The sequence below is a fragment of the Pezoporus occidentalis genome, unplaced genomic scaffold (genome assembly GCF_034315485.1).
Source record: "Pezoporus occidentalis ecotype Australia unplaced genomic scaffold, CSIRO_AGI_Poc_V1 ctg72, whole genome shotgun sequence".
NCBI lineage: Eukaryota > Metazoa > Chordata > Aves > Psittaciformes > Psittacidae > Pezoporus > Pezoporus occidentalis.
In genome coordinates this window covers 2,898,764-2,967,991 of record NW_026916072.1, presented here as the reverse complement: position 1 = coordinate 2,967,991, position 69,228 = coordinate 2,898,764, and the positions used below count along the sequence as shown (strand labels likewise).

The 69,228-nt window shown below is 56.9% G+C and overlaps 1 protein-coding gene across 11 annotated transcripts; it reads left to right on the top strand.

The window, feature by feature from the left end:
* Positions 1-27,460: 27,460 nt before the first annotated feature.
* Positions 27,461-51,954, top strand: TLE3 (TLE family member 3, transcriptional corepressor). Of its 11 annotated transcripts, none has more exons than XM_062642686.1 (21): positions 27,461-27,620; positions 28,009-28,157; positions 28,268-28,368; positions 28,452-28,515; positions 29,405-29,449; positions 36,987-37,049; positions 37,424-37,498; positions 42,693-42,894; positions 43,859-43,875; positions 45,897-46,016; positions 46,208-46,258; positions 46,430-46,585; positions 46,675-46,807; positions 47,169-47,350; positions 47,956-48,032; positions 48,192-48,441; positions 48,582-48,829; positions 49,149-49,296; positions 49,776-49,926; positions 50,541-50,617; positions 50,823-51,954. In XM_062642686.1, exons 2-21 carry the CDS (start codon positions 28,134-28,136, stop codon positions 50,928-50,930), a joined length of 2,292 nt encoding a protein of 763 aa, XP_062498670.1. In that variant the 5' UTR covers positions 27,461-27,620; positions 28,009-28,133; the 3' UTR covers positions 50,931-51,954. The 11 variants fall into 11 exon arrangements, with proteins under 11 accessions (XP_062498670.1, XP_062498667.1, XP_062498668.1 ...); XM_062642683.1 differs by having other exon boundaries at positions 47,169-47,365; XM_062642684.1 differs by having other exon boundaries at positions 42,690-42,894.
* Positions 51,955-69,228: the final 17,274 nt, after the last annotated feature.

Below are 69,228 nucleotides of genomic sequence, written 5' to 3'. Positions count from 1 at the left end.
ACCTTTGGCTTCTGGATGTGGCTTGGAAGGTAGGTTTGGAGGAGGTGGGTGGTTCGGAGGACATGGGCGCTGCTTTGTCCCTGGTGTGACTGTGGCTGGCTCTCTTCAGGGCTTGGTTTTTGTAGCTGTTTATCAGATTTGGTGAAAAGCCCAGGGTTTGATGTGGGGCCTTCACCCGCATGCAGACCCTGCTGCAGCCCAGGCTGTGGGGCCATTCCCAGACCTTCTCATCCCATGGCCCTTGTAGTAGTTACAGTTGGGGGTGCCAGAAGGCAATTCCAAGCAAACTGGATACAGGGCTCTGCTCCCAGATGGATCTGGGTGGGAGCTGGAGGAGTGAAGTCAAGGTCCTGACTTTTGCTCTTGTTGCTGTGCTTCATGGCAAAGGTTTTATCCTTGGGCTATAGGATGCAGCCTGGAAAGCTCCCTGGGATTCCGGGATGGAAGCTGCCATCCATGATTCCAATCATGGAATGGTTTGGGGTGGAAGGGACCTTAAAGCTCATCCAGTTCCACCCCCCTGCCACGGACAGGGACCCCTTCCACTAGAGCAGCTTGCTCCAAGCCCTGAAGCTCTTGGCTGTGGTGGTGTGAGTTGGGGCAGCATCCTAATGCTGGAGAGACACCCAGGGATTGCTGGCAGGGAACCAGACCAGCAAGCAGGCGAGGGAGGATGCTCTGTGGTGCAGCTAACCCCATCCCTGCCCACTGAACCCAACTGGCAAGGCTGGGATCAACCTGGGGGAGGGAATGAAGGCTCAGAACCCCGGTCAATGCCCCACAGTCCTGTAGAGCCATCCCTGCCCGGGTGGGCTGGATCCAGCCTCTGCTCCCAGACAGCCCCGGAGGAAGGGAAGAGTTTGATGGGTTTCTCTGGTAGTGATGATAAGCAGGGAGGAGCCAGCAAGCCCATTGCCATGCAGGAATTCTGCATAACTTGTCTGCGCATATGGTGCAGCGGCCCCGAGGCAACCCAAATCCAATTAACATTAATATTACTGTTTTTTGCTCCTGTTTGAAATGAATATGCATGTTTTCCTCACAACCAGGAGTAGCTGTTCCCTCTCCCCTCCCTGCTGCCCTCAGGACTTTTGGGGCTTGTAACTGGCCTGCTGTCCATGATATATTTCCAGGATATGGGAATATGCTAAACCTAAAATACATATTTTAGTGGTTATTTGGCTGCTGAGAAAGAGCTTGTGAGCAGGAGGATGCTGGGTGGGGAAGTCCCCAGGAAGCTCCTGTTGGAGCTTTGGGAAGGTCTGAGTGTGTGGGGATGCTGGTTCCCCCTTCCCAAGGGCTCTTGTGCTGAGCTGGAAACCCCTTTCCCATTGGGAAAGGGCTCTGCTAAAGGCCATATTGATCCCTCTCTCCCACAGGGACACTGTTAGGACCTGAAAATCGCTGGGCTCCAAGAGCAGCTTCCCTAAGAAGGAGGATTTGTAGTGTTCAATAAACATCATTAGAGAAGTGAAAGATAATAATGATGTCGATGGCAGGATGGGTAATTGGGCCTGGAGACAAAAGGTACTTTTCTTGCTGATTGCTGGGGCCATGCTACTGGGATTGCATGTATCGGTTCCAAAAATAAAAGGCCAGCTATCAAGTGGAGAAAGCACTTTGTTGTTCTAACAGCCTTTTAGAGCCCCGGCTCTGGAAGAGCGACCTAGGATGGCCTGCAGGGGGTGAAGGGCAGTAGGAAAAAGAGGCAGAAAAGGGGGTTTTGGGGGGGGAAGCATCATTTTGGGGTGTGAGAAGAGCCTCTGTGATTACCCTTTCACTCCTGCACCCATCACCACACAGAGATCTGTCTCCATCCTCGCAACAATGAATGGTCTTAGGGTGCTGCCCCTGGTTCTCCATTCATGGCTGTGCTGATGGTCTGCCCTTGGTCTTTCATTTGGTGGGTTTGGAGGTTCCTGGGGACGATGCTTTGGGGGTGTGCAGGTGAGGGATGCTGGCAATGGGCTCGCTTCTCCTGGCAGAGCCTGCTGGGGCTGGGTACCCGTGGGTCAAGGGCAGGCACCATCCCCTGGGCCTTTGGGGCTTTTGCTTTCTTTGTTTCTCCCCCCTGTAAATAAAGCTTCCTGTGATCCTGCTTGAAAGATGCCTGGGAGAAACTTCAGCGTGGTGGGAGAGGGGGAAGGGAGCAGTGATTTATTTCCTCCTTGCCTGGTATGAAAGATACTGCCTGGGTCTGCTGAGCATTGAGTGTTTGTATAAATCTGTCTGCTCAAAGCATCTCGGAGTTGACTGACAGCCCATGTAATTTAGCACACAGCTGAAAGTCCAAGTCTTGCATCCTGCTGAGGGCTGGGTCTCACAGGATCGTCTGTGCCACGCTCAGCATCCTGCTGGAGCAGGTGCTGGGATTATGCCTTGGGAGGTGCTCATGGTACAGCTGGGAAATGTGCTCCCCACACTGTTTTCCCTATGGAAGGGGGAGCATTGCCCTGCGCAAGGGGTGTCATGACACAGATGGATGATGCTCAGTGTGGGGGTCTTGGCCATTGGGCAGCCTGAAGGCTTGTGACCCTCCCTGCTGTGCTGCCATCTCCCTTTATACAGGGGGTAATTTGGGTGTGATGTACTCTGGGATCAGGGTGTCTTGGAGCTCCAGGACAGTGTTTCTAGGGCCTGAAGGGGCTCCAGGAGACCTGGAGGGGGGGCTTTGTCCAAGGGCCTGTAGGGACAGGCCAAGGGGAATGGCTTTAACCTGCCCGAGGGGAGACTGAGATGAGCTCTGAGGCAGAAGCTCTTCCCTGTGAGGGTGCTGAGGCGCTGGCACAGGGTGCCCAGAGAAGCTGTGGCTGCCCCATCCCTGGCAGTGCTCAAGGCCAGGTTGGACACAGGGGCTTGGAGCAAGCTGCTCCAGTGGAAGGGGTCCCTACCCGTGGCAGGGGTTGGAGCTGGAGGAGCTTTAAGGTCCCTTCCAACCCAACCCATTCCATGGTTCTATGACAGCCCGGTGAGCTCCCTGTGCTCCCCTCCCCACCGCCCAGGGGCTGGTTTTGATGCCGAACAGGCTGCTTGGAAGCGTGAGGTCAGGTCAAGGCCCCCTCAGGGTGCAGGCAGCCCCGGGAGGTGGTGACACCAAGGGTGCCAACCCCCAAACCCATCCTCCCTACGAGCATCAGGCCATGGGAACCAGGCGAGCGGCACCGGCGCCCCGGGCGTGCCTGACTCCGAGCTCTTTGCATCTTTCATCTCCCACTGGATCCGTCTGCCTCGGTAGCCCATATGTTTGCCTGGAGATGGGAAAGCTTTGGGTTTGTTTCCCCCCCCCCGAACTATAAATAGACGTTTCAGAACAACTTCTTGCTGCCAGTTATCCGTCTACACATCAACATTAACATAATTACCGCCGTGAATCTCTGCTCTTGGCAGCGGCGCGCTCAGGTTGGAGCAGTGGAGCGGGCTGCCTAAATGGGTGTAATTTGGGTCTTTAGCGAAGTGACAAATCTGCAGGTGAGCCTCGGCGGAGAGCTGGGAACTTCTCCTCCTTCCCAGCCCTGATTGCTCGAGAGCATCCCGGTGACAAGCGGGAAGGGAGCAATGAATAACGCGGCTCCCGGAGGTGGGGATGCATCACTGCTAATTCGCGGCTGTCAGGAGAGCCCCGCGCTCATCTCTCATCTCCTTCGGTTTGTTTGCAGATGTCCTCGCAGGATGGGGCTGCGATTGGGCCAGCTCTGGTGTTTTCCAGCTGCCATCACTGACAACATCCCGGGGAGCTCGCTTGGAGCACGGCACAGGCTGAAGGTGATTCCTGTCCCTAGGACACAGGCACCAGGGCTGGCAGCACCAACCCCATGCCCTCGACACAGCATCGCCCCAAAACCAAGTCCATGCTTCCCCCCTTGGCCCCAGGGCAGGGGATGCATTTTGCTGCTCGCAGGGGCTGCCAAGGGAGAGGTGCCCCACTGCATGGGGGCTATGAGGCAGTGGGGATCTCCCCACTGCTGGCTTTGCTGAGCCAGCATTCCCATGAGCTTCCTGCTCCCCAGGCATCACCAGGGATAGCAGCTACCCCAAACCATAAGTGCCTGTGTGTTCCCTTCCCAGCCTCGGAGTTAAACAGGGCCTGGTTAGATGGTTTCAGTGGTTAGATGACTCACGACCTCATCATATTGTGGCAACGCTGCTGTAGCACTCACACTACAAATTATGGGCTGGATCCCGCCGGTGGCTGGGTGCCCGGTGACTACAGATCTAGCTCTGTGTGTGTGTGTTTGGTTTCTGAAAAGCTTTGACTTCAGTGCGAGGGTTTTGGGGTTGGGGTTGTTTTTTTCTTGCCTGAGGAAGAGAGGAAGGATGAGGCCTTCAAATGGCAGGAGTGGTGCTGCTGGGGATGCTCTGGGCTGTCCCTGGGATGTGCCAGCCTCTGCATCCCTCCTAAAGGGAACCTTTGCAGGGGATGTGCATCCCCATTGCACTAAATCAGTTCTGCACAGCCCTCATTAGTGGGATGAGGGCATGGCAGCAAGAGCAGCAGCATTGTCCCCACTTGGCTGCATGTCCTGAGTACCACAGCTCAAATCTCATCTCCCTTTGAGCGGATGTAACTTGAGCGATGGTTGCAGCGTTTTTCCACTGCTGTGGTGGGTTGCCTGGAAGAAACCTGCTCGAGTACCCATCACTTTGATTCCCTACAAAAGGAAGGAGCCGGCTGAGTTTAACGCCTCCCTTCTGATGTGCTGGGTGGTTCTTTTCCTTTCAAGACAAATGAATCCCCCCTCGGCGTGTTTACGGTGCTCATTTGGTGCTGCAAACACGAGCTGGAATCGGAGGGCAAGGCTCTGCAGGAGGAAAAGGGAAAGCAACCTCGGGAGCTGGCTCTGTGGGCTGGAGCTTGCATGCAGATGTGCCAGATGTTCTTCCCCCGAGTCAGACATGGGGCTTGAAGTGACAGCAAAAGCCACCAGAGACATGCAGAACCTGGGACCCAGGTTAGGAAAGTGGTGCTTGATCCTTGCTGCATGGACAGGGAGCACCAGATCCTCCTTCCCCCAAATCCTAGGAGTTTGAGAGCTGAGGTTGTTGAGCCTGGAGGAAAGAAGGCTCCAGGGGGACCCTGTTGTGGCCTTATGATACTCAAAGGGGGTTTATAATGACGGAGACAGGTATTTTAGTAGCGCTGGTTGTGGTAGCACAAAGTCTAATGGTCTTAAGCTAAAGGAAGGGAAATTTATACTAGATATAAGGAAGAAGTTTATGGTGAAGGTGCTGAGGCGCTGGCACAGGGTGCCCAGAGCAGCTGTGGCTGCCCCATCCCTGGCAGTCCTCAAGGCCAGGTTGGACACAGGGGCTTGGAGCAAGCTGCTCCAGTGGAAGGGGTCCCTGCCCGTGGCAGGGGTTGGAGCTGGATGGGCTTTAAGGCCCCTTCCAACACAAACCAGTCTGTAAGAATCCAAAGGGGCTTCACCCATGGGGGCTCAGCAGACCCTCGGTTCCGAGCCCTCATCTGCTTTGCTGGGCAGGCAGCTGCCTGCAGCCTGGGTGGTGCTATTCGAACCGTGCTGGCCAAACTCCCCCCGGTGCCTCCCCATCCCGCAGACCTGCTCCCACGAGGAAGCAGAGCCATGGGGCAGGGGTGCAGCAGCAGTGTAGGGCCGGCCTGGCAGCTGCCAATAGGCAGGGATGATAATCACGTAGCACTCCAGGGGGTGAGGGTTGTTTTTCTTCCCTAGGGCTTGCGTGGATGCGCCAGCATCTCCGCCAGCATAATCTTCTGCCTGGTGTCATCATTATGGAAACAAGCTGTAAATCTTCCCTTGATGTTCTGTAGATCCGGGATGGCTTGCCTCACGGGAACAGCCAGCGTTAAGAAATAGGGTGTTGAACATCAAGATTAACATATTGCAAGCACTAATTTGGGGAAGGAACTGCCTTTGTGAGGAGGGTACCGCTGTTAGTGGCTCTGCGCTGGGGATGTTCTCATCACAGCATCCCCTTCTCTTTCCCACCCCCACCTTCATCTCCTCTGGCAGAGCAGCAGCAGGAAGGATGCTGCAGAGCAAGGGATGCTGCTCAACAGAAAAGCTGCTGCTTGGCTATTTTGGGGTGATTTTGCTGACCTGCACAAGCCTTCGCTGGCCGCTGCTCCCAGAGCTGTCATCTTCCCACCTGCTCCCGTTTAATCCTGCTCATCCCAACCGGCTCTGCGTGTCAGTCCCCGTTCCCACTCACCCCCTCGCTCTTCTCCACCAGCCCTTTAATCTTGGGGAGATACATATATACATATATATATTTTTTTTCTCCCTCTGACATCCTTGACTCTCTTGTGAAATGCAAATTAATTAGATTCTAATTACTCGCTGTGTGCTGTTTCTGTTTCACTCTCTTGTTAGGTTAGTCTAACATCTTTGTTGGCAGCTGTATGTTGTATGCATTCAGCCCATTAAAAGTGAGCCTTGTTCAGCGGGAGACAGGCAGAGCAAAGAGACGGCTCCCCCCCTCCTGCTGGGGCTTTGTCAGGAGCAGCTTTGTCAGCAGTTCCCGGCAGCATCGCTCGGGCAAACCTCGGTGTTTTATTGCTCGCTTTTTTTTTCTCCTGGGTTTTTATAACCTCGTGAGTTAAGGGAGCGTTTGGTGCGCATCAGCCGGTGCCTGCTCCCCGCACCGCCTTTGTGCTGCCTCTGATCGCCTCTGGATGGGGAAAGCTGCACTGGAACCCCTGCCTCGTGCCTGGGACCCCCCTTCCGGCATCCAGCCACAGCCCCGGGCCCACTGATGAGCTCCTGGCCCCTGCTGGGGCTCTGAGGCAGAGCTGGGACCCTCAGTCCAGGGATGCTCATCCCCTGGGGCCTGCCAAAGGTTCCATCACTGCTCTGCCCCCTCCTGTATCCTGGTGGGGGTCAAAGCATCTTCCTGCATCCTCTTGCCTTGCTGATGCCTGGTGCTGTCCCCTCTCGTGTTGCCTTCCCCTTGCTCCTTGGCATTGTCCTGCTCTCTCCTGCCAGACCCACGGGGCTGGTTGAGTCTCTTGCCATGCCCCTGATCTCATGAAACCACTTTTGCGCCATGGGAAGAGGTCCTTATGGACGCTTCGGAGGCTGCAGATGCGACAAGTGTTCACTACAGGGTGGCTCCTTGATCTGCTGCCTCGATGGAAAGCACGGGGTGGGAAAGCTCATGTGGGTCTGGGAGAGGGGCCAGCATCAGACGCTATCCTATAGCACCGTGGGTATCGGTGCTCATCCCATGCTCAGGAGTTTCAGTGGGATTCGTGCCTGGGTAGTCTGGTGATAGAGATCTTAATAACATCAGGAACTTGATGATGTGTGTCACTGTGCAATGAATCAGGTGGCAAAGTTGACACAGAAATAGCCCTCATTAGCCAGGAGAGCTCACACCCACAGCACGGAGCACTGGAAGTCCATGGGGATTCATCCCTCCCTCGGCTCCCTGCTCCTGCTGCGCCTCCTCTCAGCACCCAGCACCAGGGAGGCGGATGCTGAACTGCAGCTCCTTTAGGTGCCTGTTTGATGTCTTAACGATCTAACAAAACATGTGGCAGGCAGGAGCGCTCATCCTGCTCCTGACATCGGGAATGAGACACTTAACTTGCTATAAATCGAGTCGGCAAGTGGGGAAGCTTGTTCAGCCTGGAGAGGAGAAGGCTCCTGAAGGGGAGACCTTAGAGCAGCCCCAGTGCCTAAAGGGGCTGCAGGGAACCTGGAGAGGGGCTTGGGACAAGGGCCTGTAGGGACAGGCCAAGGGGAATGGCTTTAACCTGCCCGAGGGGAGACTGAGCTGAGCTCTTAGGCAGAAGCTCTTCCCTGTGAGGATGCTGAGGCGCTGGCACAGGGTGCCCAGAGAAGCTGTGGCTGCCCCATCCCTGGCAGTGCTCAAGGCCAGGTTGGACACAGGGGCTTGGAGCAAGCTGCTCCAGTGGAAGGGGTCCCTGCCCGTGGCAGGGGTTGGAGCTGGATGGGCTTTGAGTTCCCCTCCAATCCAAACCAGTCTGTGAGTCTATGACTGATGCCACACAGCCCTGCTGCTGCCCGGGTTTGGGTACCAGCATCCCCTGGTACCCACAGAGGCAGAGCTAGGAAGATGCTCCTATGACAAGACAGCACCAAGCAAAACAGACCAAACTTTCTGCAGGCTTTTTTTCCTCCTCCAAGCACCGCACAGCCCATAAATAGTGTTAAAATACAAGCAGAAGCTGCTTCTACCTTTATGCTCTTTCTTCTGCAGGAAGCCCGGCTCGCGGCTCTCCGGAGTTTGTTTGTTGCCCTAGGAGACACGCTGACAAGCATCACAGGCTTTGAAAGTCAATTGCTCACTGGAGTTGAAAATGTGTTTTCAGGTATCTGGCTGATAGGTTCTCCACGAGGAGGATGTGGCTTGAATGCTAAGTGAGGCACCTGGCCCCTCCGGCAGCGAGAAGGGGAGATTGCTCTGCTCGATGTGCAGCGATGAAACACAGCAGCTCAAAATGACCACGAGATCTGAGCACGGAGGATGCTCTCATTGCTAAAGAAGGTACAACTTCTATTTAAAAGCACTATAAAGTTTTTGCTCCCAGAGAAATAATTTTGGCTGAAATTGAATGAGGACTGAAAGTTCGTGTTTCTCTGGGAAACAGCTGAATTCTGGGTTTTCTGGGCTCCCCTCGAGCAGCAATGCTGGTGAGGTGTCTGGTCACTGGCAGATGAACAGGGTGCCCAGGGAAGCTGTGCCTGCCCCATCCCTGGCAGTGCTCAAGGCCAGGTTGGACACAGGGGCTTGGAGCAAGCTGCTCCAGTGGAAGGGGTCCCTGCCCGTGGCAGTTGGTTGGAGCTGGAGGAGCTTTGAGGTGCCTTCCAATACAAACCAGTCTGGGGCTCTATGAACACCAGAGGTGTCTCCTGTCGTGGGGCACGGGTCTGGCCTGCAGAAGCAGCAGTAGGGATGGTATTGATGGACCCCCATGCCCTGCTCTGATACCGCCCTTAGCTCTGCTTTAGTGTTAGCACTGAGAGCCCAGGGAGTGGAGATGCTTGGAGCTGCCTGCTTGAGTTCCATCGCCTCTCTAGGAAGCACACCCTGCTCTCCAAGCGCTTGTACGCAGCTCATTCCAATGGCCAAACCCTCCCTGCGTGTCTTGGCTGGAGCTTGCAGAGCCTGGACCACCACCACCATGGTGTCCCTGCAGCTCCACCATCACCGTGCCCGAAAGCCAAGCCGAGGAGCATGTGTTGGTGGGCTGAGTATTGCAGCAAAGCAGCCGAGCGTGCTTGATGTGGTTTAAGTTAATCTCGATTGCTGTCTAATATGTTAAAAAGACACTTTTTATAACATGCCAGAATAATGCAGGAGAACTAATGTTCCCTCCTGAAACGCCTTTCAGAGCCAGGATAAAAGCGCGCTTTAATCTGCTGTGAGAAGTCTCCGGGAGGGAGGGAGGGACGTCACCCGAACAGGTGGAATCGTGGAATAAATACAATAATTAATGAGAAGGAGGAATTTGCATCTCCTGCCTTTTCCACAACACCTGCTCTCCTCTTTCCACACGGCTGTATTCTGTTTCCTGAGGGGGTCAGGAGAAGCTGGGGATCCAGGCTCCTGCCCGTTATTGAGCGATGCTTTCAAAGCCTATAAAATGTGCATGGGAACTAAGTGCTCCATTAAGTTTTCCCTATGAAATTAAGCAGCTTTATTGCCTTAAATGAGCATTGCTGCCTAATGATGGACCGATGCAAATTCCCATCCTCATAGTAGAGTGAGAGGGCTGGTTCCCATCGCAGTGGGCAGGGAGGTGCTGCTGTGGGCGCAGGGATGGAAGGATTCAGCCTGGTCCTTCCCTGCCCAGTGCCGTGTCCTGGCAGGAGGGATCCTCATCCAGCAGCAACATGAGGGGCCTTGTCTGAGCCCTTGGTGCTGTACATAGGGCAGGAGGGGGTTTGAGTGCTGGCTGACCCTGGTCCCGCACAATCAGGTAGCTCCATGGGCAGCAGCAGGACCCCAGGCTTGGCTGATGCTTCCCAAACACATGGTGGGGTTGGGGCTGCACCTTTCCCAGTGTGCACGGCTCATGGGCTGCTCTCCCCAAATATCACTCCCAGATATCAGCATCATCCCCAGTCTCGAGCATCACCTCACCCTGCATCACTGGAACCGACACTCACAGGTCCCACACAAGCTGTGGCTGCTGTTTATTGACACCTCACGGGCAGGGGCTGCCCAGGACAAATTGAAGTCCCATTTCTGCTCATCGCTGTGAATGTCCCATCGGGAATGAACCTGGAATGCCACCAGCAGCTGCAGAGAAGCAGCACCCGGGAAGAGGTTCGCAGCCTCTTACAGCTCAAGCATTAGCACCAGGTATGTGTACAGCAAAGACACCACCCATTCAACCTCAGAACAGCTCCCTTTAAGAGGTTCTGCTTTTTATCCTGTTTCTGAGGATGCCTCCCTGCTTCCCTCGGGTTCCGAAATCCTGCTGCTTCGGCAGACAAACGTTTGGCAGCCACAATCCAGGCGGAGCCATCACTGAATGGGAAACCTTTAGCAACCGCTTCACGCTGGTCTGGAAGGGTTTCAAACACCGAGGGTGTTCGCTCCTGTTAGCTCTTGCTAACTGCAGCGTGTGAGGGTGGCTTCAAAGATCCCCCTCCATCAAAGAGCAGCAAGTTCAACGCAGGCTGCAAGAGGCTCTTGGCCGTTGTTGAGCACCCACAAGCCTCCCTCTGAGCGGGGCCGAGCATCCTTCCTCTCCCCCTGCTTCTGTATTCTCACTTTTTCAATGAGGAAGATGAAGGAGGACAAGCACAGCAGACAAACTGCTAAGAAATAAGGCATCAACAACAGTGGAAAGGCTGAATTTGGGTGCTTGTGCTGGGTGTCCCTGCAAGGTGAGACCTCTTAAAGCATCTGGGAAGGAGCATCCAAGCACCCCAATCCCACCCAGGAGGGACTGGTCTTGGTATGACCTTGTAAATTATTAACTAAATGGATTTTACCTATTTAAAGGATGCAAAACATCCCCAGACAACCCATTGGCATGAGGCAAAATTCACCCTCCACCCTCCAAGCCCAGACACTTTCCCTTTGACCTTCATCTCCCATCGAGCGGCTCACCCTCTTCCCTGTTACTGGTACCCAAACCTGTTGTCATCGGGAGCTGCATCCCAAGCAGTGAAACCCAACTGAACCCACAGGAAGGGTGTCGGGGTTTGGTTTATTTCTCATTGAAAGTTAAATGGATGGCAGCATCATTATTTGTTTAAACATTGATAGAAACTGGTGCTAATTCAAACATCATAAAACGTTGTGAAAGAAGAAACTCCAAAGGTCTGAGCCCTGCCTGCGCCGTGTAGCCTGGAGGGAGCTGGTCCCAGCCTTTGGAGCACAGAAGAGGGGAGCTCTAAACATGTAAAGTACATACATGTGTGTCGTATGTTATATACCTGCCTTAAGGATGTCCTTGAATGTTTAGTTGGTGTCACTGGGGTTTTCTAATCATATCTATAAGGGTTTAATTAGAGCCATTGCCCTGAGGACAGTAATATACAAGTGACAATATATACCTTGTTGTGAAGTATTTATGGTATGTTTTATATACATAAAGTACTAATTAAGATCAATAGCTGGGGTTTAAGGCATTATCAGGGTAATTTCTGCAGTCATCCTGTGATTCCAGATATTCAGCTGGGAAAAGCCTGGTGCAGGGTGTCAGCAGGATGCCCATGGGTGCAAGTGGTGGAGGAGGAGGAGCCGGAGCAGGGAGACAGAACCACAGGGTCCCAGCCTGGTTTGGGTTGGAAGGGACCTTAAAGCTCCTCCAGCTCCAGCCCCTGCCATGGCAGGGACCCCTTCCACTGGAGCAGCTTGCTCCAAGCCCGGGTGTCCAACCTGGCCTTGAGCACTGCCAGGGATGGGGCAGCCACAGCTTCTCTGGGCACCCTGTGCCAGCGCCTCAGCACCCTCACAGGGAAGAGCTTCTGCCTGAGAGCTCAGCTCAGTCTCCCCTCTGGCAGGTTCAAGCCATTCCCCTTGGCCTGTCCCTACAGGCCCTTGTCCAAAGTCATTTTGTGGAGCACAAGAACAAGGGTTCATTGATCTGCTGCTGGGAAATCTCTCCCTAACGCAGGTGATGTTGTTCCAGTGCTGAAACAAAGGCAGTGACTGTCCTTAGGGCAGCAAAATGCGCAGGGCCACAGAAAGCACCAGAGCAGTGTTTTAGCTTCATTTGGCTCTCTAATGGGGGAGCGGATACATCCACGGCACCCACAGACCATCAGCCAGCGGATGCCCAGCAAGGAACCCCCCAGGACCCACCAAGTTGCATGGGAGCTGTAAAGGATGGACCGGTGGGGACAGGAGCAGAAGAGCATCCCCGGTGCAGGGGCACACGGGGACTGACGGTGATGCTCTAAGCACTGCCATCCTTTGGAGAGAGGCCTGGGAGCGCAGCCGTGGAGGCAAAGCTCTGCCCCCAAAGTCTTCCAGGAAGCGCTTTCATCTGGTAGCTCACATACTATTCATTTGCATGGGGGTTCCAGCGCTGCGCTGGGATGTGGCTGCTTCAAAGCGAGCTAAAGAGCAGACATTGAAGCGGTAACTCCTGCATCCTCTGAGCAGCTCGCAACCAGTCTTCCCTGTTTTGCAAATGCCATTAGGATCTTAGCTGCTTATTTAAAGCTCTAAAAAGTAACCGACTTCCTTGAAGTCATTAAAGCCTAACCTTTAAACTCCAGGAGTCTAATGGTTCAAGCCAAGCATAATGTTGAGGCACATCTGTGATAAATCTGCTTTTAATCTCCACAAAGTGCTTTTCGTAGATTCCAACTTTAACATATTAGGTGTTAGATGAACACACTGAGTGCTAGTAAAATACACTAGATTGTAATCTATTACCTTTTACACAAAGCAGCATTTAGTTTTATTAACTATTGAAATATACTGAAAACTGTTAAAAAAGCACCGTGTAAATCTCAAAGATTCATGCTGTTTGATTTTATAGAGGCCTAATTCCTTGCGAAAGGAGCAGGAGAGGTTGGGCACTGACTTCGTAGTTTGTAGCTGATTAACAGAAACCTCCCATCTGAGTCCAGGGAAGCGCTGGTTAATGAGGGGCTGGATGCGATGCAGGGATGGAGGTGGTCTTGTGGGTGCCGGTACCTGGATCTCATTCCCCTTTACACCCCAAAGCTGCTCTTTGCATCAGGGCTCAGGTGCATGCTTACAAGTGTTTTAACCCAGGGTGTCTCTGGCCTCAGGTGTCTTCAGGTGTGTGCTGTGGAAGGAGAGCAGCCTGCAGCCAGTGGATGAGCCCAGTTCTATCCAGAGGATCCTTCTTGGGATGCACATTCTCCGGTGAGAGCATCCTGTGGGTGATGGTCCCGATGCTCCTGCTGCCCGGGGGGGCTGCTCCTGCTGTGTTTTATGGGGTGAAGTCTTGCAGAGGGGCTATTGCAGCCCCCTGGGAGTCTCTCCCTGCCTGCAGCAGGAGGCTGATGGGCAGCAGGCTGGGTGCTGGGCATGGTTCCATCACCAGGAGGTGGCTCCTCACTGTTGCCTGCAGTGCTTTTTGGGGCTGATGCATCCCCATGAGCCTGGTGCAGCAGAGGCAGCCCAGGCAATGCCGCCAGCCCGAGTCCTGCTGCACTGGGGCAGGGGGATGCTCGTGGGGCCTGCATCCTGCTGTGTGCCCCTGGTACCCGCTGGGACACCTCCATGTGCCATGGCCAGTGGGCTGTTTGCACAGTGCCAGCACCACCGAGCCAGCCCAGCTCAGGGGTATTTTGGGGTTTCCTCAGGTGCAGAGGACAACTGCTCAGTGGGGCTGAGACGTGGGGCTGGGGTGAAGGCTGTTTCCACCCCATGGGAGTTTCCAGCCATGGGGCTGGACGCTGTGCAGGATGTGGGTCAAGTCAGAGTGAGAAACAGTGGGGATGGCTGAGGGGAGGGGGGTTCCCCTTCCGGCTGCTTTGTGGGGTGAAGGGAAGCAAAACCCACCCATGAGCCATGGGATGTGCCTGGGGTGGGTGCTCCTGGCTGAGCTGTGCTCCAGCACACCCCCAGCATTCCCAGCCAAGCTCGGGATGCTCCGAGGCCCCAGTTGCAGCAGCCCTGGGGCTGTATCCTGCTCCGGAGCAGGGCTGGGCAGGAGGATGCTTGTGTGCAGGAGCCTCGTCCAGGGCCAGCACCGAGCAGCTCCTGGCAGCAGGGATGGCTCCCGGTGGGGAGCGCGCCCGGACATGGTTCTCATTTGGTCCCTTGTGTGCGAGTGTTGGAGCTGAGCTCAGAGCTCACACGGGAGGCTCCGGGCACTGTGAGCCCATAGAACCCGCACCCACAGCTGCCCCACAGCACCCTCAGCCCATTCATCACCCCCAGCACAGCCTGGCAGCTCCCAGCCTCTGCCTGCGCTGAGCTGGGCTGCTTGGATCCTGGCTTGGGGGGGGTCCTGCTCCAGGGCATGCCCATGGGGTTGGTGCTGGTGCCAAGCTGGGATGGTGCTGAGCAGGGATGGGGCTGAGCCGGGTCTGGCCCCCAGCAGGGCAGCGAGGAGGGAGGTTTGGATTTCAGGACTCCCGCTCTTGATCTGCACTTTTACAGCCAGGGAGGATTTAATGGTGAGGAAAACAAGCATTTCAGGACAAAAATCCCCGTTAGCCGCAGAAAACTAAACACGGGAATACCGAAAAGATGCACGAGGCCAGAAAGCCAGCACAACCGGAGGTGGTTCCAATACGTGCCCAGGGACCTCGCGCCGGGCGTCCCATTCGGCCATTCCCAGAGGCCTCCGAAACAGGGAAGGAAATGCCCGGTTGGATGCCAGGAGCGGGAGCCTGAAGCCGGGCAGGGTCGTGGCAGCACCGGGATCCTCGGTGGGTTTTGCTGGGGCACGGCTTGAGTTTAATCGAAGGCTGAATTGGAGAGCGCTGCTCCAAAGGCAGCTCCAGAGTTGCTGGAGCCAAGAGGTGTCCTGGTTGCTTCCACTGTTGGAAGAGCTGTTGAGAGTCTGGGGCTGGGTTTTTCCCTCTTGTTCCTCCTCCTTTCCCTCATGATTATTCAATTTGCAGTGAAAGCTGGGACCAAACCAAAGCCCCGGTGCCAAAACCTCCGCACTTGGAGAACGTTTGGACCCGGAGCTGGAGCTTGGATTACATCTTGTACACGGCCCCAGCCGCACTGCCTCGAAATCCAAAGTACACACGGGTTCCTGGTTGTTGAAACCCGGCTCTGAAGGGAGCCGCTTCCCGCCCCTGTCATTCCCAAACCAGGGAAAAGGAAATCCTGGTGTAACGGAACGAATTCCCCATGGAGGGACCTCCGGGTGCTGCGGTGCTGGGGTGTGGGTGCCCCCTGGTGCAGGGTACCAGGGGCATGGCTGCTCGTTGGGGTGCTCTGCGCTGTGTCTGCCCCGCTGCAGAGGAGCCAAAGGTCCCTGTGGCTGTGTGGGAAACACCTTCCATGGGTTATTCCCTGGGGGGGTGGGATGGGGAGAGAGCAGCTCCAGCCAAAACCTGCTCCGGGCAGAGCGATGGGGTGCTACAGGCCTGGCACGCCTTGGCCCTGCTATGGTGGGTCGGTCTCCAAGCCCTGCAGGAGCATCCTCGCCGGATGCATCCATGCTCCATCAGCAGCAGAGAGGGTTCTGCTCCATGGGGACAGTCCTGCAGCATCACTCAGCTGCATGGCGCAGATGAGCTCTGCTCTTGGCAGAGACCCCTCGGCGCTGTCCTGTTGGGATGAGGTGGGACCAGCAGCATCTTTGGGGGTGCCCAAAGCTTTCTCTTGCAGTGGAACCCCAGGACCTGCTGGGAGCAGCTGCAAGCCTCTCTGCCGGGAGTCTCCGAGCAGCTCCTTCCCTGTGCCGATGAGAGCCAGCTTTGGTCCCAGCCTTCACACCAAGATTTCCCAGGGCTTTGAGCTGCTGAGGATCATCCCAGCCTTGATGCCATCAGCAGGACTCTGAAGGCGACCAGTTCATCCAAGCACCCATCCTTCAGGTAAACCCTCCTGGTGATGTCTGCTGGGTCTGTGGCCGGACCGGAGGGGTCTGGGTGCACAGCAAGGACAGGGTACGTGCTCCCACAGTGGCTGGGAGCAGCCCTAGCCTCGGTGCTGCCAGCCAGCAGCTCCCAGTGTGTGGCTGAGCCAGCGGGATCGGCCTTTACGTCTGCAGGGTTATCCCCTCCATGGCCACCATCCATCCGGGGGTCTCCCTTCCCGTAGGGTTCAGGTGGGATGAGAGCCACATCCACCAAAGCTGTTCCCTTTCTTCTCCTTCCCACTTCCCTTCTGCTTCTTCTCCTTTCCCACTTTCCATTTCCCTCCTTCCCCTCCGTTCCCATGTCCCTGCCCTCACATTTTCACCCCACACAGCCCAGAAACAAGACACATCCTCCTGCTGTGGAGCCTGTGACCGGGGAGCTCTCGGCCTCCTCTCAGCAGTACAAGGTGTTCCCGTGCTTATTACCCCTAAATAATGCGGTTTAACAATTAACAGCCTGTTTAAACACTATTTGCATTTCCCTGCTACCGAGCAGGAGACTTTAATCTCCGCACACAAACAGTGTCTGGGTTCCCTGTCCCTCTGCTTTCAACACCAGCAGCAGCAGCAGCAGCAGCAGCAGCATCAGCATCACCAGGGCCTGCCGCAGCAGCCGCAGCGGTGCCGGTGCGAGGGGCCCCGGTGCCGGCTGGGAGCTCACGGTGCAGGCGGTGCCTCCTTGGGCTCTTTGAAGCCTTCATTAACTGTAATTACCCGCGGAGCATCAGCAGCCCGAGCGCTTTGAACCTGCGGGAGCATCCGCGCCGTTTCCAGGAGCCGAGCTCCGGCCACATGAAAAGTTGATGGTTCTGGGGCTATTAAAGAAGTGACTTTTAATGATTTAAGAAAATAGCAACCAGCGCTCTCAGATGTCAACCCCCAGCCCAACAGAGCAGAGCTCTGGGACCGCCTTCCTCTGATGCATCATCAGCCTGGGGTGCCCGTCCATGGTGGTGGTGGTGCTCAGAGCTCTCCCTGCCCATCCCCGGGAGTGTGATGCATCTGCGGGTGCCAACAGGGCCATAATCCCATTTATTTTGAGGATCTCTTTGCAGGCAGCGCAGACAAACGCTGGGCATTGTTCTCTCTTAAACCAAGGAACAGAAACATTAATCATCTAGCCAAACCAGGCATTTATCATGGTTCGGGGGCATTCGGTTGATGGTATGTCATTTCCCCTTTGGTTTGTGTGTTGTGGAGGTTGCATTCAAAATGCCTTCAATTAGATGTAACCAATGATATGGAGCTGCTTTAAGGGCTGATGATCGCTTAGGACAGGAGGATGCTGTGACCGACACAGCCCTCGGAGCAGCCGCCTCTGACACAGGTGAGGAGCAGGGGAATGATCAGGCCCTTGTTACTGCAAGTGGATGAGGTTGTGATGGGGAAAGGGATGGGGAGATGTGTATGAGGAACTGGGGATGTCTTTTCCCGTTGAAGCCTGAGCATGTCTGGGGACTCTGCAGCACCAAGGGTCAGACAAGTCTTTGGAGAGGGGTGAGTCAGGAATTTGGATCAGGACCAGGCAAACTGAGCTTGATCACCATGGAATGGGTTGGGTTGGAAGGGACCTTAAAGCTCCTCCAGCTCCAACCCCTGCCACGGGCAGGGACCCCTTCCACTGGAGCAGCTTGCTCCAAGCCCCTGTGTCCAACCTGCCCTTGAGCACTGCCAGGGATGGGGCAGGCACAAGGCCTGGACCAAAGCTGCCCAAAGCAGAATGAGACCTCCGAGGACGCCCCAGAGGAGCACCCATCAGTGACCACCAAGTGCCTGCAGCCTGGCAGAGGAGCTCAGCCTGGCCCCGGTGCAGGTGAGCACGGGGCCAACCATGGTCGGGTCATTACGTGTGGGTTTGGTTCCTGGCTGGGCTGCAGCCTCATTGCACAACCGGGGTGAAGCGCACAACCTCCCACCTCCTGCTTTGCCTTTAGAGAGCTGCTCTGCTGTGAGCGGGGAAGCAAGCCCGCAATGACTCGGGTTATTAGTGGTTGCTCCGGGAGGAATAGCAGAGCTGGGCAGATCAGAGGAGCTGCCTGCAAACAGCTCCGTCATCCCGCCTCGGAGCTCCTGCACCACCCTTATCTTTCCCAGACTGGGGCAGCTCCGGAGCAGAGGCTGCCCACGGTGCCAAACTGCAGGCAAACACTCATTAGGTGCTAGGTGGAGCCTGCCAAACCCAGACCCCAGGGCTGCCTGGACCACAGCAAAGCCAGCCTGCAGCATCACCGAGCTGCGTTACCAGGGGTCAATAACCCAGACCCCAGGGCTGCCTGGACCACAGCAAAGCCAGCCTGCAGCATCACCGAGCTGCGTTACCAGGGGTCAATAACCCAGACCCCAGGGCTGCCTGGACCACAGCAAAGCCAGCCTGCAGCATCACCGAGCTGCGTTACCAGGGTCAATAACCCAGACCCCAGGGCTGCCTGGACCACAGCAAAGCCAGCCTGCAGCATCACCGAGCTGCGTTACCAGGGTCAATAACCCAGACCCCAGGGCTGCCTGGACCACAGCAAAGCCAGCCTGCAGCATCACCGAGCTGCGTTACCAGGGGTCAATGCTGGAGCTTTGCTGGGCCTTGGGGAAAACTGCTTGTTGGGAGAAAAGCAGGGCCCTGCCACGCTGCAGCGCCTTCCCACCACGGCAAGTCCATGGTGCTGCTGAAACCTGGCTCCGGAGCAGCCCAGGGAAAGGCAATTGCTGCCCTTTGAGAGCGGTGTGAGTTGCTGCACTGATTCACCCCGAGCTGGTCTGGTCTGTTTGGTCAGGACTGTTCTGCAGGCTGGGCTCAGCTCCTGGTGCAGCATCACCTCGGGGGCCTGGGCATGGCTGATCCTGGGTTATTCCCATATAGGTGTGCAGTGCGGGGCCTGAATCCCATTCTGCAGTCCCGTCAGCATCCCTGTGTCTCTGGGCAAGTGAGGAAGAAGGAACGATCCCAAGCTTCCTTGTCCAAAGCCTTCGTCAACACGGAGCCCGGAATAGATGTTGCAGAATAAGCTGCTCTGGTGAGCTGTTGGAGGCAGAGAAGCTCTTTGCCTTCTGCAGGCTAGAGAACCTTTAAAACCCAAACCAAAGCAAACTGCACACGTGTCTTTAACACCAGCTTCTGGGTTTTGCATGGGAAATGTGGCCGGGACGATGGTTTTTGGATGAAAAGGGATGGTGTTCCCTGCTGCACCCATGCTTGCCAGGCTGGAAATCCACCTGATCCCTGATTCCCCAAGGGAATTAAAGCCCCTTGGGGCTGCCTCTGCCCTGGGAGGAGGTGATGAGGCCACAATCACACTGCTGCTGTTCCTCCCAAAGCCCACATTGCTGTGTTCTCACCCCGGCTGCCTCTAAAGAGTGCGAAGCCCTTCTGAAGCCTCCCTGCTCACTGACAAAGCCCTCCCCGATGTAACGGGCCCAAGTATTTGCTTTCTCTTCTGTTGCCACTCATTGCTGCGAGCACAGAAGCCCCACAGCAGCGCGGGCACATCACTGTGCGCCGGAGAGCTGGCGGCTCCGCGGCTGTGCCAAAGCCGGGCTGACAAGTGTCAGAGCCCCTGCCAAGGCTGGCATCCTCCTGAGCGTTGGTCAAACACTGGCATCCATTCATGTGGTGACAAACAAACCCACAGCGCTCCCCTTGTCTCGGGCTGGGACGAAGTCGGTGCCTGTCTGTTCCCAGCGCCCTGCCCAGGGTGGCAGCGGGCATTGCCCCCCTCTGAACCCCGCAGCCGGCGCAGGGCAGGGTGGCACAGCAGGGATGAGGGATGCTCCGCTCCTGGGACAAGGGCCTGTAGGGACAGGCCAAGGGGAATGGCTTTAACCTGCCAGAGGGGAGACTGAGATGAGCTCTTAGGCAGAAGCTCTTCCCTGTGAGGGTGCTGAGGCGCTGGCACAGGGTGCCCAGGGAAGCTGTGGCTGCCCCATCCCTGGCAGTGCTCAAGGCCAGGTTGGACACAGGGGCTTGGAGCAAGCTGCTCCAGTGGAAGGGGTCCCTGCCCGTGGCAGGGGTTGGAACCATGGAATGATTCCACCCCAAACCATTCCATGGCTCTGATTTCAGAGCTGCAGGGAGGTTGGCCAAACGGCTCTGAGATCAAAGCTGTCCTTTACACAGGGTCCTGATCCTCTGCAGCTCGACACGTCCCGTGGCATGTCAGGGTCTCTGGATGCTGCACCTCACTGCGGGCTGCAGGGGAGCCTAAAGGTCCCCGGGGCTTTTCATGGTGGCTCCTGAGCTTCTGAACGGGTCAGAACTTGTCACTTCTGGCTGCTGAAAGCTTACTTCTGCAGTCCCGACGCTGGGTCATAAACTCTGGGTTAGTCGGCCAAGGAGTGGGATGGAGGGACTCCAGCCACCCTCTCTGCCTGCCAGCAGAAGGGAAGAGCCCCATCCCCATGGGAAACAGCAGTGCTGGCTTCAGGTGAGTGATGGGACCCTGCCATGGAATCCTCCATCCATTACTCCTCCAACGACTGACCATAAAAGAGTAGATATTACAACCAAACCCCGTCCTGAGCTCGTAGGCTGAGCCCCAGCCGAGCGTGCGTGGCTCTGGCGTATCAGTGGTGAATGTCTTCCTGTTTAAAAGCTCTCCAAATCACAGGGGTAGCTTGTTTTGACATTTGATTAGCCACAGAGAACAACTTGAGAGTGCTTGAGTGAGTGAGTGAGCAAACTCGGGAGCAATCCTGGTGCTGAATGCTGGGGCCTGTTAGCGATAGCGGCGTATCGGCTGGGGCAGGGCAGGCACGGCTCCAGGGGAAGATAAGTGGGCTGCTGGAGAGGCGAGCGCCGGGAGAGGAAGTGGTGAGTGAAGTCAGCTGGAAACAAGCTCCTTCTGCTCGCTCTGACTCACAAATGGCGTTAGTATCCGCGTTTGCTCTGGCCCTGCACTGATGGGGGGCTATGGGGATGGCTCCCACCATCGGTGTTTCATTGCAGGTAACAGCCCCGCTCCTTGCTGCCCCTGGCCTTGGCAGGTCCATGAACAAGCAGGGATCTTCTTGATGCCACCTGATGCTGCTGGACCCGAGGTGTGAGAGCTGCTCCCAGGACAGAAGGAAGGAGGCAAAGCCAGGTTGGACACAGGGGCTTGGAGCACCCCGCTCCAGTGGAAGGTGTCCCTGCCCGTGGTAGGGGTTGGAACTGGGTGAGGTTGAAGGTCCCTTCCACCCCAAACCATGCCGTGCTTCTATGATGTGGAAGGGCGCTGGAGCATCCATCCCTGCAGAGCCCGGCCGGGCCCTCCCACAGCGCCAGCTCCCCGGGATCTGGTTGTGTTTTTCCTCTCCCCAGACCTACAACGTGTTGTGTCAGGTTGGTCATGACACTGCAGGGCTGTTTTCCTTTCCCGTGCTATCACTGCTATCAAGTAGGAGTTAACAGCTCTTGTTTATACAATGACTATCTGGCCAGAGGCTGATTTAATACCTCCCACTTCTTTTAAGTGCAAATAGACTCTAATGTGTGTATTAGGCTACTTGAATGGCTGTTCTGCTGAAATACTCTTTCCAAATAACTTCTCTGCAGTTAGTGCTGCGGACAGAAAAGCAAACTTCGTCAGAATTTAGCAATAATAAGAAAAGTGTGTTGAACGTTTTCCTCTTTCCTGGGCTAAAAGGAGCCGAGCCTTGCTGGGCTTCCCCAGGCAGAACTGATGGCGGTTTATGGGCTGCAGCCCTGATTCAGCAAGTTGCTTCTGAGCATCCCCAGGCGATGCCACATCTGGGGCCATGGAGCGGGGCGGCCGTCGCCCCGCTTCCGTCCTGGTCCCCAAGCCACGGCGGTTGGAGCGTGGCCACCGGCGCGGTGGGAGCAGTAGCCGTGCTGTGCTGTGCAGGCAGCTGCCTGCAGCCACGCTTGGCAGGAGAGACAAAGAGTAACATCATCCCTGAGCGAAACTGGGGAGTTTCTGCTGAGTCATAGTCATCGGGGAACGGGGAGAGCAATTACAGCCGAAAACTGGGAAGGCATCCCAAACAAATTGGGTATAATTAACAAGTAGAAGAATAACACCAGTAATACCATTAGCAGGCCCAAAAGCCATTTGCAATGTAATATCTATAATTAGACAGTGCACAGCAAAAGCCTGGGCTGAGCTTCTCACCCCGGGAGGGAGGGCAGGGAGCCTGGGAGCAAGTGCCTGTGGCCCTGGCGCCGGAGGAGGTGAGCACCCGCGAGCATTTGTGAGCATCAGTGAGCACCTGTGAGCACCTGCAAACATCCACAAGCTTCCTATCCCATGAGCACTCACTAGCATCAGTGAACACCCATGAGCATTCACAAGCATCCCGGAGAGGCTCCATGGGTACCACTGAACCCACTCTCCATGCTGAGAGCGGCCAGGCTCTCTTCTCCTCTCCTCTCCTCTCCCACCTGAAACCTGGGAGCAGGCTGGCATTAGACAGGGTTAAGTGCAGGTAGGGAGGCAAGGGCAGGGAATGCGGCTTTCCTGCTTTCTCTTGTTTTCCCATCTGGACACTGGGGAGTTTGATGGAGCCGGCGGTGCCAGAGGGCAGGGCTGGGAGCTGAGTGAGCCCTGGTCCCTGTTCCTACACCAGTTCCTGTTGTTGCTTCCAGCTACTCAGCCAACACTTTGGGAACGAATGGATGCGCTGAGGCTTTCCTGGCAGGAGGGGCACCAGCTCCCAGCCTGGGTCCTGCTCTGCTCCAGGAGGCTCCTGGGGTCTCGATCCTCCCTCCGGCACCATCGGCACCCATCTGTGATCCTCCTCCTCACACCTCCCACCGCAGCCGATGGACAACAGGGGAGAAGCATTTTTGCCGTTGAGGTTCAGACCCTTGCTGGGTGCTGGGAGGAGTTTGTGGCGGGTCCCAAGCGCATTCCCTGCCCCTGGCACCCCCGGCACAGCGGCAGCAGCCCGGAGGCGCTGGGCCGGGCGGGAGCAGGGATTGCTCAAGCAAATCCCGCGGGTGAGGTCAATGGGAGCTGTGCTTGTGAAAGGAGGGGGTAACCGGGGCCTGTTGTGGCAGCACCAGCAACCGACGCTGCTCTTCCCCTTCCCTGCCTGCGCCAGGGCCGCGAGGCTTGGGAAGCTCCGGAGGGAAGCGAGGAGGCCATGGAGATGCTGTGAGGGCTGGAGCAGCTCTGCTCTGGATGCAAGACTGAGAGACTGCCCCATCCCTGGCAGTGCTCAAGGCCAGGTTGGACACAGGGGCTTGGAGCAAGCTGCTCCAGTGGAAGGGGTCCCTGCCCGTGGCAGGAACTGGATGAGCTTCATGATTCTATCCTATGATGGCTCCATGAAGAGCTCAAAGCCGGAGCACGGTCTCTGTCCCTCAGGCTGGCGCTGGGGGCTCAGAGCATCACAGTGAGAACACCCAATACAAAAAGAGCCTTTTGCTGTCCCAGACCTGTGGGGGTCCCAGTGCCAGAACTGAACCCTCTCCCACCGGGGGGGGGGGCTGGAAAACCTTCGTGCCAAGAGCAGATAAACCCCAGCTTCCCCTCAAAGCCAAATGAACTCGCTGCTGGCCCCGCTGGCTCTCCGTGCTGCTCGCTGGTGTTCGCTCCAGTGCCTCCGCGGCCCGAAACCCGTGTTTAGATAAACCTGGGAGCCAAAGGCGCTGTGGCAGCAGGGTCCTGCCCTGCCCCAGGGCAGGAGGTGTCACCCGCAGTGTAAACAGGCTGCGGCGGGGGCCGGGCACCGGCTTCCCAGTGCTGCAGCGGCGGCTGGAGCAGCAGGAGTCACCCTGCGGCGCGGCTCCGGGATGAGGTGGGAATGGAAGGGATGCAGTGTCCAGGGGGTATCCGCCATCCCCTTCTGCACCCTGAGAGCCGGCCCCTGTGCTCTGATGTGCCAAAGCCATAGCCGGATTCTTCCAGGATTCCCAGGGGATGCAGTGGATGGAGGACAGACAAAAAGTAGGGAGGTGGGGAACCCGTGTTTCCCATCGTTGATGTTTTGGATCCATTGTTTCCTTGCAGGAGGCTGCAGCAATCCTAATCCTGCGGGTTTCTTTCTCCCCTGTTTTCTAGAGCTGCCCCACGGCCACTGGGGTGGCAGGGACTTGGGAATGTGGCTGCGGAGGGGATGTGCGCAGGCACTGAGGGGCTGGGGACTGGGAATGCTTGGGACAGCAGAATGCAGGCACCTGGGAACACCAGGACTCGGGAATGCCAGGGCCATAGGGCAGCTGATACGGGACCATCAACTGAGGAAGGGTGGGATGCAGCGGCTCTTCCCGCACCCTCAGAAGCCATTTGGGAAGAGGAAGGGGAAGGAGAAGGGCAGCTCGGATGGCTTCCCCGAAGGGCAGCAGCGTGCTGGGGACCGGATGGTGTCACAACCGCCCGTGCCCAGAAGCTGAGCCCCAGGTTTCCCAGCAGACAGGGTGGATGAGGACATCTCCTTCCCCTTGGCTGTGGGACCTCACAGGGTGCCCGGCTCCAACCCCAAGGACCAGAGAATCCCAGAATGCTTTGGGTTGGAAATGACCTTAAAGCTCATCCAATTCCAACCCCAATCCTTGGCCAAACCCATATGTGGGGCTGGTTCCCAGGCCACCAGGCCACCCCAACACCTCCCTATGGGGTGCTCCACTGCTGCCCTTCGCAGGTGCCCAAAGGATGTGCCACCGATTTGAAATCCATGCGGACCAGCCCGTTCCCTTTCACCCCAACAGTCCTTTCGGTTTCCAACCAGGTGAGTTTTAATAAGCTCAAATAAAGCATCTGCTGCTTCAGTGCGGCCCTAACGTGAGGAATATCAATTAAGAGGAGGCATTCTTGGTCATCCGAGTTCAGCGCAGCGGCTCGGGAGCTGGAGCTGGATGGGAATGTGAAGGAAATTACAACCTTTTCGGGGAAACCATTAAATAAAGCTCAGAACTGGTCCAAAAGCACCCCTGGGGGAGGGCAGCAGTGCCTTTAATGTGCTCTATTTTGAGCAAGGACGTGAGTTTTCAGTGGGAATTGCTGCTTTCTGTTCCTTTCCCCACAGCTCCATGTCCATGTGGCCCCAGGGCTCAGCCCCACCACTGGGATCCCCCCATTTACCAGTAACCTTCCCCAGCCATGACCGGTTACCAGATGTTTCCAATCCCAGAGCAAGTGCTGAGGCCAAAGTGCTGCGATTTGGGGTTATCACGGATCCCTCTGCGCTCCATCAGCCTGGGGGATGCTTCCACAGCCCCAGCAGCGTGCGGCTGTGCTGGGGAGCAAGGAAGGGCAGAGTGATGAGGATGGGCAGCGTGTGTCCCATCCCCACAGTCCTGGCAGCGGGCCGGTGGATTTTGGGGTGCCATTGCCTGTCCTTTGGGATCTTCCTTTTGGAATCTCCTGGGGGCCCGCGGAGCAACGTGAGCCTGCACTTTCCGTGCTGGCCTGGGTGGGTGCTCTCATGTGGTACCCATCTCCCTGAGGCTGCAGTCCCGGGGGGGGGCTCCGCACCGCATTATACACCCCATTGTACACCCTATTGTACACCTGATTGTACATACTATTGTACACCCATCGCACACCCCATTGTACACCCCATCGTACACCCCATCGTACACCCCATTGTACACCCCATCGCACACCCCATTGTACACGCGATTGTACATCCGATTGTACACCCGATTGTATACCCCATTGCACATCCCATTGAACGCCCCATCGCACACCCCATTGTACACGTGATTGTACATCCGATTGTACACCCCATCCTACACACCATCGTACACTCCGTCGCACACCCCATTGTACACCTGATTGTACACCCCATCGCACACCCCATTGTACACCCCTTTGCATGCCCCATCGTACGCCCCAACGTACACCCCATCGCACACCCCATTGTACACCCCACCGCACACCCCATTGCACACCCCATTGTACATCTCATCGTACACCCTATCGTACACCCCACCGTGCACCCCATCGCACACCCCACCGCACACCCCATCGCACACCCCATTGTACACCCCTTTGCACACCCCATCGTACCCCCCACCGCACACCCCTTTGCACACCCCACCGCACACCCCATCGCACACCCCATTGTACACCCCTTTGCACACCCCATCGTACCCCCCACCGCACACCCCTTTGCACACCCCACTGCACACCTCATCGCGCACCCCATAGCACACCCCATCGCACACCCCATTGTACATCTCATCGTACACCCCTTTGCACACCCCATTGCACACCCCGACTTGACTCCGGCTCCCCTCTTCGATTCCACACCGGGTTTCACGCCGCTCCCTCCCGCTCTGCCGGACCCCACGTGGGAACGGGGCGGGGCCTGCCGCGCCGGCCAATGGGCAGCTCCCGGCCCTGACACTTCTCGTCACGTCAACAGCCGGAACGCACCCAATTAGCGGCGAGGGGGGGGGGTGGGGGGGGGGGGGGGGGGGGGGGGGGGGGGGGGGGGGGGTGTGGGGGGGGGGGGGGGGGGGGGGGGGGGGGGGGGGGGGGGGGGGGGGTTGGGGGGGGGGGGGGGGGGGGGGGGGGTTTCTCCCCTCCTCCCCCATTCATCATTTCATGCCCCCCCCCCCCCCCCCCCATTGCTCCCGCCCCTCCCCCGCGCGGCGCTGTTGTGACGCGCCGTCGCGCGCTAATTAATCCGCCATTGCCGGGCTCGCCCCGCGTGGCTTTGATTGACAGCCCGCGGCCGAGGGGCCAATAGCGTGGCAGAGCGCCGCCCGCCGCCTGCGTTTGATTGGTCTGCGAGGGTGGGGCTCGGAGGGGGCCCCCACGTGGGGCGGGGAGGCTCCGTGTGACGTGCGGGGCCAGGAGCCATTTTGTGCCGCCGACCGAGCCCCTCCCCCTCCCCCCCATCCCCGTTACCCCCCCTCCCCCCCCCCCCCCGCAGCGGGGCTCCGGTGTCGGGAGCGGAAGGGTCCCCCCGGTTCCCCTCCCCCCGCCCGCTGCTCCCCGGGCCCAGCACATCAAAGGCACCGAGCGCTCTCCCGGGGGGAGGGGTGAAGCTGCTCCCGGTGCGGGGGGAGGGGCCCGGGGTACCCCGGTACCGTGTTTCGGGGCGCACCGAGGCGGGTCACGGGCACCCCCTCCCCCACCCCAACCCCCCGGTACCGCGGCGGGGGGAGGCGCCGGTTCCGCTCCCGGTGACCGGGGGGGGGGGGGCGTGGCTTGGCGGAGGGCGCGGCCTATTCGGTGGGCGTGGCGATGGGGCGTGGCGGCCCTCGCGACAGTGTTTCAGACACAAGCTGGTTATTGTGACGTCGCCGCCAGCGCCTCCCAATCAGCGCTCGCTTTCCTCCGCCCCACGTGGGCCCGGCGCGTCTCCATTGGCTGGAACCGGAGGGGCCGCCCGGGTTTTGTTCGAGGCCCCCCCCATCCTTCCCTTTCCCTCCCCGCTTCGCCCGGGCGCTCTGGCGGCGGCGGCGCGGCCGGACCGCGTGCTCCGGGACCGGGACCGGGACCCGCGGACCCCTCCTCGCCATCGCCCTCCTGCACCCGGAGCCCCCCCGGCACCGCCACCGCCACCGGCCGCGGGATGGGGGCTGCCCGGACCTGAGCGCCCACCCCCGGCGCGGGGAAAGGGGGGGGGGGGAGCCGCGGCGGAGGCACCGCTCGCACTTCGCATGCCCGCGGCGCCCGGGAAGTCGGATGTGTACGGCCTTCTCCCCCCTCTCCTCTCTCCTCCATGGCCGTCGTGCTCCGGCGTTAGTTCCTGGCTTTGCTTCCCCCCCCCCCCCCCCCTTAGCAGGAGCCATCCCCTCCTTCCCCCCCCCCCCAACCCTCTTTTTTATTGATTTTCACTGGTTTTAGGGGTTATTTTCCTTCCCTCCGCTGCGAGGCCGCGGCCCGGGGTGTTGGGGCGGGGGGGGGGGTCCCCGGCCCTTCGCTCCCTGGTCCCCGCGGTGGCCGGGCCGAGCTCCGCGGGCGCGCAGCGCCTCTCCGGCTGCGCGGTGCTTTGCGCCGGGGGGGGGGTTGTAACGACGAGACGGACGGACCCGCTTCCCCCCCCCCCTTCCCTTCCCTTTTCCCTTCCTTTCCTTTCCCTTCTCCTCCGCCCCCCGCACGGACTTTCCTCTCCTCTCTTTGTTCCAGTTCTCGGCCTCTCCGGGAGCGCTCCGTGGCCGGCGGGCACCAGCACCGGGAGCAGCAGCAGCAGCAGCACCGCACGTAGCGAGGCTCGGCGCGGCGGGCTCCAGTGACCGCGCCCCAGCCCGGCCATGTACCCCCAGGGCCGGCACCCGGTGAGTCCCGCTTCCCCCCCTCTCCCTTTACCCCGGAACCCTCCCTTTCCCCCGCTCCCGTTCACCCCCCTTGTGCTGAGCGCTCCCCCCCCCACCACCGCTCCCCGCAGGCTCCGCACCAGCCGGGCCAACCGGGCTTCAAATTTACCGTGGCCGAGTCCTGCGATCGGATCAAGGACGAGTTCCAGTTCCTGCAGGCCCAGTATCACAGGTAAAGCCCCCCCCGAACCCCTTCCATGACCCCCCCCCCTCAAACCGCCGTGTCTCACCCCCTCTTTCTACCCCCCCCCCCAGCCTGAAAGTGGAGTATGATAAGCTGGCGAACGAGAAGACCGAAATGCAGCGCCATTACGTTATGGTAAGAGACTTTAATCAGATTTCGGATCAGCCTGGAAATGTCATTAGCTGCCAGCCCAGACGGGCGCTGGGGAACGGGGAAACGGGGGGGGGGAGCACCCCGTAACAGCCCCCCCCCCATCGGGGACATCCCCACCACCGGGACCGGCACCGGAGACCCGGGAAGCGCCAGCGCAAGTTTCCTGTTAACCCCCGTTGTGCCGGTGTTTGGGGTGGGGGGGTGGGAGCAACGGCCTCGGGCTCGAGCGGTTATTGGGGGGGGTCCGGGCTACTCCCCCCCTTTTGCTGCATCCCCTCCTTTGCAGCCCCTTTCTCTTTGCTGCACCCCTCTTGCAACCCCGGGGCACTTGGTATGAGGGGGGGGGTATCCGAGAGCTCCCCCCCCCTAGGGGAAGTTGTCCCTTTTTTGGAGCCATAAACCCCTCTTTTGCCCTAATTTAGAGCTTGGGGGGCCTTAAAGGTGGGAGCCAGCCCCTCTCTGCCCTTGTGCTGAGGTCTTGGGGTGTTCCCCCGTAGCAGTGCTGAGCCCGGGGTGGGGAGCAGACCCCCCTTTTCTCTGCTGAGAAGCTGGGGTTCAGGCCAGGACGGGCTGTACCTGTTCTACGGGGCGCCTGCACCCAGCCCTGCGCCTCTTTGTGTTCCCGGAGTAGCTTAGGAGGAGAAAAGAGGAGTCGAAAGGAGTGTCCTCCTGTGCGAGGCAGCCAGTCACCCCTAAACACGCCTTACTACAAGGTGTAATTGCCTTGGCTACCCAGGCTTTCAGCGCAGTTGTGACTGGGATGCTTTCTGGTAATGGCCTTATGCAAATCCCTTCTGGTAAATGAATTCCAGTTCTTCCTGGCTCTCATATCTTATTTATTGTGTCTTTTCTTTTATCCCCCCACCCCCAGTACTATGAAATGTCCTATGGGTTGAATATTGAGATGCACAAACAGGTGAGTAATCGAAAGGGGGGAATCGGGATGGATGGAGGCATGGGTTGAGGGGTTGATTGAGCCCTTGTTGCCCTTTTCTTAACCTAAATCGGGCCTTGATGGCTCTAAATGGGGAATTAGTGTGGAATTCGGGGCTGTGGGATCTCACACCCAGCAGGTTCGCTGTGAGCTGCGGGTTCCTGGCAGCCTGGTGGGGGGTTTCTGTGCCAGTACTGGGGAAGAGCAGAGGTTTTGAGCAGCGTGTTTATGGGGAGAGGTGGGAAGAGCCTTGCCTTGTGTTCCCAGGGCTCTGGAATACTGTGATCCGCGTCTTGCTCGGGGTCTGTTGTTGGTCTAACGCGGCTGTTTCTAAGGTCATACCGCTGATACTCGCTGTGCCATAGCGTGAGACTTAGAAGGGAATTATGTGCAGGGATACCGATATGGAACGGTGTGTTGCTCAATGTCACGGATTTGTCTTTGCATCTGGAAAATGAAGCAATGCTCGGGGTGGTTTTTTCAGCCTCCTCTAATATGTAACTTGCCTGAAGGGGAAAAATAGGGAAGGCCAGAGCAGAATGTGGTGTGCTCCCTTGATAAGATTATAGTTAAAGAGCCTAAAGGCTGGGCACATGATGGTAAAACTTAAAGGAATAAAGTTATTATTGAGATTAGGCCTGATTATTTGTGCTGCTGCTGCTTACTGGTTTTAGAAGGAGTTCTAATTAAGACCTTAAGGCAGATAGAAGTTGACATCAACTTTGCCGTTCGCAAATGAGCCCCATCCAGCTCCAGTGTGGTTTTGCTTTGGAGCAGCATCTTCCTTCCAAGTCAGAAGGTGTCGGGAGGCAGCTGATGAAATTCCAAGCAGCATCTCTGGGAATTGGCCTCTTCTCCTCTTTCCCTTCAGCTCCTTGGGATGTAGTCACAGGGTAACGAAAATAATTACTGCTTAGTCTTCAGGTTTTTAGGAGTATCATGTTCCATGCAGATAATCCCGACTGCTTTCTCTTCCTTCCTCCTGCCTGGATGAAGGTGTCCTTGGGGGGCTGCACGGGCACCGGGATCCTATCCCAGCCTGGCAGAACCTCGGCCACCGTTTGCCTTGGTGCTCAGCAATGCTCCTGAGCGCAGGATTTTGGCCTCTGTCCCTGCTTTGCCCAGAGGGACATGGAGCCTGTGGGAATGCTGAGGGACTGGAGTGTACCGGCTGGCTCTCGGGAGAGGGAATGCCTCTTCTGGACCGCCTGGTTGAGATGCTGGAATAATGCAGCAGGATATTGAGCTGCTTTTTGTCCTCTTGGGGTGGAAGCTTTGGAAGCCCTGGATGCTTCCTGAGATGCATGTGGTGGAAACCCCAAACCAGTGAGGGTCGGGGCTGGGCGATGAGAGCCCAGCGGAGATTCTGGCTCCATTGGCGTGTGATGGAGGCCTCCACCATCCACCCCGTCTCGTGGTGTGACCACGTAGCGTGGCGCTTGGCGAGGCCAAGGGTCTGTGCCTGGTTTCGGAGGGTAATGAGGAGCCTCGGGATGCCCGGGGGGGGCAGTTTTCCATGGGGCTGGTGCGGGCAGAGCCGCCTGCCCTGCCCTGGGTTGTGCACGGTGGCGGTTCCCACGCCGCGGCCGATGAAGCCCTGCCGGATGATTGCAGCCTGTGCCGAGCATCCCTGCCTTGTTCCCGGTGACATATGCTGCGTGCCGAGCGCTGGGCTGAGGCGGGGGGGAAGTTTGGGGAGGTGAAGCTGTCTCGTTGGTTAATTGACAGCAGCGTTGCGTGGTGCTGGGGGAAAACAAAGCAGCCCGAGCTGCTCCCAGCGTGCTTCCAGGCGGAAACGGGGCGAGAGGGATGGAGAAGGGGGGATGCTGGGGTGGGTTCATTCCCCCCCCCCCAGCTGCCCCAAAACAGCATCCCCAGAGCGTGGTCCTGCCTGGTTGAGGGTGGCTAGTCCTGAACAAACAAGTTTATCCGCTGACCTGTTTAGTGGTTGACTTGTGTTTATCTGCACACAATCGAGTCGACTCAAGTGCCTGAATTATTCATGCGGTGTCCTGCCCTCCAGACTTGACTGCTTGTGATTACATCTGCTCGAGACAAACAGTGATGGATACTTCATCTTTAAGCAAAAGGGGATTGTCTGTCTGTGGGCTTATATAACAGATTATCTCTTCTACGCTGAATATTAAGTGCGTGCATATGTGGCCGCGTGTGGTTTCTTCTTCTTTCCTTTCTTCTTGTTTTGTTTCTTGTTAAGGGAAAAATGTAGCTTCATAAACAACTCCATATGAAAGGAAATATTTAGGAAGTGACTCCCCGCTTTGTTGCATGGAAGGCGGTGAAGTCGCTCCTCAAAGCAGCCTTGCTGCCAAATGGACCGGCCTGAGCCCTCAGCCTGGTCTGCAGTTTTCCCTCTAAACCTGAGCAAAACCCCCCTTTTTCCCTGAAGTTTAGTTGATTTTTGCAACAGGAACTTTCATCCCTGTATTGGTTTTGCCCAGTTCCCTGTGGGTAACCACGGGACGCAATCGGAGTAACGATTCCAAGGGGGAAAAAGTGATTCAGCGTGGGGAAGTGGGACGCATCCCGCTCCTTGCTGCTGTTGGGTTTTTATGGCTGAGAACCCTCCCCGTGAGCACTTTGTGTTTTCAAGCACTTAATGCTTGGAACAAACCTAAAGCCCTCCTGACACTTCCAGGGAAGCAGAGACCTGCTTTCTTATTTTCCAGAATATTCCAAGAACACAATATCCTTTCTCTCAGTCTCATTAGCGAGGAGTGCCAGGTAATAATTTGCTAACTACTTGAGAAGCCAAGTAATTTGTTCGTGTGATGTTACAGGTCTCCTAAGGTAGCAGGCAAGAGCTGTCAGCCAGCTTAAGCCCTCCCTCCCCTTGGCTTTGTGGGAGCCCTGAGTGGCTTTTAGGGCTCCTGGGTGGGTTTTGGGGGGTCCCAAGTGCGCTCGGCCCCCCCCCCCCCCCCAACCAGGAGCTGGTGCTAATTCTGTAATGAGGGGTTGGGGCCCTCCCCTCCACACCCCCTCCCTGAATTTAATTCTCATCAGCAAAGCTCTCCACTTTGCTAATAACGATAGCAGCCACAAATAGCTTTCAACATGCCATTGACAGCCTGGTTGGAGAGAGCACTTGAAATAGTGGTAGACAGCTGAAAGTACCCATAATTGTGCGCCGGAGTGAGAACCGCACTGCTCAAGGGCCTTATTTTCATGTGCTTAAAGAGACAATATCCTGGTTTCAACAAATGCTTCTGGTGCTTCACCGGTGGTGTGATTTACTCCTTGCCTTCCTCTGCCTGCCCTCTGCCGGGGCTGGGGGAGAACTGGGGGGGCTGAAGGAGGGTTGTGGTGGTGCAGAACCATCACTGGGGGGTGTGTGTGAGGGACCTGTGGTTCTGGAGCCAAGGGGAAAGCTGGGGCCTCGCAGTGGGTGCTTCTGCTTGGGAGTCTTGCAGGGGGTGATGCTGGTGCTGCATCCCATGGACCATCAGCAGCCCCGTTGCTCTGGGGGTTCAGGCTTGCGGTGGGAAGTGTTTATGGTGTGGTTTTCCAGAGGAGGAAGGGTGGAATGAGTGATGCTGCATGTTCAGCCTTCATCCCACTATTTAAATCAGTAAGCAAGGGCAGGCTGGTTTGCTGTGGCCCAAAATCCTTGCTGAGGCTGCACCAGAGATGGCCTGGTCCAGTGTTCTGGGGTGCCTGGCCTGAAAACCACATAGGTCTGGGGAGGATGTGTGTTGGGTGCACGGGCTTTGTGCAGGGCGCAGCGAGCATCTCTGCTGCAGGCATCACACCGGGGTGCAGCTCCCCTTTGCCCCTCACCCTGGTTCAGGGCCTCGGGTGAGCTGTAGGCTGCTCCTTTCAGCCCCACTCCGCATAGCCCATGAGTGACGGCCGGCAGAGTTATATTTAAGCTTCCTTCTGCCTTGTCCAGGTGTACGGATGAGGGGCCGGGAGCCGGGGCTGTGGGCAGAGCCAGCCTGCAGCTATTTATCACCATGCCACAGCCCCTGTCCTGCTCTCGCCTCCTGCCCTCAAGTGCTTTGGGTGCTGGTGGCAGCTCTGGCCATTTTAAGAGCGGGTGACAGCACTTGCAGCCTGGGGCCCTGGAGCCTGGCTCTGATTTATAACCCCTGCAAGTGCTTGCTCTGATTTCCCCGCTCCAAAACGCTGCCTCAGAAGTGCTTCTTGCCCAGCAGCGGGCCAGATTCCTGCCTGGGGCTGGGGGGGGATTAGTTGGGATTTCAGCCTCTCCTGACCCTTTCTAACAAGTGATGGGGAGCTGTCGTCAGCATCCTGCATCCCGCTCTGGGGCAGCAACACGAGGGACATGGAGATGCTGCGAGGGCTGGAGCAGCTCTGCTCTGGAGCCAGGCTGAGAGAGCTGGGCTGGGGCAGCCTGGAGAAGAGAAGGCTCCTGAAGGGGAGACCTGAGAGCAGCTCCAGTGCCTGAAGGGGCTGCAGGAAACCTGGAGAGGGGCTTGGGACAAGGGATGTAGGGACAGGCCAAGGGGAATGGCTTTAACCTGCCCGAGGGGAGACTGAGCTGAGCTCTTAGGCAGAAGCTCTTCCCTGTCAGGGTGCTGAGGCGCTGGCACAGGGTGCCCAGAGAAGCTGTGGCTGCCCCATCCCTGGCAGTGTTCAAGGGCAGGTTGGACACAGGGGCTTGGAGCAAGCTGCTCCAGTGGAAGGGGTCCCTGCCTGTGGCAGGGGTTGGAGCTGGAGGAGCTTTAAGTCCCCTTCCAACCCAAACCATTCCATCATTCTATGATCCTGTTGCTCGGGTTGAGCATCCCAGGAGGTTCCCCTGGGGGTGCCCTGTGCAGCCCCCCCCCAGTCTTTCACCCACGGCTCATTTGCAGCCCCTGTCTCGTCTCGGTGATGGTCCAGTGAAGATGCAGGGCACAGGAGGGGATGCAGGGATGCAGAGGCTGGGATTGCCATGGCAACCCGCGGTCGGGAACGGAGGTTTTTCTTGGCAGGAGCAGCTCGGGGGGGCTGCACTGCTCAGGGTGAGGTGATGAATGAGCCCTGTCACGGGGAAGGTTCCAGGCATGAAGCCCTCCCCTGTTCCCAGCGCGCCGGAGGATCCCCTTTCGCTCCCGATTAAACTTTTAATGGGGACAACTGGAGTTTAATTTGCTGGGGAATGGGAAAAGTTGAAGTGAACAAATATTTAAAGATGATTGAATCTCCTGTTAACAGGAAACCTCGTGCTTGTAAACATAATATTTTGGACATCCAATATCTCCTTGCTCGCGGAATCCCACGTGGGGAAGTCTCTCTTTTTTTGTAGAGCGCAAAGCTTCTCTCCAGATCTCTGTTGGAAGCCTGGGCAGAAGCGGATGTAAATATGGATTTAACCGTCGCTGTGGCTGCCTGGATGTGCTGGTGCTCGAGGGTGCTGGGGGAGACCTGGGCACCCTCCCTCCCTCGGCCTGCTTGGATGCTGCCGTGTGTTCCTTTGCACCTAAACCGCCTGCGTGATGCGTGGCCCCGGGGACTGCTCGTGCTGTTTGCACCTCAAATGAGGATTGAATTTGTTCTAGAACTTGGGGGCTGGCAAGAAGGAGCTCGGAGGAGCGGCAGCCGTGCTGGAGGAGCAGCGCGCTGGGCGCTTGTCGCATCCACAATCCAATAGGCTTCATCTGGAGGAATGAATATTTAATGGCGCTGCAGTCTATATATATAATCTGATCGATGCCTCGGTGCCAAAAAGGCCTTTCAAGAGGTTTACCTATCGCTGAGCAACGCCTGATGTGAGCCCCGGGTGCTTATCGGTGCTGCTGAAGCGGAGCGGCTCTGCCGGGGCGGTTGGTGGCTCGCACGGTGCCAAACGCGCTCCTGCGCCGTGTGCCTGGGCCTGGTTTCCGTGGCCGTTATCTTCCAGCCCAGTCCTGTCGGTGCCGGAGCCCTTCCTGCGGGCACGGAGCATCCCTGGTGCTCGGGTCCCTGCTAATCCCGGTGGCTGCGGCACTGGGGCAGCTGTAGCCAAAGGAGCCGAGTCCCAAGCCCAGCCGCTTCCAGATGCCTGCTCCTCGCTGCGGTGCCTGCCCCTGTCCTCTGCAGGGGCTAAGAAAAGCATCAGGTGTAACCCAATCACCGGGTGCCTGCGGGAAAGATGATGGCCAGAAATATCCCTGGGATCTGGCCCCAGGGATCCCCATGCGGGGGTGCTGTGGGTCCATGGGGACCCCTCGCAGCAGCTCCCTGGGCACCGGTGCCCATGGGGTCTTTGTAGGGTGGTTCCCTCCGTGGGGTGTGTCTAAGCTGGGGGGAGATCAGGGCATCTCCTTGCTTATGGTGACCATGGGGCGCGTTGGTTGTGCTTGTTAGGTTGATGTTGTGCTAAGGTTCTTGTGCTCCATCCACCGCCCAGCTCCCCACAGTCAGGGCTGAGGCTCTGCTGGTTCTTTTCCCTCTAATCTCTGATATTTGGCTGTTTTTCCTTATGGTATTTGAGAGCCCCTCTCTGTGTGTCAGCTCCCCACAGGGGCTGGCACTGAACACCGGGGCTGCTGTGGGGCGCATCCTGGGGACACCATGGGGCTGAGCAGTGGGGCTGGGGATGCGGGATGCGGTGATTTGAGGTGGGGGGGGGCTGTCTGGGGAGGCAGCTCTGCAGCGGGGAGGCTGGAGCAGGAGCCGGGGAATCAATCCCTCGTGTGCCTGATAACGCGGGGCTGGCGGGAGGAATTCCAGGGCGTTTGATTCCGCGCCAGGGCTCGGCTCCGGCCATTGTTGTGGTGCTGGATCCGCGCGCCCGCCCCGGCCCTGTTTGCCTTGGACCGGGCGCTGTTTTCACAGCTGCAGCCGCCGTTAACTCTTGGGATCCAGGCGGGAAGGTCCAGAGGGCACCCGGGGTGGGGTGGCAGCACCCGCGCTGGGGTCCTCGCCCCAAGGAAACGCCGTTCATGGAGATGCTGGAGAAGGGGCAGTTGGGCGGCGCGGGTTTGCGGTGGAGCCGATGGGTGTCAATGGCTGTGGGCTGAGTTTCCGTGAGCGTGATGTAAGGATGGAGAGAGGAACCTGAAGGGCTTTGGTTTGGGGTGGGGAGAGCACTGGGCAGAGCCAGCAGCCAGCGTTGGCTCAGCACCAGTTCCCGGGTGCCGTGCGCTTGCCGGGGCTGCGTGGGAAGGAACTCGGTGTCCACGCCGAGTGCTGGGAGCGGATGGCGAGGAGCTGTCCCCGTGTGTGATCCCGGCGGGGTGTGAGGAGCCGAGTTTGCGATCCAGCCCTTTGGAAAGCAGCGGCCGCTCCATGGGTGCGGAGCTGCGTTAGGGCCTGGCTCCGTTTCCGTGGGGCCGGGGATGGGCAAGGGATCGAAGCATCCCATGAGGGGAAGGGGGTCAAAGCATCCCTGCGCTGGTGGCCGCAGAGGATGCACGAAGGCGGTTTCGTTGCCTCTTTTGGGAGCTGCCGCTTCCTCTTGTATGGCCGGGAGGGGATGGGGACGCACGGGCTGGTGCCGGGAAGCCTCGTGCAGGCTGCGGGAGCCCCCTCGGTGCTGACTCCTGCTGTTTCTTCTTCCTCTTTCTCTTTCCAGACAGAAATTGCTAAAAGACTGAACACGATTTTAGCCCAGATCATGCCTTTTCTGTCACAAGAGGTAAGGATGCTTCCACAGCAGTGGTGGGGATGCTGCTGGGGGGGGTGTCCCCAGCAAGGCATTCCTTGGGGGGGTCTTATAAGGAGGCACAGACCCACTCCCAAACCCAGGTTTTGGGGGTACTCCATGAGAAATGGGGCTCAGATCTTGCATGTGTGTAGGGAGAGCTGGACCTTGAGAGGGGCTTTGTTCTGCCACTCTGAGCCTGTGGGGCACAAAAGGCTGCGACGGGCTGCTCTGGCACCCTGTGATCCATGGGGCTGCTGCTCGGGAGCAGAATATGGACCCAAACCAGGGGGTGACCAGCCCTGGGGGGGTTGTCCCTTGGGTCCGTGGCCAGCTGTTGACCCAGCTGTGCACCTCTGTCCCCGCAGCACCAACAGCAAGTCGCACAGGCTGTTGAGCGTGCCAAGCAAGTGACAATGACGGAGTTGAATGCTATCATCGGGGTACGTGGACTTCCCAATCTGCCTCTCACCGTGTGTATACCCCTTTTATTCCTATCATTTACCATAACCAGAGGCAATCCTGCGCTCAGGCGGGGTTAAAGGGCAGCTCACAGCATCCCCCCTATCCCACTGCATCCCCCCAAATAACCAAAACTCCCCCCAAAACACCGAAACTCCCCCAGTTTGGCATCAAGGGAGGTGGGGGATCCCTGTCCCTGGGTGTTGATGCAGCCCCAGGAGCCTCCACCAGCCAAATTCCATGTTCTCCATGAGGTTGGGGAGCGGAGCCCTCCCGGACCCCCTGAGCCCAGGCGTGTCTCTGTGTGGGCTGTTGATGTGGAATGTGCTGTAAACTTGATGGAGTTATTGTTGTTCCATGCACTGATTTACCCTCTCCCGTCTTACCGGGCTCTTCCTCACAGATTTTGGGTGGGTTTTGTTCCCTTAAGCCTTAACAGTTTTTATTGTCCCCCTCACTGATGTGATGGGCTCAGTCCTGCGGTGAACCTGCTCCACCCTGCGCCGTGGGTGATCCCAGCCAGCATCCTGGGGAGGGCTCCTGCCTTCAGGTGCTTGTTTTCCAGAAACCACTGAGTTTTCATTTCCTTTCCTTGCCCTTCTCTCTTAAGCCACAGGATGCTGTGATTCTCTGCACTTATTGCTTTTACATAAGATTTTTCTGGGTTTATGGGTAGCTCCGGCTGCAGAATCCTGCTCCGGGCTCCTGCAGCCCTTGGGGCCGAGGAAAGCTTTGCCTTCCCCTCATGATGGGGCTTTGGGAGGCGGTGTGGGTATGGGAGCACATCCCATCGTGTCTGTGCATGGCGGCAAGCAGCGCTGTGCTGCTGCCTGCGTGTTCCCCCTGGCAGAGGCAGGCAGCGAGGGGATGCTCGGCTTGATGAGCTCTAAGTCACAGCCCAGGAGCCCAGGCAGCTGCAGCAGATATTGGAATTCAATTAAGGTGAATGCAGAGGGCCTGTGACCCCCATATCCAAGGTAATTGCTTCCTTGGATCAGAGTGAGTGTCGTCCCCATCACGAAGCACCCAGGCATTTAATCGCTTTGCCTGATGAACTTCCCACAGGCAGGAGTTATGGGGAGAGCCGGGGAGGCACGGGCAGTGGGGCAGGTGCCTCCTGCCCTTGGTGCCTGCAGCAGGTTGTTGTGTCCCATGGGAAGGCAGCGCTGGAGCAAGGGGGGGGACGTGGCTCTGCTGTGTCCCCTCCATGCCCTACAGCAAGGAGCTGTGGCTGCCCCATCCCTGGCAGTGCTCAAGGCCAGGTTGGACACAGGGGCTTGGAGCAAGCTGCTCCAGTGGAAGGGGTCCCTGCCCGTGGCAGGGGTTGGAGCTGGATGGGCTTTGAGGTCCCTTCCAACCCAGACCATTCCGTGGTTCTATTTATAACCCACGCCGCATCTTGGGGCAGGTGCTGCGAAGGGAATCGACAGCAAATCACTCAAACCTCTCTTTTTTTGCCCCTTTTGAGGTCAAGAACTGTTAATTTTATGCATCTAGGCCATTGTCTCAGAGTTCCTCTGCTTCAGGCTCCTGTGAAATTGAGCCCTTGATTTGCTTATAGCTCTGGAAATGATTAGACTACTTTACTAAATTTAACGCAAGTGCTGAACTTAAGTGGTGAACCATTAAATCGGTTAACAAAGGCATGAAGCATGATGTACATAATCCAATTAAAACCACTCTACGTGCTAGATATTCCTCCCCAGCCCTCCTCGGCGATTGTAACCTCTTCATATCTTCACCATATCTGGCTGGCACCTGCTCAGGGACCCCAGAAGGAAAACATCCCTGTGACTGTCTTGTCTCCATATCCCTCCTCCTGCCCGGCCCAGGCTGGGCTGGAATCATGGAATGGTTTGGGTTGGAAGGGAGCTGAAGGCTCATCCAGTTCTAATCCCCTGCCGTGGACGGGGACACCTTCCACTGGAGCAGGTCACCCAGGGCTGGCTTTGCAGCACCAAGCTGATGTCCTGGGCTCTGCAGGGGTCTCAGCCTGGTTTGGGGTCCTGCCAGCAGAGGAGAGCCCCCCTGTGCAGCATCCTCAGTGGTCCCTGACCTGGGAATGCAGCCCCAGTCCTTGCATGTGCTGCCCTGTGTGTGTGTGTGACTTCATTGAGCAGGACCCTGATCCTGCTCAGAGGTGACACCCTGCTTTGTCCCTGCCACTGGCCGAGCCACGGGGCGCCCATCCCTTCTGCAGGAAGGTTTTTGGGTGGTGAAGTTTTCCTTCCCCGGGGAAGGGAATAAGGGGCAGGGGAGGGAAGGGTGGGTTTTGCAGCAGAGAAGATGCCGAGCAAGCAGCATCGCTGAGGAGCTTCACTGCATCCCTCTGCGCTGTGGAGTCCCAGATGGGTTTTATCCCCCTCCGTGGAGTCTCCAGGATGTGATTCCCAAGGGATGTGCATCGACCTCTCCTGGGCTGACACACAGATACGGAGCGCCGCCGCTGGGATGGGATCTTTGCTACCCCGTGGAGCTATGGGCAGCCCAGCCCTAACACTGGATGGGAGGGATGAGGCTTCTCACATGGATTCTGCTCACCGGTTCCTGCCTGCCAAAGGGGAGATAAACACCTTTAAATGTTCTTTTGGCCATGATGGGATGTTGTTTCTTGTGTCTTCATTTCCACGCCCCGTGCTGGAGCGCGGCTGCTGCCAGCGGCTCGGACCCTGCAGCTCATCGACCCCTTGGATGTATTTGCTGGCAGCTTAAAAACGAGGAAGAAAGCGGTTGTTTCCTGCTGCGCTGGAGGGGGAGGCTCATGGTGAGGATGCTTCCTGCTTCCCTGCTCGTGGTGGAGCTGCATCGTCGCCTGGGTCACCACCGCCTTGGCATGGCCCCATCCGCATCACTGGCCTGCAGTGTTGCTGCCTGCACCTGTGAGACCATTCCCCTCTTCTGGGCTCCTGCTGCTGCAGTAGGGGGGGCGTTATCCCGGGCTGGGAATCTCCTGGAGGAGCGTTTTGCATTGCAGATGTTTCTGCTCACTGCGGAAGCTGGAGGTTGCTGTGGATAAAGCGTGGGGTCTCGGTGTGCTCCGGCCCTATAAGAACGGGCACCGCTGGAGAGCTTGCAGGAGAGGAGTGTACAGTGCTGGAAACCCATCAGGAGCTGTTCCCGGGGTGATGCTCTGGTGTAGCAGCCAGCCCTGCTCCTCGCTTAAATGGGTGCGAACCACCGGAAAGTGGGACTGGAAAGAGCCTCATTGATTTCAGCAGGAGCTGAGGCTTGGTTCTTCTCGCTTTGGTGTTGGAGGGATTGATCTTGGCACACGTGCATGGCGAGGAGCCAAGGACACCCACCTCCCCTACCCGGGCAGCGAGGTCTCCTCGCCTGCTGCCTTGCGTGCGCTGGTCTGAGGACACCTCCTGCGATGGAGATCCTGAGGATGCTTCCCCTCCTCTGCCCTGTGGATGGAGGAGCCCAACACAAGCCAAAGAGCTGCTTTTTGAGGAGGAAATGGTTTGTGCTTTTCCTATAACAGCGCTGCAGAGGCCTAATTGCCTTCTCCGTTTGGCTTCTGCCCCAGCTGAGACCTCTGCGCTGCCCAGAAGAACCTGTGCTTGGAGATAATGCAGCTCCTCTGCCTGGAGCTGCAGCAGAGCTGGGCCTGGTTTGCGTCCTGCAGCAGAGCTGCTTGCTGCACCGTGGGCATCTGAGGGGGCTGCTGGGGGGCTCCAGCCTTGCTCCAGGGCAGCAGGGAAGCTTTTTAAGAGCAAACTGGGATTGATTGCTCGGGTGAAACCCACTCTTGGTGCTTTCCCACTGTGTTTTATGGGCCATGTTGCAGTGATTTGTGCTGCCCTGTCAGGCTGTGTTGGGGTCAGGCCTGATTTGGGGCATCCCTTTGCAGCACTGGGGAAGATGTGCTGGGAGTTTCCGTGATGGAAGTGTTGGGAATGGAGGGCTCTGCGTGTCTGGGAGGTATTTTGGTGTATTCCTGCTGCAGTGCTTTGGGCTGAGCCGTGCTATGATGGTGTGGCTACAGCCCTGTGCTGCCTGGCTGTGGGGCTGGACCAAGCCCCTTCAAGGTTTTATAGGATCAGACTGGTTTGGGTTGGAAGGGACCTTAAAGCTCATCCAGTTCCTCAGGCAAAGACACCAGGTTGCTACAAGCCCTGTCCAATCTGGCCTTGAATTCCAAGCACTTCCCTGCTTTGCTTCCATCCGTGCCCCTTGGTTTGCCCCAAGCAGGGATGTGGGTCCATGGTGCGTCCTTTCCATCCCATGGGATGCTCCTCCATGCGCAGCCTGGCTGGCTAGAAAGCTCCTTGCTCTGGTGGCCACTTCCACTGTGTTTGGTGGCACCAGGGAGGGGGAAATCCTGATCAGGGTGGCTGCTGGTGCAGGCAGGAGGGTTGGAAACGTGAGCACCAGCTCTGGGATGCCTCTGTCTGGGTTGGTGGTGGAGGAGCTGTGGGGATGGTGGCCTGGGGCTCTGTAAGTGACACTGATGAAGACAGGACGTTGATTGATAGCACCTCACATCTCAGCTTGTTGGCTTCACGTGTGTGTTTGAACCAGGAGCGCAGGGGATGTGTTGGGTTCCCTTTCCTCCCCCCAGAGCTGTAGTTCAGGTTTCTTCCAGCTACGACTGAGCAGGCAGTTCCCATGGCTGGATGTGTGTGTGCTGGGATACCTGGGGCCCCAGGGGCTGTCACCATCCTGGCTGGGCTGAGGGGTGGCAAGAGGATGATGCACCCATTGTTGAGCCCTGTGCCTGGAGCAGCAGGGTGCAGGATGGGGCCAGTTTTCTTCTCGCCATCGAGTACTTTGGATGTTTCCCTCTCTGATCTGGTCTGGGAGCTGGCACTGCAGCCAGAGCCACTTCATGTGTCCTGGGTGTGGGGTTCTTTAAGCTTGCATCTCCTGAACAGCAAAACGAGCCTTGTCTGCAGTGATGGGGTGAATTACCCTGCATTAGCGATGAGCCCAGAGTCCGGCCCAGGCACTGGTGCCATCCAGCAGTGTCATCGGTGTCTGTGGCAGGGATCACCCCCGGGGCCACGCACGGGGCACCCCCCATCCCTCCTGCTAACGGGGCTTCTCCTTCCAGGCACCAAGCGGGGGCAGCTCCCGGGGCATCACCGGGATGCCCCTTCCCATGGCTCCCTGCCTGAATCCCCCCAGTCCCGCTGCCCCGTCCCCGGCTCACTGGTGCTTTCATTGCAGCAGCAGCAGCTCCAGGCCCAGCACCTCTCCCACGCCGCCCATGGGCCCCCGGTCCAGCTCCCACCGCATCCCTCGGGGCTCCAGCCGCCGGGAATCCCGCCGGTGACCGGCAGCAGCTCGGGGCTGCTGGCTCTCGGTGCCCTGGGCAGCCAGGCTCACCTCGCCGTCAAGGACGAGAAGAACCACCATGACCTGGACCACAGAGGTGAATGAGGGGAAGCAGGGGGTGGGTTCTGCTCTTAGGGATGCAGCTTTCCCCAGGTGATGCTCAAAGTCCTCGAATCAGCCTCAGCAGCCAGGGAGGTGCTGCTGCTGCTGCTGTTGGGGGGTCATGGGATCAGGGAATGGTTTGGGTTGGAAGGGGCCTTAAAGCTCATTCAGCTCCAGCTTGCCTCGCTTGCCCCTAAGTCAGCGCTTGAGCTCCCATAGGCTTTGGGGGAGTCTTGCTGCAAATCCCGCATCCCCATTCAGCCATGCCTTCATGGCAAAGCAGCCTTCCTCCTCCTCTCCATCACTGTTAGAGGCCTTTATGGTCTGGAAATCATATAGCAGTATAATTATATTATTAATATAAAATAACCTATCAGTGTTCACTAGCAGACTTGATGTTTTTGATTTGTTATTAGTGCTAAGACAGTCTTTCAGAACAGAAAATGGGGCATGAGTTCAGCTGCAAACCAGCAGTGTTGAAGGTGCTCCTCCAAAATCCCCCTGCCCATTAACTCACGAAGACCTAAGATCCTTCCCCTTAGTATACCTTAATATACCCCTTTTCAGGGCAGTTACCCAATGCCTCCTGAAGCTGTTGGGCTCTTTGCTGGTAGATTTGGGGTGCTTTTCCTCCCCATGAAAGCCAGTGAGAGGAAAACTGTTGGTAGCAATGATCCAATTCCATCCATTTTCCCAGGGAGAATGGGGCTGTTTGTGGACAGAGGAATGGCTGAACCCCAAGTAAATCACATCAGCAAAAAAGGAAGGGGCAGGGGATGGGGATTTGGAAGCAAAGCCAAAGGGAGCCCAGACAGGAGTTGAGTTAAGGCAGGAGACTGCAACCAGGAGCCTCTGGGGTTGTTCTTCTGTTCTAAGACTTATTCTGACTCGCTTTATTTCTCTGCCTTCTCTTTATTTTGGCTGCGACCTCAACCTCTGACACCGGCTTCTTCTCAAAGAGCGAGACTCGAGTGCAGTAAGTGCCATTTCCCCCTGGTTTTCCTCGCTTCCTCGTGGCTGCTTGCTTTTGTTTTATCTATTGCTTGAAAAGGCTCGTGGCCGTGAGCTCAGCGATGCCTTTTGCACTGCGCCTCTTGAATTCAAGAGAGCTACAATGGCAAGAAACCCCCTTAGCGTGAGTGGAATCACTGCTGGGCTGTTGGCTGCAGCGGGGCGAGCGGAGCCGCCTCCTCCAGCCTGGTTATGAGATTTGGTTTAAACCTTTTTGATTGCCACAGAGCTTGGAGCTTGGGTTTCAGTTGCCTAAGCCCTGTGAATGAGCGCAGTCAAGTCTGGGCGGCTACAAAATCCTCGGGTGATTAGGAAAGCTATTTTATTCCTGATCACTCTTCTATTATCTTGGGTCATCTAATCTGGCGGGATGGGTTTGGCTATTACGCTGTGTTAAGTAGGACTTGGAAGGTCAAGCAGTTAACTAACCAGCTAAATAACCGTGGTGGAGGGCAGCGGCGCCTCCAGCACCGCTGTGATTTCGTGGTGTCCCTCAGGGCCTGGTGCTCCCAGTGCCAGCTGGGTTATTTGGTGCTCGTTTCGGCTGGGGGGCAGGCTCTGAGCCGGAGGGAGAGGGGGTGGTGGCTCTGGTTTTGGGTGGTGGGGAGCTGAACCCGGCACACACAATGCTCCTGTCTCGGGGAAAAGCCGGCAGGACAAAGCCCGGCTGAGCTGCGGCTTTGCAGTGATTTCCTGCCATCCCCGAGCCCACAAATGGGTCTTTTGAGAGCTGGGGGCGGATGGGAAGAAAAGTGCTATTTAAGGGGAGGGGGGAGAGGGGAATTGGGCATCATTAACCTGCTCCTTCAGCGGGAAGGGGGCCGTCGGGGATGGGAAGGTTCCCGATCCATAAAGTAAACGGCGGGGTATTCCCGGCGGAGGTTTAATGCGCACCATAATCAGAGTTAGTCATTCATATTTTCCTAGCCCTTGCCTGTGCAATAAAAAATATTTAGCTGCTTGGCAGCAGGCCAGGGCGGGCTGAATGGATCGATGCCTCTAAATGCTTGACATGATTCTCTGGTAGCTGCGAGGGTTTTCAGCATGACTGCCTGAGAAGAAAGACCTCGGTGTTATCCAAAGCTGCTTATTGGGTACCGAGGAGAAACATGAACTGCTTTAGTTCTTCCTTTCAGCCGGGGAAGAAAGGCAGGCAGAGGAGCTTAAGGGACCTTCCTGCTTAGCAGGGGTGGCAGGCGCTGCTGCGAGACGTGGGGTGATGCTGGCGTGTCTGGTGGCTGGGATGCGGGGCTGGGTGCGCCCCGGGTGGCTCGGTGCTGCCGTGTTTGATCCCAGTGTGCCAGGGGCATGACGGCACGTCCTGGGCTTTGTCACTTGAAGTGGGCTCCTGGGAGGTGGATTTTTCCACACTGGGTGCCCTTTGCCCCTCTAATGAATGCCAGGGATGAGGCTCCCCAGCTCTGCTGATGCTGGAGGAAGCACCCACAAGCTGCTTTGGGTGGCAGTGCTGGGATGAAGCTTTGGTGATCCCCACGGAGGGCAGGGGATGATGGAGATGGGGCTGGTTTGGGGGAGTGCAGCTTTCCCCCTCCGTGCATCCATCAGTGGATCCCAGGAGCTGCTGCAATTGCAGGCAGCTTCCTGCCTTTTTAAACAACAACAGCAAGCTCCTCCCTTTCTTTCATAGAATCATGGCATGGTTTGTGTTGGAAAGGACCTTACAGCACATCCAGTTCCAGCCCCTGCCATGGGCAGGGACACCTTCCACTGGAGCAGCTTGCTCCAAGCCCCATTCAACCTGCCCTTTTCCTGCTCTGCTTTGCTGTAAATAGGCTCAGGAGCAGCCTTGCTGGGGCAGAGCAGCCGCATGAGCTCAAAGTGATGCTGTTTGGTGGCGACCACCCTCCAGCCCAGGCTGGGCCTTGGCACGGTGGCTGGGGAGGAGCTCTTTGTGGCATGTCCTGAGCTGCTCCTTATGAGGTCCTGTTCCTGTTTCCACCTCAAAAGCTGGCTCTGTCCCTGCAGAATAACTCCGTTTCACCTTCGGAGAGCCTGAGAGCCAGCGAGAAGCATCGAAGCTCCACCGACTACGGCATCGACTCCAAGAAGCGGAAAGCAGAGGAGAAGGACAGCATGAGCCGATATGTGAGTGGCAGGAATGGGCTGGAGCACCTGGGGAGCCGGTGGCACGGGGCGTGTGTGCAGGCAGAGCTTTGGGCTGGATAAAGGGGGTTTTGGGTATTGTCCTCATGGGCTGTGCATGACCTGTGTTGTGCTGCTGGGGGGGGGGAGCGTTCAGCAGCTCTCTGCAGGCTGTAACTCACGCTGTGTTTCAGGACAGCGATGGTGACAAGAGCGATGACCTGGTGGTGGACGTCTCCAATGAGGTGAGCCATGGGGGCATTGGGGTCTGCTCTCCCCACTGCGCAATGGGGGTCTGGGGTTGATGCCTTAGGGCCCCCCTCCCCCTCAGCACCAACCCAATTCCTGGCTGATAAAGGAGCCAGAGGGAGCCTGTTCTGCTGCTGGGGGTGCCAATGCTTCCTCTTATCTCACAGGACCCTGCCACCCCCCGGGTCAGCCCAGCCCATTCCCCCCCGGAGAACGGCATAGACAAAGCCCGTGGGTTGAAGAAGGGGGATGCACCCAACAGCCCGGCCTCGGTGGCCTCCTCCAGCAGCACTCCCTCCTCCAAGACTAAGGACCTGGGCCACGTACGTCCTTCGCTGTGCTGGGGGAGCCGGGCTGCGGGTGCTGGTGCCTGCTCCTCATCCCTCCCGTTTCTCATCCTTTCTCCATCCAGAATGACAAATCATCGACGCCCGGGCTCAAGTCGAACACTCCGACGCCGAGGAATGATGCTCCCACCCCGGGGACGAGCAGCACCCCGGGGCTGCGGCCAATGCCTGGCAAGCCAACCGGCATGGACCCTCTGGGTGGGTACCAGACCCCTCTGCTATTGACCTCAGCACAGCTTCACCCATGTCCTCCACTGGGTGCACAGCAGCTTTGGTGGGGGTGTTCAGGCTTATCTGGGACCTAATCCAGGTGCTTCTCACGCCAGAGGCTGGGTGAGGAGGGAGATCCAGTTGTTGCATTGTCTTCTCTGGGGTGTGCGGGTTTGGATGCTGGTGGACTCCAGGGTTATCAGGGACCTAACTGAGGTCAGGATGGGGTGCAGACAGCTCACGTGGTCCCTGTGCCAGAAAGGGGGTGAGGAGGGAGGTCCTCCCATTGCTCCCTCTGCGGGGATGCTGATGTGCTCCATGCCCTGACCCGGTCCCCATCCCTCTGCAGCCTCGGCCCTGCGGACGCCCATCTCCATCGCGGGCTCCTACGCGGCTCCCTTCGCCATGATGGGGCACCACGAGATGAACGGGTCGCTCACCAGCCCCGGCGCCTACGCGGGGCTCCACAACATCCCCCCGCAGATGAGTGCCGCGGCCGCCGCCGCCGCTGCCTACGGCCGGTCGCCAATGGTGAGCTTTGGAGCCGTACGTAGCACTTTTAGCTCCTTTTCTGGCTCCCGGGGGGTGCGGGGAGGGTCTGGAAGGGGATTTTGGGGGGGTGGGGGGGTGTCTCCCCTGTGTCACCTGGGAAACTGGGGCTCCTCACTGCCTGCGTCCTGCATTTGGCCCAAGGGTGCTGGGTTTGGGGTGCCTGTGCCACTGCGTTGGGGTTTGTCCTTCCCACCCGTGCATGCGAAGTTACCCCTAAACGGTCCCTTCCCATGGCGCTTGCTGAACGCTCAATGGTGTGTTTTAAGGCAAAACAGGAAGGAAAATGCTGCCATTAATGCAGGGATTTGGGGGGCTTGGGAACTGCAGGGGAGGGTGAGTGTGCCCTGTGCTGGTCCTTGCAGACCCCAAACCTTTGGTTCTGTGGGCAATCTGTGCCAGTGCCTCAGCACCCTCAGAATCCCCAGTCCTTCCCCTTTATGCCAGGGCAAAAATACCAAACAAGAGAAAAGGGGGGGAGCCACCGAGTGTCCCCACACCAGCCTGGGCTTGCGGGGGGGTGGGAACCTCTTTGTTGGGTACCCAGCTCGTGTGCGGCCTCACCCACATCTGTGTGCCCTTGGCAGGTTGGCTTTGACCCACACCCGCCCATGAGAGCCCCGGGGCTGCCCTCGAGCCTGGCGTCCATCCCTGGAGGGAAGCCGTAAGCAACTCTTGGTCTTCTTATGCACGGGGAGGGGATGAGTGTTCCTGGGAGGGAGAGGAGCAGGGGGGGGTCCAGCAAGGCAGGCCCTGGCAGCTGGGTTTGCAGCAAACCTCTCTCTTTGGGCTCACCCCCCACCCCGTTTGCTCTCCCCATCAGAGCCTACTCCTTCCACGTGAGCGCCGACGGGCAGATGCAGCCCGTGCCCTTTCCCCACGACGCGCTGGCGGGTCCTGGCATCCCGCGGCACGCGCGGCAGATCAACACGCTGAGCCACGGCGAGGTGGTGTGTGCCGTCACCATCAGCAACCCCACCAGGCACGTCTACACCGGCGGCAAGGGCTGCGTGAAGATCTGGGACATCAGCCAGCCGGGCAGCAAGAGCCCCATCTCCCAGCTGGACTGCTTGGTAAGGGCATGGAGCATCCCTCGTGAGCCAGCATCCCACGGTGGGGTGCTTGTGGTACCCAAGCGCATCCTCCCTGCTTTCCTATCCCTAACGTGGTGAATCGTTCTCTGTCCCCCTCCTAATGTCTCGTTCCCCTCCAGAACAGAGATAACTACATCCGCTCCTGCAAGCTGCTCCCCGACGGCCGCACGCTGATCGTGGGAGGGGAGGCCAGCACCCTCACCATCTGGGACCTGGCATCACCCACGCCGCGCATCAAGGCCGAGCTCACCTCCTCTGCCCCCGCCTGCTATGCCCTGGCCATCAGCCCCGATGCCAAAGTCTGCTTCTCCTGCTGCAGCGACGGCAACATCGCCGTCTGGGACCTGCACAACCAGACACTCGTCAGGTGAGCACGAGGGATGTGAGCACCAGGGGTTCCTCTGCTCCCATCATCGGGGTCTCCTGGCCGTGGTTCAGTGTGAGGACCTGGGGCATGGTAACAAGAAAGCTGTTATCAAAGTGTCAGAACCATGGAATGGTTTGGGTTAAAGGGACCTTAAAGCTCATCCAGTTCCAACCCCTTCCACTGGAGCAGCTTGCTCCAAGCCCCTGTGTCCAACCTGGCCTTGAGCACTGCCAGGGATGGGGCAGCCGCAGCTTCTCTGGGCACCCTGTGCCGGGGCCGGTGTTCCCCTTGATGACCTGCATTGTTCTGTTGTTTGAAGGCAATTCCAAGGCCACACGGACGGCGCCAGCTGCATAGATATCTCCCATGATGGTACGAAGCTGTGGACGGGGGGGCTGGACAACACGGTGCGCTCCTGGGACCTGCGGGAAGGGCGGCAGCTCCAGCAGCACGACTTCACCTCCCAGGTACACCCAGGGAGCAGGGAATGTCGTGGTCTCACGGTGCAGCTCCTCATGGACACCCCACGGATGGGTTTATCCCTCCATGGAAGCTGCGTGGCTGTGGGAGGGGGCTTTTCCAGCTGGGAAAATGCTCTTCCCAGGCCACTGTTAGTACGTGGTTGTCCCCGCTGCTTTAGGTGTACCCCAAGAGCATTCATAAGAGCTGGCTCGTGTTTCAGCTCCTCTTTCATCGCTTTCTCATCCACAGCAAGACCGCTGCCGTTGGAAAGCAGTGCTTGCCTAGGGATGCACGCAGGCAGTACAGGCTGGCTCTGGGTGCCCTGCCCAGGCTCCTGCCTCCTCCTGCAGACCCTCCCAAAGCTCTGTTCCAGAGGGGCTTGTGCCAGTGTGATTGGCATCTTCCTGATGGGAATTGCTGGGACACCAAGGGGGGTACAGGCAGAGCTCATGGGTGCAACCCCCCTGATCTCCCCCCCACACAGATCTTCTCCCTGGGGTACTGCCCGACGGGCGAGTGGCTGGCGGTGGGCATGGAGAGCAGCAACGTGGAGGTGCTGCACCACACGAAACCAGACAAGTACCAGCTGCACCTCCACGAGAGCTGCGTCCTCTCCCTCAAGTTCGCCTACTGCGGTAAGAGGCTCCGGCCACGAACTGGCTTTAGTGGTCCTTCGGTGACCGCGATGGGATGGGATGGGATGATGCATGGTGTGGTGATGGGGGGCTGAACGTGGAGGTATCCAGTAGGACCCATCCTATGGATGGAGATTAGCCCCATTAAATGATCCCAGTTGTGGCTAGATCACCACATCACATCACATCATGGAATCATGGAATGGTTTGGGTTTAAGGGACCTTAAAGCTCCCAGCTCCAACAGGGACCCCTTCCACTAGAGCAGCTTGCTCCAAGCCCCTGTGTCCAGCCTGGCCTTGGGATGGGGCAGCCCCAGCTTCTCTGGGCACCCTGTGCCAGCGCCTCAACACCTTCGTAGTAAAGAATTTCATCCTCCTCTCCCAACTAAACCCACCCTCTTTCTCTTCTGCACATTCCAAGTGTAACTGCTGGAGTGTTGGAACACAGAGCGGGGGCTGGAGAAAAAAAAAACCCTCCAGGTTTTCCACTTTTCCCCAAAATCTCCAATTTCTGGGGTTAAACATCCAGAAGCCTCTGAGGACAGAGGGTGGTTGGCCATGGGGTCTGACTGGGGCCAGATTCCATCTGCTGACACTGTGTTTCCCATGCACAGGTAAATGGTTTGTGAGTACTGGAAAAGACAACCTGCTCAACGCCTGGAGGACGCCCTACGGGGCGAGCATCTTCCAGGTAGGAGGCTGCTTCCAGGGCAGGGCATCAGGGCTGGCTCTCAGCATCGCTTTGGGGCTTGAGGAGGGGGCAGATCCTTTTGAGGTGGCCAGTTTGGTACCCAGCGCGTGGGATGCGGTGCTGCCACCATCAGGGATGCTGCTGGGTGATGCTGTGTCGCCCAGGAACCCAAACTGATGGGTTTTCTCCCCCCTCCTTCTCCCAGTCCAAGGAATCCTCGTCCGTGCTGAGTTGTGACATTTCAGCGGATGACAAGTACATCGTCACGGGCTCTGGTGACAAGAAGGCCACAGTCTACGAGGTCATCTACTAAGGGTGGATTTCCCAGCAGGGCTGGCAGCTCCCGGCACCGGCGGGGGCAGGACTCAGCGGCCGGCGGGGGGCTCGGGGGGGCACTGCCATGGGGCAGCCCCACGCTCCGGCCCGGCTCGGCTCTGCCACGGGGACCCCGGCGTTCAATACACCCGGATTTATTTGGAGGTCTGCAACTATGGCACACATTGAAGCCCGAAAACGGATTTCTTTTTGGTTTGGTTTTGAGGGTTTTGGGGTTTATTTGGATTCTATTTTTTGGTTCTCTGGTTCTCTCCGTCTGCGCTTTGGTGGCACTATAAAGGACTCATTTTTTTATTGTGACTTTATCCTCCTGGTTCTTTTTGGTGCATCCTGCATAAGACTTGTGAAAAGTGTAAATACCGGACTAGTAAATAGCATTGGAAGGGTGGGGGACCCCTCCCGGTACACTAGTTGTGTATTTTCGTCTGCTGTAATTGTATTCCACTGATGGTTTTGGTGGTGGCAATTTTATTATTATATTTTTTTTTTTCCCTCCTCCTTTTCCCCACTCCCCCCCCTTCCATTCCTGGGCCGCATCCGTTGGGATGCGCCTCGGCCCCGGCCCTGCAGCGCGGATCCAGGCTGAGCAGAGCTGTCCACTGGTGCAAGTTGTTCCTACTGTCGTCCCCGTGCGTTGTTCGGTGTGTTAGTGATGGTGGGACGCTGCTGGGACCGCGGGGGACTCGGTCGCATCCTCGGCTACTGACGGGACATCAGCAACACAATCACCTTTGGGTTTTTATATATGGATTTATTATTATTTTGGGTTTTTTTTTGGGGGGGGGGGGGTCCTTCTTTTTTGTGCTCGTATGTTTGAAGCAAAGGGGAAGCCCAACGCTGCGGGATCGTCTGCGCAAGCCCTTCTTGGTCTTCGGACAGAAGCAATGAGGAGTGATTTCAAAGAAAGCATAGTAAAAATTCAGCTCAGGGAGCCACGAAAGAGAATAGCAACTTCTGTGTTTTGTATTCAAATGAAAGTAAAGAATTAGAATTGATGATAACCTTTAAAATACAGTTTTTTTAAAAGCAAAAGTTTACTAACAAGTAGGGTTTGTGTGTGGTTGGGGGGGGGGGGGTGGAAAGGGGCTGGCGCTTTGGTAGGGTCCTGTGGGCTATTCTATGGTCTTGTTGTCTCTGGTCTGTAGGTTCCCATGACGCACCCCCGTCCCCCAGGCCTGTGTCTCAGCGTTTTGTACTTAAAAGGGTTTAAAAAAACACAAAAGGACAAAAAAAAAAAAGAAGAAATAATGGGAAAAATAAAAGTATTTGTGTAGCAGAAGCGCTCGCCCTCTATTGTAGCATATGGAGAGGATTTTTATACTGCATTTCTATGGATTATTTTTATTTGAATCTGGTCCTAAAGAAGAGAACAGGGTTGAGGGGTCAGGGCCGAGCTGCCTGGTTTGGAGATGCGACAGGAGGAGGAGGGATGGAGGAGGCTGGTACCCGGCTCATTGGGTTGCGCACTCAGCATCGCATCCCTCTGAGCTGAGCTGGGGTTGGAAGGATAGCTTGTGGGAAATGAGTGTTTTATTCCCCCCCCCCAATGGAAATAAGTTTTTGAGGGTTGTTTTTGCCTTTTTTCTGTTCTAAAGCATAAGGGGAATGTCCCAGGCAAACGGTGTCTGCTTGGTGCGGGTCCTTGGTGCTGTGTTGGCTGTGCAGGAGATGGAGATGGGATGGATCTTGTGCGCTAATGACCCAGAGAGGGGGGAAAAAGTGAGTTCTTTAAAGCTGTGCTTAGGGAAAGTGGTTCTAAGGGTGGTTTGGCTCTGAAAATGCCCCCAGTGCCCATGGACCCGTGGTGGTGCTTGGTGAGGGGCATGGTGATGCCTTATGTGTGATTTGGGGCTCGTGCTTGGTCCTCTGCACCCCAGGGCAGTGATGTGAGTGCATTGGAAAGGGCTGGGGGGGGGGGTGAACCCCCTCAGCAGTGTGACCACCCCCAGTTGGCATCCCCCAGGGTCCCTGGTTTGCAAGTTGGTGCTTTGTTTTCCCCAAAATAAGGAAAAATACCCCTAAAAGCTGAAGGAAGTGCATGTACCGGAGCGGGGGGCGGGCTCCCGAGGCAGACTTCTCAACTTCACACCAAAGTATGTAGCAGAATCTGTACAGCTGTTAATAACTGCACCTGGTTTTTGTACAAAAAGGGAGAAAAAAGAAGAAAAACAAAGAATAAAAAGTAAATGTACTGAAGCTGCAGTGGAAGCCAAGTGTCTGTAACCCATTTATCTCTGAAACGCTGCACCGAGTTGTTGATGCAAGGAAGTGAGGGGATATGGTTCTGTGGGGTGGAGAACCCCCTTTCCCATGGGGATAATGGTGGAGGAAGAACTGAGCTTGGGATTGATGGGAGCAGCCCTTGGCTTCTCCCTGTGCCCATGGCTCTGGGGTTGGGCTGCAGGATGTGCTGCTGAGGGATGGGGAATGGGATGTCCTCTTTCCTCATTGGGCATCCGCCCCTTGCCCTTGCGGGTACCCCAGACCCCATCCATCATCATTTTTCCTTCCCACCCAGCTGCTTTGTCTCGCTGCTGCAGCCTTGCAGTGAGGGTTTAGGGATGCAGGGAAAGGGAGTAGGGGATCCTATGCTCTCAACCTCGGTGCTCCTGACAGAGACAAAGCACTTCCCTTGCACCAGGACATATGTAGCATCCTACGGGGGCTTCCCGTGATGGATTGAACATGACAGAGCCTGCTGCGAGGGAGAAATAAAAAGCAGGAGCAGCACTCTAACCGCTCTGCTTCCCGATAACGTGCAGTGGGAACTGGGGAGGAGGGCATTTAAACCTCATCTTAAGCTGGCTGCAATGAGGGGCTTACACAGGGGACCATTAGAGATCACAATTGCAGGAGCCCCTTTGTTGGAGGGCTGCGGAGCGCCGGCAGCGGAAGGGTTCGGTGCTGCCCCTTCGGGCACCCAACCTGCTCCGGGTTCTGCTCCCACCCGTTCCCAGCAACCTGCTGCCCTTTGCAATGCATTGGGGTTGATGGAAGCCTTTCCCAGTGCTGGTGGAGGAGAGGGGGAAGCCGATTCCCATCCATGCTCTCAGCCACGCGCTGCCTTCCCCCGCTTCATAATGGAAGTATTGGAGACTCACACAGTAGGGTTTGGTTTCATTATACACCGATAGGGGCTTTTTGCTAGCATGCTTTTAGCTCAGCCTTGGCCCATGCTGCTTCCCCGGAGTGCGAAGGCAGGGACCTTGCTGGTGGGTCGGGTGTGAGTTGCACCGGGATGCTCCCGTGCTGGTGCATCCTGTGGCCCAGCACCTTTTGGGTTGTGTTATCCCTTTTCCATGAGTGATTTCACGAGGGCAGACTGAGCTGAGCTCTTAGGCAGAAGCTCTTCGCTGTGAGGGTGCTGAGGCGCTGGCACAGGGTGCCCAGAGAAGCTGTGGCTGCCCCATCCCTGGCAGTGCTCAAGGCCAGGTTGGACACAGGGGCTTGGAGCAAGGGTGACGGATGGTGACCCCTGGGAATGCCTGGGCTGAGGAGCCAAGTGCCTTTTCCCACGCTGTGTCCTCGGTTCCTAACTGGCAGCGTTGGGCAGTGCTGCAGGTGTAGCTGTGCTGTCATGCTGTGCCGTGCCACCCCGTGCCGTGCCGTGCTCTGCCCTGCTCTGCGGTGCCATTCTGTGCCATGCCCCCCCCAGGAACAAAGCAGCGCCCTGCAGGCTCTGCACCCCAACCCATGCGCTTTGCACCCCTGGGCACAGCCATAACAGGGCTCCCCTTTCCCCGCTCTGTCCCCATGCTCTGTGCCCCCTTGGGGGTGCCAGGGCTCGCTCCCCCCCCCGGGCAGCGGCTGGGCTGGGGGGATCCTTCCCTACCCCTTCCCATCACCTCCCCTCTTCGCCGCAGCACCTAACGCCATCCGTCTTCGCCGGCTCGGGAACAGATGGCAGGAGGAGGCTCTGGGACACCATCAGCTGTTGTTATCGCTAGCTGATGACACGGAGTGTAAATTCTGTTGGCTCTGCTCCCTTCGTCTGTTCTGCCTCTGCATCCCACCAGTTTTAATTACTGTAATTGAGTTATAATGAATGATTGTGCATTGCCATTGTCTGTAATGTGGCAGGGAGTATTCTGTTTGTTACACACTCCAGCTAACAACATGCCCCTCCTCGTTGCTTTGTTTATCTGGTTGAAGGGTGTCATCACTTCAAATGGCAGAGATAAAACAGTACTCAGAGTGTATGCTTTAGATGTTTATCGTTTTTTTCTCTTCGCTGCTGGTGCTTCACTGAATCCCGGTGGAAAACTGCAGAAGCAGATAAAAACTCATTTGGCTTAATCCCTCTTGAACAAAACAACCCCGCCGCAAAACACCGCACCAGCCAAACACCCCAACCCAACCCCGCAGAGCTTCTGCTGCCTGGAAAACCTCATTAGCCAGGGTTGAGGAGCAGGGACCATGGCAAAGGGTGGCCAAGAGCCTCCTGCCTCCCTTCTGCAGGTGAGCGGGGATAATCCCAACCCTGCCCAGAGAAGCTGTGGCTGCCCCATCCCTGGCAGTGCTCAAGGCCAGGTTGGACACAGGGGCTTGGAGCAAGCTGCTCCAGTGGAAGGGGTCCCTGCCCGTGGCAGCGGTTGGAGCTGGAGGAGCTTTGGGGTCCCTCCAACCCAAACCATTCCCTGGTTCTGTTTTTGAGGCAGAGGCCAGGATCCCATTAGTTTTCCAAGGCAGCTCTGCATTGGTGCTCCCTGGCTTCACAGAGATAACAGCGTGCTGGTGTGTGCCTCGCATTGCTTTGAGGCAGTGGCTGGCTTAGGAGCAAAGTGTTGCGTGAGCGTTTTCTGTGAAGGACTTGGCTCCATCCTTGCGCTGTCAGTAAATGGCTGAGCTAAATAACACGTTGTTATGAATAGTAGCATTTGATCGTTTTAAACCTTTTCTTTTTTCTTTTCCCTTTTTTCCCCTTCCCAAGGTGAATTCCAGCGGGATCAGCGCTGCACAGGAATTGCCCCGGAGGAAGTTGGCCCTTCACCAGTTCATCTTGTAGAAAAGATTCATTATTACTGTTGAGCTGAGATGAAACAATTCCCTGGAATTAACTCGTCTCATTTCCACCAGCTACAATGAAAGGTTCTGACTGTTACACACTGAAGTCCAACACCCCCCCGACAGCAGCCCCGGGGAGGAGATGGGTGAGCTGATAAAGGTGACTGCATGCACGGGCGCACGTGTGTGCGCGCACACAAACACACGTGTACACATGTACGTGCACCCCCGGACTGCCTGAGGGTGGTTTCCCCCCCCCCAGCCCAGTGTAATTTTCCTGTCATTCCTGATGTGGATGGGCCGTGCCATGGGGAAAAAACCCTTTTTCCCATGCAGCGGTCCCCAGTGTCAGCAGGATGCTGGAGCATCGGCATGACCAGCAGGGAGGGGATCCTGCCCCTCTGCTGCGCTCTGGGGAGAACCCCCCCTTGCAGCCCTGATCCAGCTCTGGGGCAGCAGCATGAGAGGGACGTGGAGATGCTGCGAGGGCTGGAGCAGCTCTGCTCTGGAGCCAGGCTGAGAGAGCTGGGCTGGGGCAGCCTGGAGAGGAGAAGGCTCCTGAAGGGGAGACCTGAGAGCAGCTCCAGTGCCTGAAGGGGCTGCAGGAAAGCTGGAGAGGGGCTTGGGACAAGGGATGTAGGGACAGGGCAAGGGGAATGGCTTTAACCTGCCAGAGGGGGGATTTACACCCAAACCATTCCAGGATTCTATGCTTCTGTGACACCACAGGACCCAGGGCCCGGCACCCACCCAGGATGCTGAGGAGTCCAAACACTGTGACAGCAGTAACTGGGGTTCCACACGTGCAGGTTCTGCTTCTGCTGGGAGGTTAATTCACGGTTCATTCATCTCCCACAAGTACTAAACAAGAGTCTATTGACAGCTCTTGCTTGTTCTGCATCTACCTTCCCACCTGCACCCGCAGCAGAGGAGTAACTGCAACAGAGGGATAATGGCAGCAGAGGGATAACGGCTGCAGAGGGATAACGGCAACAGAGGGATAACAGCAGCAGAGGGATAACAGCAGCAGAGGGATAACAGCAGCAGAGGGATAACAGCAGCAGAGGGATAACAGCAGCAGAGGGATAGCGGCAGCAGCTCCTCCAGTGCACATTTGGGGATGCAGGGATCCCAGTAACAGGGGACAGCATCCATCAGTGGGACACCGGGTCCCCCTTTACACCTGTAGGCAGGTCAGGGCTGATTTACTGCAGGAGAGGGTGACCCCCCCCTCCACAGGAGCCATGCCTGGAGCCAAGAGCTCTCATTGAGACACCCAAGCCAATGGGCCAGCAGTTTTCAGATGCTTTATGGCAGCACAAAGCAGCTGTGCTGTTCTCAAGCAGTTTAATTACATTTTGACACTAAGAGCTGTTTTATTATCCCAATTTTTGTTGTATAACTCGAACATGCAGTGGATTGCAGAGGCATAATCCATTAATACTCACTTGTGAGGATTTGTAGCTTTGGACTTGTGACCTTATACCTTCCTTGCAGATAAATATATTATCCTCTTGCACAGCTGATATGGGGGAGCCAACGAGCCCACGGCGTGCTGAGGGATGGGGATTTATGGACTCCCATGCCTGTGATCCCAGCGTGGTGGGGACACATCCTTGGTGACCGCGCGCCCTCAGAGCTGGGTCACTCTGATAGCTTGGGCATTGAAAGGAATGGAAAGGTGCAGAATTCCAAAGGAGGGCTGAGTCCATCTGCTTCACCAGCTCAAGAGGACAAGGGACTGTGTGAGAGGGATGGGGGTCCCTCTGGTGCAGGTCTAGGAGCTCCTGCCTGGCTCTTGCAAGGCCAGCAGGCACAGTATGGCATGGCATGGCACGCTGGCACCAGCTGTGCCCTCTTCATCACTGCTGGACAAACCATGAAGCCCCCAGCTGCCTTCAGCTTGCTCTTCTGGAGGAGGCAGGACAGCAGAAGTCCTCCTGCCCTGCAAACATGGAGTTTCAAGGAAGGACAAGGATCAAAGCCATGAGGTCAAACTGCAGCATCACCTCCTGGGGTGGCTCCTGTCCTGGTGGGTGGCTGTGGCCATGGAGGGCTGGGGGGGACACACATGGGGCTGGGGGACACACGGGGCTGCCCCGAGGCTAGGCAGCGCTGTGGGTCCGTAGGCATCAAAGCCCTTGTTGGAACTGGCTCAATCCCACCCACAGCTGCTTGCTCTGTGCAGGGGCCAGGAGCTCAGAACATCTGTGGGAGCAGCATCTGGGGCAGCCCCTGCTTTGTGCTCCCTCACAGGGTGAACTGAGCTGAGCTCTTAGGCAGAAGCTCTTCCCTGTGAGGGTGCTGAGGCGCTGGCACAGGGTGCCCAGAGAAGCTGTGGCTGCCCCATCCCTGGCAGTGCTCAAGGCCAGGTTGGACACAGGGGCTTGGAGCAAGCTGCTCCAGTGGAAGGGGTCCCTGCCTGTGGCAGGGGTTGGAACTGGAGGAGCTTTGAGGTCCCTTCAACCCAAACCATTCCCTGGTTCTATGATCTATGACATCCAAACCAGGGGCAGTACCCTTAGAAAGGTCCCCGTCCCCTCTGCTGAATCCCCAGGGCCCATCCTGGTGCTGAGGTCAGGGTGGGATCATCCCCGGTGCTGCTCTGCAGGGCTGTACCGAGCATCCCTCCGCTGGCTGCCGTCCCTCTGTAACCCCCCGGAGCAGCTGGAACATTCCTCACGGGAGCCACGGCTTTGCATGCCAATGGCCAGGCAGCGGGGATGGGGATCAGCCTCCATCCCACCCGGGAGCAGCTCCCGGCCCCGGTCCTGCACAGACACCCTGGCAGGCCAGGGTCCTGCTTTATGCTCTGCTTTCTTAAAGCAGTTGCTTTTCCCCTCCCCTTTCCTAGCACTTAACCCCAGGATCCTCCCGCTTTGAACACACACCACTGTGGCACGCAGCTCTGTGGACCACCCTCAACAGCAAAGCTCTGTAATTTATGGAGGGGCTCAGCTTAAACCACGCAGTTGGGGCGAGCTTGATTTTCCCCCATCCCCTTCTCGCGTCCTGTCCCGACCGTAAATTTCCCCTGACAGCTCAGAAAACACGAGCAAATCATCAGTGACACGTTTATAACCTGCTTAATACTGGAAATAAAAGGTCCCCCCCGAGTGCTTGTGGGGAGCTGGGCACAGCAGCATCTTGTTGCTAATCAGGCTGGGCAGCAGGGGAAGGAATATCCGGTCCTATAGGAGCCCATCTGCCACCATGTCCCCAAACCAGATTAATGCGGGGAGGGGGGGGGAACATGAGGTGCAGAGCCAGGACATTTCCAAGATCCCTGCCTGCATTGTGTGCCAGGAGCAGCCGGGCCACATCCATGGGCTGGGGTGGGAAGGTTGTCAGCGATCCCTGGGATTCAGAACAAAACCTGCTGGGAGCTTCTGCCTGGATGTAGAAGCCTGAATAGGCATTTGCCTTTGGAAGATGCTACAAGGTTTTGTTCCTGACATTTCCAAGGTGGGATTCAGCCTTTGCCCTTACAAACGGTGTGGTTTTTCAACGTTTTAAACTTAAAATTAACTGAGCTTTTCAAGGCTGAAAGAAGACTGAAATAACCTGGAAGCCCCATGTTTCCCCCTGGGGCAACAAGCGTTAGGTGCTCCTGAAGGTATAGCCTTGAAGCTCTCAACCTGTTCCAGGATGGGTTGACCTCCCTCCAGCCAGTGGCCCCCATCCCAACCATTTCATCTGGGATAAAACACACACATGTGGGCTTCATGCCATTAGGGTGCCCGGTGCATGAACACTTGGGGACAGCAGGAAACCCATCACTTTGACACTGATGCTCATTCACCGATGCTGTAATCTCACCCAGGAGGTATCCGAGGAGCTTGTCAGGGGCTGCTTCCCATAAATCCACGCAGATTGGCACTAATTGCGCTGTCCTCCTCTGACTCCCTATTAATTGAGTCCCGTATCAGCTGTGCCATTACTTTTCCCGGGATCGATGGCAGCCTGACAGCCCTGTGATTACCTGGGTCATCTTGTTTGCCCTTTGAAAGCACCGGCACAGCACCGGCTTCCTCCCAGCGCTGGAAACACCCCGCTCCTCAAAGCCTGATTGAAAATCAACATTAATGGCCCATCCGTTCCCCTTGGCCAGCTGCTCACCAGGCTCCTTGCCTGCGGCTGGACCAGTGCTGCCGATTTCCACACGTGGGTTTAGCAACCGCTTAACGTTCGAGGGAGCTGCTGCAGGGCCGGGGAGTCTTTCATCACCAAGCCCTTGGCTTCCTCCCAGCCACCCGACCAACAGCCACTGAACACCCCTGCCCCTTCCGCATCCTCCTCCTGCACATCAGGAAGATACAGTCAAGATCATAGAATGATGGAATGGTTTGGGCTGGAAGGGGTCTTAAAGCCCGGACACCTTCCACTAGAGCAGGTTGCTCCAAACCCTGTTCAACCTGGCCTTGAGCACTGCCAGGGATGGGGCAGCCACAGCTCCTCTGGGCATCCTGTTCCATTCCTTCACCACCTCAAGATGTCCTGCTCTAAAGGTCTTCTCAGCTTTATCTCTTCATTTTTCCTTTAATCCATCGGTTTTAAGCAATCTGGGGGTTCGGGTTCAGTACCTTTCCCATCTCTCCTGATGTTTTGTGGAGAAGGCTTTGACTGTTGTTCTGGAAAGGACCAAATTGCTTTTCTCTGCTGCAGGAATTTGAATGGAGCTGAAGCTCCAGCCTGCCAGCAAAGCCAGCAATGGCAACAAGAGAAATCAGCTCGTAAGCAGTTAATCAAAGCCCTGGTCTTGGTGCAAATGGGACCGAGCCAGGACTCCTCATGGGGACATGCAGCTTCCTTCTGCAGCACCCATGCAGGCAGCCCAGCAAGCAGAGGGTTACTCCCAGCGCTGGCTGGAACCAGGAATTGCTGGAACAGGTTAAGATAATGTTCATTCATCTTCATTAGGCGCAGGAAGCTCAGGGAGCGGTGGTGCAGCCCAACAAGGGGCCCTTTTCAAGGATCATTGTGCCTTTCTTCCAGGTAATGGAGACAAATGGAGGCTGCTCTGAAGGTGGGAAAGGCACCCCGGGGGTGGGCTCTGCAGCCCACTGGAGACAGCCCACAGGGGACCTGGGGAGATGCTCGGGAGGAGGCTGTTTCCACAACATTGACATCAATAACAGCAGGAGGAGAGGAGGTGCCCGGGACCTCCGTTATCCCTGGTGTGGAGGTGGCATCACCCTGCCTGTGGCACCCCTGGCTGCGTGTCGGTCCCTGTGGGATGAGAACAAGGTTTCTGCTCCCTCCCAGGGCGTGCAAGCCTCTCCCAGCAGCTGTTTGCTCACACCATCGGGCCACAATGACACCATAAATCCAGGCAAACCCAGCAAACACAATGAGGGATTGTTGTGTGACAGCATCGACTGCTTTTGAACCACCACGAGATCTTCTGTGGTGGGAAGCCCAGGCTGTGACTCCCCTCTCTGCTACCCTACCAGCCACCCCCCCATCCCCATCCCCTTCCTGCTCCCTGCTCCGTTTATGGCCTGGCAGTAATTATGTGTAGCCACAGCTCTTCTTAATTGACTGTAATGGGCAGCCACATGAGTATATCGTTTTGTTAAAGAGGTTAATTGCTTTGGGCCAGGCACACATTTGGATGGGAGTCCCTTGGAGGATGCCCTGGTACCCGAGGTCTGGTTCAGACCAAGCCCACCCGCTTGGACTCTGCTCCCCTCCTTGCTCCCGCAGGTTCCTTCCCCACCTTCCCACCCCTAAATTTGATTTTAGCAATAAATACCTGCCTGCTCCCATCAGCCTGAAGGGGTATGGGCTGAAGAGGTTCCTCTGCCTGCTGAGCAACGGCACTGGTGTCCCCAGGGTGCAGCGTGCACCCAGGGCTCTCCACTGGTGCCACCGCCAGTGATAGCCCCAAGCGGACAAGCAGGCTGGAGGTTTTGGGATCTCCTCTTCCCTTTGGGATCAGACAAGAGGAGCAGCACAGCCCATGCAGCACCAAGCAGGAACCCACACAGCCCTTTCTACCCACCTGCAACCCCAGCAGCTGTGAGAAGAGCTGGAGATGGAGGTTGGACAAGCAGCAGCAGCACAAGCGGCTGGGAATGCTTCCAGAGGGTCCTTTGGAGCACGTTTTTCCCAATATAGAGGTCTCCAGAAGGAAATTCCCCACTGACCCTGCTGGGAGCCGAGCTGCTGGTGGGACTTTGATACTACCAAGCGACTAACAAAGAAGCATCTAAACCCAGAGCCAGGACTCGAGGCTGACGGACAAAGCCAGTGCTCGCACCCAAGGCTTGGGAGCGACAGAGGAGGGTTGTGTTTGCTCGGCTTTTGTTTTATCTCCCTGCAGCAGCTCTTTGAACTGCTGGGAAAGCACAAAGTGTGCGCAGCAGAGGAAAGGCAATATTGACGCAGGGAAGCGCAGAGGCACCGCCACCGGCAGAGAGAAGTGGCAGGATCCACGTGGGCACACGGCTGAGCACCGCGCCGTGCCATGGCCTCCGGTGATGCCTGCGCCGCATCCCGGCTTTAACAGAGCAGTTGTGCCTGGCGCAGGCAAACACTGCACGAGCGAGCCCGTTGCTGCAGACTGCAGCGGGTTCTGGTGCGAGGCCATTGTGAGGAGGTCATCCCAACCGAGCTGCGAGGCTTTTGGTAAGAGAGGAGCTGTTTTGCAGCCTCGCCTTGGGTATTTAACTCTCCGAAGCCAGCCTGAGCTGCAGAAACGTCAAGTGAGGCCAAGTGCTTGCCCCAGCATCACTCCCAGACAAAAGCTGACACTTTCTGGCAGCCAATCGCTAAGAGACGGTCAAGGACTCTTCAATGCGGCTGCAAATTGTGTGGCCAAGCCGGAAAACACAAGCCACAAGCTCCTCTTGGCTTGAACGCACCCGTAATCAGATAAACCCACAATGGAGCAAAAAAATCCCACCCCAAACCCTCATTTCTGCCATGTGGAAGTGATGGGAAAAGCTCTGTGCTTTGGCTTGCCTGCTCAGCAAGTGCATCCCCCCTGCCCCAGGACTCCTTCCATGCTCATTTTGCAGCTTGGTGATGAGGCTGTTGGCAGGATGAATGCATTTAATGCCTGGGTTTGCAGCTTGGGATTCAGTCCCAGAGCATCAAGTGCATCCGTGGTTTGGGTACCACTCCATGGCTGGGAACGATGGTGAAGATGCCAGGGAGGATGCTGGGGATGCTGGGGAGGATGCTGGGATTTCTCGGGATGGATGCCAGGGCTGCCAGGAATGATGCCGAGGCTGCAGCTCGGAGCCATCCATTGTGGCTACAGAAATGTTTAGGAATCAGCCGTTTAATGAGAACAAAAGAAATTAATTGGTGGTTTAGGCCTAATGAGACCGCTGTGCAAATTAACAGTCCTCATCAGCAGAAACAAACAGAGCCCTTAAAGGAATCGGGGCTGATAAATAGGGAGTCGGGAGGGACCATCTGCGCACCCCTCCTCGGCATGGGGCGGGGGGGGGGGAGAGGAGAAAAACCCACCCCAGATCTCAATAAAGCCCAAATTCTCCGGTTTATTCATGCAGGCTCAGCTTGACACCACCATCCTACCGCCGGCATAAAGGCGAACCCCACTCGCATTTGCATCTGAAAGGGGCGAGACGCGGCCCCTCGCTCGGAGCCGAGCGGGGTCTCGGGGGGCGTTTAGCCCCTATTGAGGCCGGCACAAAGGGGGCCCCCCCCCCCCGGCCCGGCTGCTGGACCCTGGGTATCCGTCACACAGCCCGTTTGTTCCCGCTGTTTACTTAAGACGTTCCTCAATTCCCAGCGAGGATTTGTATTGCGGGGTTGGTTTACTCCTGCTCGGAGCCTGGGGGGGGGGGAGGAGGAGAAAAAAATCAATCTGTCTGATCTTTAATAATCAAAGTAATTAGAATAATCCTTTCAGGGCTGAATGGGGGATTATTTCTTCGTGTCATTTTAGTCCCATCCTCATTTGGGCTCATAAAACGTGGAAAAAAGCACTTCAAAAGCCCCACTGTAGTCTCCGGCCCTTCACGCTCTTGAGAATTCCCACCCAGGCGCCTGCCGAGCCCCGTTCTCAGGGAAACCACCAGCCCCAGCCTGTTTGGCTGCAGCCCATTTATTTATTGCAGCCGTGGTCAAATAAACACCAGGTCCTGTGAGATTCGGGCAGCGTTTGTTGTTGCGCTGTCTTGGGCAGATAAGGAAGCCTTTGATGGAGTGAAGGGACTTTGTGTGTCTAATCTGAGCCCAGCAGCTACACGCAGCGCTGGTAAAACGCGGCGGTGTCTGCAGGGAACAGTAATTACATCGGAGGATTAAAAGGTCCTAAACCTCACCTATATTTCACTTTTGTAAACTAGAGAGGAACAAAGAATTCTTGGCTCGCCCGGAGGAAAGAATAATTGACACAATTCGCAGGCTCGGGATTATTCTAATGTAAATAAACGCAGGGAAGAGGACAAAACTCGTTTAAGGCCTGAAACTTTTCATCTGGCGTTTAACAAGGGGATAAACACAGCTTTCCCCCCCCCCCCCCAAATTCCAACCCCTCCTTTCCCCTTCTGCCCCTTCCCGCTCCGGGTGCAGCTTCCCAGGGGGCTGGGAGGGCATTGCCATGGTTTTCCCTGCTGCGTGCCCTTGGATGCTCACCCACTTGTGCCTGGGGAAGCTGTGTGGGAGAGCGACGCAGGCGCCTGACCTCGGTTTTGCTCTGGGGAGCCAGAAGCTGAATTTTAAGATTTTAGCCTTCTCTTTCGGAAAACAGAGTCTGGTTTGGGTTGAAGGGACCTTAAAGCCCATCCAGCTCCAACCCCTGCCACGGGCAGGGACCCCTTCCACTGGAGCAGCTTGCTCCAAGCCCCTGTGTCCAACCTGGCCTTGAACACTGCCAGGGATGGGGCAGCCACAGCTTCTCTGGGCACCCTGTGCCAGCGCCTCAGCACCCTCACAGGGAAGAGCTTCTGCCTGAGATGCAGTCTAAATCTCCCCTCTTGATATAATCCTCCCTTCTTCTGCATGAAGCATAATAAATCAGTGTCTATAAAGCCCTAAGTGGCACGGAAGCGCAAGCAGCCACAGTGCTAACACTGCTTTAAGGCAGCAGGTACCTAAACACAACATGTACCAGAATCACACAAGAACAGAGCAAAAAAACCAACCCAGAAAGTTAAGAAAACAACAATAAAAAGCCACTTTCTGTTCTGCCAGCCTGACTCCTGCTTGCAGTTGGGGGAATAAGGGGCAATTCCCAGCTGAGGCTGGCACCCAAAATGGGAACGGATTTCCTCCAGCTTCTTGCAGTCAAGGTTGAACACCCCAATTGCCCCTGATGCTGGCACCCATCCCCAGGAGCAGGGGGTCCTGCTCCCACCTCAAAGCCAGGCTGGACAACCCAAGAGGGACCCTGTACATAAGGAGCGTTGCTCCCACGCTGGCATCCAGCCCTTGTTCCTGCAGCCCCGGGTTGCTACGGGCAGGGGGAAACACTCCGGGCCCAGGGCTTTAAATTATGAACAATTATCAGCAGGAAAATGACAAGAATGGGAAAATTAACAAAGAGCTCAATACCCTCGGCTAAATGACCAACATAAATGCATTCCGATTAGGCAGTCAATATTGGGCTGGCAGCTCCTGTCTGTGCCTATTTCTCATTAGACAAAGCCTTGACCTTGACCTCATTGTCCTGTTTGCCGGGAGACAGAATCCCATAACAACTCGTTTGGCGAATGTATTGGACCAGTAATCCATAAATATTGATTCATTGTTTGCAGTGTAATTTAAATGTCAGTTATAAGCCCAGGGCAGATAAAGATCTGTATCAACAATAAAACTGGAGAGGCAATAAATCCCCCGGGGCAGGCCGGGCTAAAACGGGTTTGCAATGCAGGCATCCTTCACAGGGAAAAGCAAAAACAAAGAGGAAAACAAAGCCCCACTTCCTGTACACTGGAAGGAAGGATACTGATGATCTGGGCAACCAGTGTGGGGTTGCCAGCACCAAACTGGGTGGCCCTGGTCCTGTTGCGTGCCCCAATCTCTCTCCCCATGGGAGAGGCTCCTCCTCTGCCCCGTGATGCTCCCCCCCTCTGCTGTCCCCTTGCTACCCCTTCTCTTCCTCCTTCTCCTCTATGCTCTCAGAGGTCCCCAAGCTGCAGGAACCCAGGCCTGGGGCTCCCAGACACGAGGTGCCGATTAAAGAAGAGGAGGGAAAAACCTCACCCCATAACCTCGTAGCTGCCCCAAACCAGAAAGAAAACCCGGCTTTTGCTTTCAGTGCTGTTCCATAGCAGCAGCTTCGCAGCTCCGTGTTGGCGGCACCAGCAGCGTCACTGCTGCTGGCACACAGACACACAGCTATTGTTCAAGGAGAAAGTCCTTTCTGCGCTGACAGACACGGCCCCAGCTGCAGCCGGGTGCAGACCCCAACTCTCAGCAACATCTCCCTCCCAGCGCATGAGGGGAGAAGCTGCAGTTGATGCCCCAGCCCTGGACACGGCACAAACCCCATAGAAACAGCCCCAAAAGCAGAGCCCAGCGCCACAGACCGCGGTCACACAGACAAGCCCACGTTGCTGCTGCAGCTAAAGCTGGCTGAGCACCAAGAGGCTTTTAATAAAAGGCCAGGCGAGGCGATCGCCAGGCTTTACCCCCGCAGATGCTTCTCCTTCTGTGTTGTTTCATTCCTTCTAAACATTTAATTACACTTCCAGTTATTTCCCTGGTCAGCCGGGATGCTGCTGGACTAATCGACTTCCCAGCCGCACAAAGCCAATCCTATTGACAGTGCTTGAGGAGGAGCTGCAGCCCTCAAGCTGGCAGGGATGGCTTGGGCATCCCTGCATCCCCTGGTTCCTGGCATTCGGGGAACCTCCATGGCCACCCTGCCTCCAAAACCCCATCATTTGGAATCCTGACACAAAGGCTCAGCCAGTCCATGTGCTCCCAGGGCAAAGGGAAGGGAGGGCTGGACCCTTACAGCCTCCTTTGCCTCCCCAAAACCCAGCTGGTCTGCAGCTCCTGACCCCAAAACAGCCCCAGCCCACCAGCCAGCATCACAGCATGAGGTGCTGGCAGCTCGTGGCTCCCACCACGCTGGGTGCTGCGGCCCAGGGTGCCATGGGGTGATGGCAAGCAGGGCACATTGCGCACGCTTGGAACGGAAGGATGCTGGGCACAGCTCCCCCATCCATGGAACGGAGGGATGCCTGCCACAGCTCAGGCAAAACTCCCTCCAAGCCACCCCGCTGCAGCTCCTGCCCTGGGAAGGCTGTTCCCAAGCTGCATATTGGGATAGGAAAGTGTTTCAAGGGCAGTTCCCAGCCATAAAGAAAACAGTTCCCCCCTCAGGAGGCTGCGCTCTGGGGCTCGAAGGAAGGCAAACGTGGTTCATACCCATCCGTGCTGGAGGAGGCTGCTTGGGGGGACTCCAGTGCCACAGCACGTGCCAGGAGGAGGTCTGCCCACCCAGACCTGCTGCTCCCGAAGCTGTTGTGTCTCCTGCCATCGGACCTACAGCATGAAACCATCCCTCAGCCACCTCCTCCTTGTCTCCTGTGAACGAGCCGCGCGCTCTTGGTTCTCCCTTTCCAAGCCCCCTTTCCTCCTGCAGACGTACGTAAACTCGCAGCTCGAGCCCATTACACATTCAGGTGTGAAGGGATGGCAATTTGAACTGTTTTTCTTTCCCGGAGACAGAACTTCCCCTCCTCTCCCTCCGGTGTTGTTCCCGTGCCTCATTCTGCACTTTGGGGCTTGTTTTCCTGTTGGTACTTCTCTTCTGCTCGCTGTAAGTAACAGCCAGTTAAGGTTTTTTATAGTCTAATATCACCGTGAAGCAGTCGCAGACACTGAGCTCATTATTTATTGAGCTCCATCAGTGACTTTAAAAGAAATCTTTTATATCAGATTTGCAGCGCAGTAATCTCCTTAGTCTGTTTGACAGGAAGAAAAACCACAGCACATAAACTCCTTCACTGCCTCTGTGTCTAGGTTAAAAGAAACACATATTTGGAGGGTTGGAGGGGAAAATCCTGGAGCTTAAACAGACCAGGGGGACCCATCTCCTGGTACAGGGATGCCAATGGGATTACATCTCCTACCTCCAAGAGAGAAACAAGATGCTTGAGTCTCAGATGGGTATGAGACCCACGGGATGGGCAGCCCCAGTGATGCTCAGCCCCATGCCTGGGCTTTCTGCAGAGTGAGTTTCCAAACGAGCTTTACTCTTAGCTTAGGGAGCTGCAGGGGTCCTACAAGGAGCTGGGGTCCTCCTCCCCATGGCTCCCCTCACTGCAAGCTCTCCCTGAAGCCCTGAACTGGTTCAGCACCAACCCCACGAGCTCCAGCTTGGGCTCAGTATTTTGTTCCTCTCTGTTTTTTAATGGGAAAGATCTTTTCTCGGTCACGTTATTCAAACACAGGATTAAAATGTAACTGCCTGCATTCAAAGGTTGCCTTGAGCCAAGGCCGCCCCGTGCGCGCCTCTGATGTGCCCCAGCGCTGGAGCAAAGCCTCTCTCCAAACCCACTTGAAACCATTGCAGAAAATGGCTTATTGCTTCTTTTGTGCCTTGTGCATTTATGGGGGGAGGGCTTTTGGAGCTGCACGGATTAATCACCGCAAGGGGAGCCTAAAGGGTAACTCATAATAACGGGGCTTGAATTAAACTTCTAAACTTCAAGCCCCTAAGCCTAATAAGATTAGAGCGCGCATAGCTCCAACCACATGAAAGGTCCTGCTGGCTGCCCGCGCCCTTCGGCACCGTCCCACCCCGGCCTCCCCTTCACCACATTAAATGGGACCTTAATGAAAACTTCCAAGGGATGTTTAGATTCATTCCAGAGGAAAATCTCACGACACAAAGGATGCACAGAGCTGGCGCGCTGCTTTGGGTGAAGCCCAGCGTGGCCAGGGGCTGCCCTGTGGTCCAGCCGGGGGTTTTTCCAGGGTGGATTTGCCAGCAAACTGGGCAGCTGGAGATGGAGCAGGGATTATTGTGCTCGAACTCTGAACCACAGAATGGTTTGGGTTGGAAAGGACCTTAAAGCTTACCCAGTTCCAACCCCCACCTATGGACAGGGACACCTTCCACTAGAGCAGCCTGCTCCAAGCCCTGTCCAAGCCTCCATTGCCAGGATGGAGCATTTACCCCTTCTTTGGGCAACCTGTTCCAGTGCATCATCACCCTAAACAAGAATCTCCCAGTGGTGACAGACTGATGGCACCCATGACTGGAGGAAACCTGAGGTCAACAGGGAGCTGGTGGTATCTCTGGGTACCGCATCCCTTCCCTCCTGCATCCCTGGGTA

Bases quoted from the DNA above. Each gene is read 5' to 3' on its own strand.
- TLE3 (XM_062642678.1), top strand. From the start codon at position 28,134: ATGTACCCCCAGGGCCGGCACCCG. The intron at 46,586-46,674 runs GTACGTCCTTCG...TTCTCCATCCAG, and splicing joins AGACTAAGGACCTGGGCCAC to AATGACAAATCATCGACGCC. The intron at 49,297-49,775 runs GTACACCCAGGG...CCCCCCACACAG, and splicing joins AGCACGACTTCACCTCCCAG to ATCTTCTCCCTGGGGTACTG.